Source organism: Canis lupus, chromosome 8 (assembly GCF_048164855.1).
Source record: "Canis lupus baileyi chromosome 8, mCanLup2.hap1, whole genome shotgun sequence".
NCBI classification, from domain to species: domain Eukaryota; kingdom Metazoa; phylum Chordata; class Mammalia; order Carnivora; family Canidae; genus Canis; species Canis lupus.
In genome coordinates, this window is record NC_132845.1 from 73791682 (window position 1) to 73863770 (window position 72089).

General features: G+C 41.1%; 1 long non-coding RNA gene and 1 pseudogene across 1 annotated transcript; both read left to right on the forward strand.

Annotated features, from left to right (window-relative positions):
- The first annotated feature begins 7665 nt into the window (after positions 1-7665).
- Positions 7666-12228, forward strand: LOC140637696 (uncharacterized). Its single transcript, XR_012034764.1, has 4 exons — positions 7666-7721; positions 11193-11240; positions 11366-11469; positions 12008-12228. It is a non-coding gene; the product is annotated as an uncharacterized lncRNA (long non-coding RNA).
- Positions 12229-28654: 16426 nt separating this feature from the next.
- On the forward strand, positions 28655-28773 carry LOC140639271 (U4 spliceosomal RNA; annotated as a pseudogene).
- Positions 28774-72089: the final 43316 nt, after the last annotated feature.

Below are 72089 nucleotides of genomic sequence, written 5' to 3' on the forward strand. Positions count from 1 at the left end.
ACCTGGTAAGAAGCTATACCAGGATGATTTGGCATCTCTACGACTCTCATTGCCTTGACTTTGTGGTCACATTATGGCAGTCACCATTCTAAATACAGGTCTTCTCACAGCACCACTGAGAGAAGGAAGGGAAGAAAGGGGTCTTTTCCCATATCTCACTGTTTTTATTGGAGGAGACCATCTTTTCCAAAAGATTCTTTGGGTCTCTGCACAGAACTGCAACAGGTGACCATAGCCAGCTGTATGGAGACCTTCTGGGCAAATACAAATCTGCCACTGGGGAATGGGATGACCATGGCTACCTTACTAAGATCTGAACAATGGTAGATTCCATTATTAAGGAGGAAGGAGGAATGGCCAGTGGACAAATGGCCTTAGATTAGGTGTCTCCCACTTGCATAGCTATCCCCACTTCTAAGAAGCTGATAGGAGCCTACCGTCCTATCAGCCACCACACACCATTCATTGTTGCCCAAAGCACCCTTGGGAAAGGTATTAGGTGGTGAATAAGGACAGTTAATCAGCCCATGAGGACAATTCAAAGAGAAGGTCTCAGGCCACCAGTTTCAGAAACACCCAGAAATTCTGTCACTCAGCCCCAGATCCATGTTCTTGAGTAGTTTCTGTATTTACTCGGAGCTTCAATTCTCTCTCCTGTCGAAGAATAGTAATGCTTACTAGATAAGCCTATGGAGAGGGTAAACCAGACAATTCTATAACATACTCAACAGATGTTAATTCTCTCTTCCCTTGGCATTATAGGCAAAGAAACTGAGCCTAAGAAGAGTTAAAAATTTACCTGAGTTAACAAAGCCAGAGAATGGCAGAGCTGAATTTGAACATAGGCCCTGCTGGTGCTGGGCCTGTGCCACCTCTCTGCTCCCGGAGCATTTTCCCACCCAGCACATTCCAACTTCCCTAGAAGCCTTGATGACTTCTAAGTGTTCAAAAGCTTCTTGTTAAAATGCAAATGGTACCCAGGAAAGGAATCACCATTATAAGCTAGTTTTTACTGGAGGATGATGGTGATCCTGATAAAGGAAGGTCCTGGTGGGAAAATGAGAGTAAGAACTAAACTGAGAGGCCCCACAGGGGCCTTTCTACTTTGCAATTTTTTCTCCAAAATCACACCCAGAGGAGTCAGGCGTGTGTAACCCAGGGTGTCACCACCTCAAAAACATTTGTATTTTCTCAGAGTTGACAGAACAAGGGTAGAAATGTAATGTAGAATTGTGTTAAGTCATATTAAATTAGGGCAGTGTTCAGATCCTGGCATGGAGCTTTAGATAATAACAGTTTATTGATTTGTGAATTGTGTTCAGTCAGAATTAGTCTGTCAGCACAAAGCTGGGTTTTGCCAATGCGATTATTTTCAGCGACACAGCATTTGAATATCAATATCGATAACATTCAACCCCACGGGGAGATACAGACTCCTCACTAGAGTGTTACCCCTGCAATGGCCTCCCAAGGAGCCCAGCACCAGGCCCACATTTCACCATTCACAAACTGTATTCTCCATTGTCTTAGGCCATTCAGGCTGCTATAACAAAATGCCGTAGGCTATGAGGCTTATAAACAATAGACATTTATTTCTCACCATTCTGGAGGCTGGAAGCCAAAAATCAAGGTGCCAGTTGATTTGGTGTCTGGTGAGAACCCATTTCCTGGTTCATAGATGGAGGTCTTCTCACTTGCCTTCCCATGGAGGAAGGGGAAAGGGAGCTTTCTGGCATCTCTTTTATAAGGTACTAATCCTATTCATGAGTATTCAGCCCTCATGACCTAAACATCTTCCAAAATCCCCACCTCTTAATGCCATCACATTGGGAATTAGGTTTCAATGTGAATTGTGGGGGGGGGGGGGGGGACACATTGAGTCTATAGGATCTCCCATCTGCTTTCACCATTATACGGAAAGTAGCAAGAAACCTATAAGCAGTAGGATTTGGAAAAGCCTAAAAGAGGCCAGTTCCTCAAACATTACTCTTCCCTTAATCCAACCCTTGATTCATTCATTGGTGGTGCACGTATTCTATTTCAACTGTTTACTGCAGTTCAATTCTGTCACTAACTACCTGCAGTTAGAACAGACCCCACAAGTTAAGCGTTCAGTCCTCCATAAGATGGTCTTCACTTCAGATGTCCATTGGATTTTGGGGTGTCTCAAGCCACCTGTGCTTTTGACTGATGGTGACAAATTTGGAGGTTCTCATGCCCCCTCAGATTTGATAATTTGTTAGAATGACTCACAGAACTCAGGAAAGCATTATACCATGATTATATTTTGTTATAAAGAATACAGATCCCAACCAGCCAAATGAAGAGACACGAAGGACAAGATGTGAGAGGGTTCCGAATGCAAAGCTTCTGTACCCTCTTCCTGTATACCCTCCCAGTATATCAATGTATCCTCTTCCACTTTACCCTCCCAGTATATCAATGTGCTGACCAACCAGAAGTTCCACTGAGCTCTGGTGCCCAGACTTTTGAGTGAGGTTTCATGAAGTCAAGAGGATTGATTAAGTTACTGGCCATGTGATTGAAATCAATCTTCAATCCCCTGTTGCTTAGAGATCAGACTGGCTCAAAGTCCCAACTCTCTAATCATATGGTTAGCCTTTCTGGTGACCAACCCACATCCTGACATCCTGCCACTACCAGAGAGCCTACCTTGAGTCATCCCATCAACATAAACTCAGGTGTGATAGGAGGAAAAACTCATGAATAACAAAGACACTCCTGTCATTTGGGAAATTCCAAGAGCTTTAGAAGCTCTATGCCAGGAACCCAGACAAAGACAGGACAAATTCTTTATTATATAACACATATGTGCTGCTTTTGGAGCATAAAAATAGCTCAGGAGGTAAGCCCTGGGTCCTTTGAGTCTGTCCTTTCCCTTTCAAGAGGAGACACTGAAAAAACTAGTTACCTTTGTTTTTTGTTTCTGTCTAATTTCTTTTTCCTTTTCTGAATCAGTATTTCTTTTCCTGATATCCTAACACAGTGATCCTGGATCACTGAAATTTTGCCCGGCCAAAATACCAAACTAGGACCTCCCTTCGCCCCTGGCCCCAACCTCCTGACCATAAACACATCTCAATATTAACCACTAACTATTGTTTCAGTGACATTATAAGCCCACAGAAATTTTAAAATACAATACTCATTTTGTATTCCTTACAGCCAGCACCTATTAAACTGCCAAGAACTTATCTGGTGCTCAATAAATACTTGTTCAGTTTAATTAGCTGGTTAATCTGAATATTAGCTATAACATATCCAATTCAAAAAACCACAAACATTTAATGAGCACAAACTGTAAACCAAGCTCTTGAGAAATGAAATAACTGTGAATAAAACATAGTCTCTAGTCCCAAGGAGCTGACAATGGCATGGGGAAGACAAAAAACTAAATTAATTATTTCATTATAAAATTTAAATTCTATAATAGAAGTAGTAGCAAAGTACTGTAGGAACCTTCGTAATGATTATGTTTGAGTTGCAATGTGTGTTGTGGGAATAGGAGGTTAAGAAAGCAAAGGATGGAATTCACAGAAGACAAGGTATCAGAGCTATCCTGAATGAAGGAGTTAGACACCAGTAGAGGAGCCTAAGTAAGTTTCAGGCAAAGTAAAACTGTGTGGAAAAAAGGATGGGGGGGATGCCTGGGTGGCTCAGTGAGTAAGCGTCTGCCTTTGGCTCAGGGCGTGATCCTGGAGTCCCGGGATCGAGTCCCACATCGGGCTCCCTGCATGGAGCCTGCCTCTCTCTCTGCCTATGTCTCTGCCTCTCTTTCTGTGTGTCTCTTATGAATAAATAAATAAAATCTTAAAAAAAAAAAAAAGAAAAGAAAAAAGATGGGACTACAAAGAGAACACACAGAGTCATTTTAGGATGGTTAGATTCTTCTGTATGAAACTGGGGTGATAGGTGTGTTTTTTATGTATTTGTCAAAACCCATAAAGCTTTACATCACAAAAAGTGAACTTCAATGTATGCAGTTTTTTTTTAAGTCAACCAGGTGATGGGGAGATGCTAGGATGTAACACAGACTGTGACAAAAGAACTGAAATGTTTTACAAATGTGTGAAGGGCGTTGGGGAAAAGAAGCACTGATCTAAGTAACTTTGGAAAATGTAAGGCTAAAGACAAATGGAAGTTACATAAATGTTGTACTCCAGTTGGTTAAGTTGTTTCTCACAGGGTTCCAGGTTAAAAATTCTGAGACTATTTTACATGGAAATGAACCAATAAGAAAATAGATGGTGGTTGATTGGAGCCAGGTTTATTGCTATCGGCAAGGGGAATTAAAGATAAGCAGGAAGGAAAAGCTAGAATAAGCCAGGGGGTGCTGGATTGGAGTCAGAGGCATTAGCATGGACTCACTGTTAGCTTGATATAGACACAGATGGACAGATGACATTATAGTTATGTGCATGGACATGAATTAGTATACACACACATATATTTCCTGGTTGTTTCAGTTGGTAGGGTCTAAAAAACAATGACATCCCAGTAGCAATGAGGACACCAAGTGTCCATACCTTGGTTTCCAACACTATTCCCCAAAAGAGGAATTAGGGCTCTTTGGAGTTATGGCTGATTCTAGGGCTGGGGCAGAGAAGATACAAGATGAGTCCAGAATATCTTGCAGTGCCAAAGAGTAAAAAAGTATTCCAAAAACAAAAGGATAGGGACGTATACAAAGAATGTAGGAGTCAATCTTAGATCCTCAATGGTCAAAGCTGTAACAATTTGAGACATAAAATAGTTTGGTATTGGATGATAACCCAAAGTATACAATAAACACCTATGAGTCCATACTTATATGTAAATAAGTGACCAGATGATAATTGTGGGACAAGTCTTCCTTACAGAATAATCCCAAATAATTTACATAAATACCCCCCCTAGCAGGAGATAAAGCTTAATATATCTCTCTCTGTCTCTCTCTCTCTCTCACAACACACACACACACACACACACACACACACACCTTGAGTGTAGGACATACTTAGTGACTTCCATCTAAAGAAAAAAGTATATAAAGGAGAAGAAATAAAAGTAACTTTACAGTAAAGAAATCCAAATCTGGCAAACACTTTCTTAACCAGATGATCAAGGTTAATATCAGAGATGAGTCATGTTAGTAATATATACATATCATGCCATGTGATAGAATGGCACTTTACCTCTGCAGTCTTCTTCCAGAAAACCAATAACCCCACCCTAACCATGAGAAGAACATAAGACAAACCCAAATCGAGACAAGGCTACAAAATACCCAGGACTATACTTCAATACCATCGAGGTTATCAAAACCAAGGAAAGACTTAAAAAACTGTCCCAGACCAGAGGAAGACCAAGAAGGGAATGGCATGTAAGATAACATGGTATATCCTGGATGGAATCTTGTGGAAAGAAAAGAGGACATTGGTGAAAAAAAAACACTGAAACTCAAGCAAAGTCTAAAGCTTAGTTCATTTCTCAGTCATGAGAAATGTACCATGGCAACGATAAAGGTTAACTGTAGTGGAAACTGGGTAGGGAGTTTATGGGAATTATCCCATAAACTGGGATAATCTCATATTTCTTTTAAAGATTTTATTTATTCATTTGAGAGAGAGAGACAGAGAAAGAGAGAGAGAGAGAGAAAGAGCTGCGAGAGAGGCAGAGGAGAGGGAGAAGCAGACTCTCTGCTGAGCAGGGAGTCCAAAGCAGGACTTGATTCCAGGACCTGGGATCATGACCTGAGAGCTGAGGGAGATGCTTAGGCAGATGCTTAGATGCTTGGGAATTATCCAACCTAGCATTGCACCTTTTCTGTAAACCTAAAACTGTTCTAAAACAAACAGACAAAAAAGATTATTTTTTAAGTGTAGGATAAGTTGGAAATACTAAGAAATAAGGCATATGGCATAGAGAGTCTGGTGATGCACATGATGAGGGGAATAGGGTAAGGGGACGGACCACGAGCGTGGCTCCAGCCTGCTGAGTGAAGAGTGCCTGCAGTAGAGCCAGAAAACACATGTCCTCGGCCAGAATGACCTCTAGAGCTGAACTCAGGAGAGGCTAGGGCTGAGCAGAAAGTGGTGGCGGGTAACACACACCAAGCGCTCTCCGATGTAGTCATGGCCAAAATGCCCTGAAATGGTCAGGTCTTCCCTTTTCCATATTCGGTTTGAAAATCATTTCAAACATGACGATTTCTTTCAACACAAAGCCCTTTTTAAAAGTGGTTGAGCCCAGGGCCTGATCCCGCGGTCCTGGGATCGAGTCCCACACTGGGCTTCCCTCGTGGAGCCTGCTTCTCCCTCTGCCTGTGTCTCTGCCTCTCTCTGTGTGTGCCTCTCATGAATAAATAAATAAAATCTTTAAAAAATAAAAGTGATTATGTTACATACAAGAAACAGAAGGTTTCCATCCATCTCTAATTTCAGCCTTGAAATTAGAATTTGCTCCTTCAAGTCAAATTGACAACATCAGCTATGAGTGTTATAATCTTGTAATTGATCCTAAAGAATGGCTGAACAAAGTTCTAACATGGTGGTGAGGAAGGCAGGGACTGACGGGTGGTAAGACCAGGTACAGAGTCAGGTTTCAGAACTGATTGGCAGCAGTGCTGGGGGGCTCAGTCAATTAAGCATCTGCCCTCAGCTCTCAGGTCATGATCCCAGGTCCTGGAATCAAGTCCTGCTTTGGACTCCCTGCTCAGCAGAGAGTCTGCTTCTCCCTCTCCTCTGCCTCTCCCGCAGCTCTTGCTCTCTCTCTTTCTCTGTCTCTCTCTCTCAAATGAATAAATAAAATCTTTAAAAAAAAATAGTGCCTAGGCATAGCAGCCCACAATAGGGTCATAGTGAGAATTGAATGAAAGATTGGGGCACCTGGATGATAGTGGACTCTTGATTTCTGCTCAGGTCCTGATCTCAGGGTCCTGGGATCAAGCTCCACATTGGGCTCCACACTCAGTACAAAGTCAGCTTGAGATTCAATCTGTCCCTCTGCCTTCCCCCTGCTAGCTCTCTCCTCCTCTCTAAAATAAATAAATAAATCTAGAGAGAAGAAAGAAAGAAAGAAAAGAAAGAAAGAAAGAAAGGAAGGAAGGAAGGAAGGAAGGAAGGAAGGAAGGAAGGAAGGAAGGAAGGAAGGAAGGAAAGAAAGAAAGACAGACAATGCCTGGCACATAGTAAGTCCTTGAATAAATGTTACCTTGTAGCAGTAGCCAAGCCAGACAGTAACAGTAAAGGGTAATGTTTACCTACTTAGTTTCATGTATATCATGATTCTAGCTCATACTGCAACTTTCTCAAATTATTGTAGAAATGTTTACAGTTACATACTCACTCATCAACTTGCCAAGACTGTATAATATTTTGCAGTAAATGAGTAATAAAACATTGAATCAATTCATTTTGTCACCAGTTTACAATTTGAGGAAAAAGGCTGATTTAAAAGAGAGGGGGGAAGAAGTGAGTTGGTTATTTCTTTTTATTTATTGTTTTTTCAGATGGCTGGCATTTTTAAAGTCACATTTGGAGAGGAAAAGTCAGTCTCCTAGCTGTGATTTTCCCCATCTTTGTAGAAAAACATGGCTTTCCTAATACCTACAAGGACTCCCAAAGGAAGCTGAGGCGATACTCATTGTGATGTCACAGGCTTCCTGCAGAAGTGTGATGAACGTGGCAGGCCAAACAGAAAGGAATAGGCAAGATTACAAGGTCTGTAAAATATCAGCAAAAACAAGTTCCATCTATTTAAAGGATGACATTTGATGGAAGCACAATGGAATTCGCTCTCTTTGTAACAAAAATTTAAGGGCAGTTACCTTGCAAGAAAAGAAAGAAAATGTAATTAATTAATGCCAGTGGTTTTGTCCATAATGAAGAAGACACAATGTGCCACCATTCACCTCATTTGCATTTGATTCTGAAGACACTTCTCATGCAAATACACCATTTTATTTTAGGTTATTAGTTGGGTGATGGATTGAAACCAGGAATCTTGAACATAGCAGAGAACATTTTCTTCTGGTCCCTTTTACTTGGAACTAGCTAGCATGTATGCAGTTTGGTGTCCTGCATATTGTGGGCAGCTAAGAACTGTTGACAATTTTGACCTTGAGATAAGTAACTAGAAGAGAAAGTAATCATAAATCTTTTTTTTTCAAAGATTTTATTTATTTATTCATGAGAGACACACACAGAGAGAGAGAGAGAGAGAGAGGCAGAGACACAGGCAGAGGAGGCTCCATGCAGGGAGCCTGACATGAGACTCCATCCCAGGTCTCCAGGATCACACCCTGGGCTGAAGGCAGCACCAAACCACTGAACCACCTGGGCTGCCCAGCAGTTGTAAATCTTGAGTGTCAACAAATACTTTTTTTTTTAATATTTTATTTATTTATTTGACAGAGAGAGAGAATACAAGCAAGGGGAGCAACAGAGGGAGAAGCAGACTCCCCACTGAGCAGGGATCCTGATGCAGAGCTGGATCCCAGGACCCTGTGATCATGACTTGAGCCAAAGACAGGCACCTAACCAGCTGAGCCATGTAGGAACCCCCAGCAAATACTTTTAAATATTAGAATGGATGTCAGAGACTGAGGAAAAGTTAGAGCAGGAATTAAAGGCCACTCCGTATCTGTAAAGTTGTGGGTACCTTCATCTCAGGTTCAAGTGGGAATATATTGGCAGGGCCTTCCCCTAAACTTATGCCAAATGTTAACTGTCATCCTCAGCACATGGCCTAAAAAGATATAAGACATCAATAAACAGTCCTCTTTTTGATATTAGTCCCCTTTGTATATAATTAGCAAATACCCTTTAGTGGCTGCTATAGGGGAAATAAAATTTCTCCTCTACCTTGTAGGGTCTCTGGCTGGATCCAAGAATTAAAATGGCATTAGACAGATTAAAAAAAAAAAAAAAGACAGATTAACAGGACAAAAGCAGACAAATTCCATTTAGTAAAATTTTTTAAAGATTTTATTCATTTGAGAGAGAGAGAGAGATAGAGCAGAGCAGGGGGAGGGGCAGGGGGGAAAAGGAGAAGCAGACTCCCCACTGAGTAAGTAGGGTGGGTAGGAGGGGTGGGGCGGGAGGGTGGAGAAGCTTGATACCAGGACCCCCAGGATCATGACTTGAGCCAAAGGCAAATGCTTAACCTACTGAGCCACCCAGGTGCCCCACTATTTAGTAATTTTTATACACATGGGAGACTTCATAAGAAAATTAAAGACCCAAAGAGGCAGTTTGGCCCAAAGCTTATATATTAGGCTGGACAAAGCGTACTAAATTGTGAAAACATGACAGAATAAAGAGGTTTGGGCTAGCACAGTTGAGTGTGGAAAAGTAGCTAGGAACGCAAGGGTTAGTTTAACAAGTCGTATTTGTACAGATTTCTCTCAGATTCCCTGTTTCTGGTGATAAGAATATTTCTTTCCTCCTGGCACAGAGATGGTACCTTTCCCAGGGGAGTTTTGTCTCCTGCCTTCAAGAAAAAAAAGGAAGGTCAGAGTGTCCTTCTTACAACTGCTATTCTTCGAATGCCTTTAATTTAAAATAACCAATATGCCAAAGGGCACCTGAGTGGCTCAGATGGTTAAGGGTCTAACTTTGGCTCAGGTCATGATCTCAGGGTCCTGTGTCAGGCTCTGCTTCTCCCTCTTCCTCTGCCCCTCCCTCTGCTCTTCATGCTCTCTCTCTCTAATAAATAAATAAAATCTTAAAAAAAAAAATCAATATGCCCAAATGGCATTTGGGTGCAGGGGGCATATTCTGATGGCCTATCCTGCCTTCATGCACTTGGGGTAGAACCCAAATCAAAGACAATAAAACAATAAGAATTGACTTGTGACATAGCAACTCTTATTCTAGTTTACCAATGAAGACATTGAGATACAAAAAAAACTGACTTGCCCAAAAGCACACAGAACCACAATTTGAACCCAACTTCCTTTGACTTTAGAGCAGTTCTTCACACCCTTGAATGCCTGCCTCTTTCTGAAGGGGCTGGCAAGTCCTTAGAAGAGATGCTCCCCACCATCCACAAAACCTCCAGGGCAATGAAGGAGGGGTGAATTTGGGAAAGGAAAAGGATGTCAGCAGCCATTCAGAACCCTCTCCATGACCCCCTTCTCCACCAATGCAATCAATATGATCCCCATGAGACCCAAGACCTTGGATCCCAAAGATACATGGTGATAGTTCTGGGGCTGCCAAGGCTACTGCAGAGGTCGGCGGGCAAGATGGTATTTCACATTCAGATAATCATTGTAACACATAAATTTCATTAAGGATTCTGCTCAAACCGTATTTTTATCTGTTTACAAAAGTAATACACATTCATTATAATAAGCCGGAAAACATAAATAAAAAGAAAATAAGTCACTTAAATACCACTACCAAGCACAACTACATTTCCCAGTGTGAGGCATTAATTTGTTTTGTGTTATGTAAATACATACATTAATGGCCCCCCAAAAAAAGAACATAATCCTGTTCTTGCTATTTTATAACCTGCTTGTCAGGTGCTATTTCATCCACCTTTTCCCAAAGCACATGTTTTCCCCCCTGAGTTCCATGATAGCTCATTTGCTAGGGGCAGGCATGCTACCCTCTGTGAGTATGTTTGAACTTCCTTAAGCAGTTTCTAATTCTGAGATGTCAGGTAGTTTCTAGCTTCTTACTCCCAGGATGCTTTCTGTACAAACAGATTTAGCCCAATCATGATTATCTCCCTAGAATAAATTTCTAGATATAACTGCTAGACCACATTACTTCTTCGTATTTTTAAGGCTTTTAATAAATACTGCCAGAATGACCTCCACAGAGGATGCACTTATTTATACTCCCACCTGCAACGTGTGAGAATGCTTTCCTCAAAACAAGTACGAAAAGCACCTCAATTATTGAATGCAAACAGCTCTGTTAATGCAGTTTCACAATCAAAATGTAACTAGATTAGAACAAGGACAGGCTCCTTCTGTCCTCTCTTACAGAGCCTGTCCGCTTCCCAAAACTCCCCATTCTCCTTCTACCTTCCTGTTGTCAAGAGAGCAGCCCTAATTCTACCACTGGTTTGTCTAGGAAAGATGGTGCCCACTCCCCATAGAGCCTGGGATACAGTTGAGGTAATTTAATTTATTGGCTAGATTTTATCTAACTTTGTAAATTCTTATCCTTTTAAAGATGTGATTGCTTTCTGGGTTGCTGACTCAAGGGAACATTCCTTTGAAGGTAAAGGATCTATTAACATATAAAAGAACAGTACACCTGGGCAAATCACCCATCAGCTCAGATAATCTGTCTTCCTGGAAAACTACTTAACACTATATAAAAGTTCACTTCTCAAATCCCAACAGGTTTGACCTCTTTGGGTTCCTCCTGTGATAAGAAAGGCTCATTGATCCTGAAAACCTAAAGAGCCCAGGATCATAGTAAGGAAAGATTGGAAGCTACTGATAAAGTAAGTAGTTATTGGAGTTCAGAATCAATTCAGTTCAGTCTGTTCAAGAAAAGCTAATTTATGGCAGAAAACTATGATTAATTTTAGAATAAACAATGTAATGACTCAAGTGAGTTATTAGTTACTGGAGAGAAGAAGCACATTTAGTAGAACACGACTTACTCAGACATGTAATTCTTTCCTTACCTCAGTAAAGTTAAGTGTGGCAAAAATGCCAGAAACAGCTTTGCAATTGGAATATGCAATTTAAAATAAGTAAAGATTACTCCCAGGTAGTTTATTGCTTTAACTACATCGAGGCATGTCCCTGTAGCAGACAGTATAATGACTCTCATTTCATTTTTGGTGTGTGCCAAATATCTTCAGTTAGTTTTGCTTTATTGGCTTCATGCAATTTATTGCTGCACTAGAATGTGATTGTAATGCAACTAGTATTTTAGTTTTATCTTCCACTGGTAATTTTTCTTCTTTATGGTGACTATACTGTCTGCATTAATACAAGCCACAGAAATTATACAGTGTGCAAACTTGTTTTCAGGCAGCTCCCTTTCTCATGAAGAGCAGCACCATAACAGCCAACTCCCATAACATGGTGATAACCAAGAATTTGCCAGAGGAGAAGCAACAACATGTATAACAGCATTTACAACTCCATAAAGTGATTTATTCGACTAAGAACTACTAGAAAGCCAATTTTCCCATGGATTCAAAAAAGAGGTGAAATGTTCTTTAAGATTGTCTAAGTATTCTTCCAATAAATTCCTGGAATGCAAACCCAGTGCCAAAGGTGTCAGCATTGGGCGAAGACTAGAATCTCTCAGATATTCTTCAAAAACATGTTTTCTTAGACTGCTTTGCATTTATTGATCTGGCCAACTTCACACCACTGTAATCTACTAGAGAATTATTTAACTATTTCCAATTTCCTGAAACTTGGCTAAACAATGTGCCAAATAGGATTTTACCCAGAGTTAGACCAGATCAATAATATATATCATCATATTAAGGGTGGTTTTCTATGAAAGGAAGAAAGAGGACTGGGGTGTTCCAGTCCTGAGAACTCCTTATTCTAGGCAGGCTTCTTTGCAGAGCTGTATAAGAAACTAAATTAAGAAAAAAAAAAAAAAAAAAAGAAACTAAATTAAGTCAGATTAGTCATTTAGCCCTGCTGAAAATGTATCTCTCCACCATGTTCTTTCATCCTGCCTAAATTTTGTTGTAATTTATCCCATAAACTAAGGTATGAATCTTTAAGAGTCCCCTGTTAAAATCCAGATTTCCCAGTAGTGGTAGCACAGCAAACTATTACCAGCAATACTTCTTCTTTTTTTTTTTTTCAGTTTTATTTTTTTTAAAGATTTTTATTTATTTATTTATTTGACAGAGAGAGAGAGCTCAAGCAGGGTGAGCAACAGGCAGAGGGAGAGGGAGAAGCAGGTTCCCCCCATTAGCAGGGACCCTGATGCAGGGCTTGATCCCAGGACCCCAGGATCACAACCCGAGCTGAAGGCAGATGGTCAATTGACTGAGTGACCCAGGCGTACCCCAGTCATTACTTCTTAATAAGATGAGTTTATCAGTTGATACACAAACACAGAGGAGCCATGATGGAATATCATATGGGATGGTTATATTTTGGTGGGGGGAAGGGGTAAATCCAAAACATAAATTCTGCACACAGTAATCTCAGGTAGCACAGTGCAGTGGGGGTCCAGAGGCAGCCAGTAAACAGCCCAGAATAGTGGGTTCCAGTGGACGGGAGTGCTAGGAAATCACAGGAGGGCACAGAAAGGGAAAATACAAATGAATTGTGGTAAAAAATAATGACAAGTGTCAGTGAATATGTGGAGAAACTGAAACCTCCACGCACTGCTGGTGGGAATGTAAATTGGTACAGCCGTTGTAGAAAACAATCTGGCAGTTCCTCAAAAGGACCCAGCAAAGCCATTCTCAAATACATATCCAAGAGAATTGAAAACATATGTCCACACATAAGCTTCTACATGAATATTCATAGAAATGCATTTACAATAGCTGAAAAGTAGAAACAACCCAAATATTCATCAATACTAATGAACAGATAAACAAAATGTGGTATATCCATTCAACAGAATATTATTTAACAAGAAGGAATGAAGTACTGACACCTGCTACAACACAGATGAACCTAGAAATATTATGTTCAGGAAAAGAAGCCAGTTACAAAAGACCATAAATGATTACACTGATAGGAAATGTCCAGAATAGGCAAAACTATAGAGACAGAAAGTAGATTAATAGCTGCCTAGAGCTGGAGTTAGGGGAAGTAGGGTACAACCACTAATGGGCATGGAGTTTCTTTTGGGGAGATGAAAGTATTTCACAATTGGATTGTGATGATGGTTGTACAACCTTATGAATATACTAGTGAACATTGAATTTTGTACTTAAATAAATAAAATGGTTTGTATGTCAATAAAACTATTAAAGGGCCCCTGGGTGGCTCAGTTAGTTAAGGGTCTGACTCTTGGTTTTGGCTCAGGTCATGATCTCAGGGTCATGTGATCAAGCCCCTGGATGGGGTCTGCTGGAGATTCTCTCCCTCTCCCTCTCTCTCTGTCTTTGTTCCTTCCCCTGCTCACACTCGCTCACTCACTCTCTTTCTCAAATAAATAAATAAATAAAATATTTAAAAATAAATAAATGAATAAATAAACAAATAAATGTATTTAAAATATTAATTGTACCTGGACTTGACTCAGATTCCTCTTTCAGTCTCATTACCTATATTTCTAATTAGCTTCAAACTAACATATTCTCAAAGAGTGTAAAAATGGATAGCCTAAAACTTAAAAGGTAAAGAATGTAAAACCAAAAATGAAGTATTCAAATGGATTTGAATCTGAGCTCCATGACTGCTTGGATCCCTGAGGCAGAATTCGCCTAGACCATAGCTGTTGGTTCTTGCCCTGACCAAGCATCAAGTACCAGCCTCCCAACCTATTTACCCTTCTGTCTTGTTGTGAGTAAACACCTATGTCTTCAAATAAGTTCCAGATTTTAAATTTACATTAATAAAACTCTGGGGTCCAAAGGATTTTTTTGAAAAAAGATCATTCACTAGGAAAAGATTAAACATATTCCTGATTGTCATCCAACACATCTGAGCCACCAGGAGAATGGTAATCTGACCTCTTAATTTGAATGTCTGGGAAGAAAAAAATAAAAACTTGACAAAATTAGGGAACTGATATCAATTCCAACAATTGGAACACACAGGAAACTCCATAGAAATTCAAGTTCAAAGCCCCTCATAAATAATTTCATTTGCCAAAAATTTACTGTTAATGGTATTTAGATTTAGCCTTAATGGATTTGGTGGCATGGTTGCCCATAACATGACTTCTGTGAGAAACATAGAAAACCAAGTACTTACTGATAACTGAGAGTTAGTCTTTCTTTCTTTCTTTCTTTCTTTCTTTCTTTCTTTCTTTCTTTCTTTCTTTCTTTCTTTTTTTAAGTAGGCTCTATGCCCAGCATGGAACCCAACTCAGGGTTCAAACTCATGACCCTGAGATCAAGACCTGAGCTGAAATCAAGAGTCAGTTGACTGAGTCACCCAGGTGTCCCAAGAAAGAGTTAGTTTTTTGGAGCTTACATTCCAAAGATGACTCCTCTATGTTTTGTAGAAACCTGAATTCTCTATAGCTGAGTATAGAAAACTCCTCCACTCTGGCATATCTCATTGCTTTTATTTTATTTTATTTATTTTATTTTATTTTATTTTATTTTATTTTATTTTATTTTATTTTAAAGATTTTATTTACTTATTCATGAGAGACACAGAGAGAGAGGCAGAGACACAGGCAGAGGGAGAAGCAGGCTCCATGCAAGGAGCCCAATGTGGGACTCAATCAGGAGATTCCAGGATCACAGCCTGGGCTGAAGGCAGACATTCAACCGCTAAGCCAGTCAGGCATCCCTCTCATTGCTTTTAAGACAAAGTGTAGACATTTACCCCAATCCTTACTGACAATTCTACACAAAATGACCCTTCAGATTATAGATCTCTCAGACCATAGAGTGTACCCCATCTTCAAAAGGAGCTTTTTTTTTTTAAATTTTTATTTATTTATGATAGTCACAGAGAGAGAGAGAGAGAGGCAGAGACACAGGCAGAGGGAGAAGCAGGCTCCATGCACCGGGAGCCCGACGTGGGATTCGATCCTGGGTCTCCAGGATCGCGCCCTGGGCCAAAGGCAGGCGCCAAACCGCTGCGCCACCCAGGGATCCCCAAAAGGAGCTTTCTGTCACCTGTTGAAGATTATAGACTCATTAACTTAAAGGAATTATGCTCAGAATTCCATACTGTTTTTCTTCTCAGTAAGCCTCTCAACCAAGCACCTTGCATGAAGAGCAAAAAGGTTCTAGATACAACTAATCCACATGAACAACTCTACACTCTACTTCTTGTATATGATAAATCATCTTGAGGAGTTAGTTATGAACAATGTGAGACTTCATAACATATTTATTAATTAGTCTATCATCAGCCTTTGATTCTCTGGACAGGGACTATCTTTTCACTAAACTTGATGATCTTGGCAAATATCCCAGATGACTAACATCACCCAAAGCTCATATCATGATACTATTGCCAGAATTAGAATGGCTAGGCATGATTGTAAGTCAAACAAAACTCAATTTTTAAACAGGATAAATCAGGGCTTTCTATATCCTACTTCATTTCAATTTGTACATATGAGGCAAGTTGGTCCTATTTCAGGTGAATGGGATATCTGCCCTCCCACCATAGTTAATAGGAAGATGGATGAGTTACACAGGGGTGCAGCTTCACAACATGGATAGCCTTAAGGCCCAACTCAAATTGTTGGCTTATCACTGTAAAAAAAAAAAAAAAAAGCAGTTCAAATTTCAAATTCAACTATGCAGAAAGAAGGAAAGCAAAAAGAAAGAGAAAAAGAAAAAAAGACTGATTTGGGCAGAATCCATTGATGTTCAAATGGAAAATACTACAGAGCTTCATCCATCAAGTTACCGCATCCTGTAATCAAAGGCTATGATTTTTAGCTAATTCATCCTAGGGAGCCTATATGCTTTACCACATGGGTAAGGAGGCTTCAGCTGGGACTCCCTGCAGGTCACTGCATGCCCAGGAAGCCGACTAGAACCATGGCCTTCCAATTTTCCTTGCCACAATGTTCCCTTCCTGGTTCTGTAATGTGGAATTATAGGGCCTCAAATGAGAATTTCTCCAGGCTTCCAAGTATATTTCTAACTTCATTTTAAGGAAAATTCTTCTTGTCTACATTTTAAGGAAAATTCTTCTTGTCTTTGCATGGCTTACCACCAGGCAAACTTAAGATAACCCCTGCTGCTTCAGGACAAAAACCATAGGCTTTTCAATTTCTTTTCTGAATAGAAAGCCATCTTTGTTAACTGGGATCTAAAATACATATATACTGATTCCCTGGATAATAGTACAATAGATTCATCCTTGAAAGCTCATACATTGAAGCTAACTCTTTATGATCAATCAGAAAAGGAGAGACTGGTTGGTTGGTTGGTTGGTTGATTGCTTGGTTGGTTGTTTGTTTCTTATTTTATGGATATTGGAGAGCTCATAGAATCACCATGGATTGGAGAACCAGGTTTTAGTTTTGGCTTCCAGAAATAATTCCCAAACTGTACCTCAAAACTGAGTTGATGAGGAAATCATTGACAATGGCCCTGAGATCTGGACACTTCGATTGGCCCCTTGCCTCTTTAACATCCCTGCCTTCTTATAAGTTTGGGACTAAAGTTAAAGTCCAATGTGGATATAACCGATTGGCAGACCCTAAGTCCCATGCCCTGGCCCTAGTTTCAAAGAACACTGAAAAACCAAGTATAGAATATTTTTAGGGTCTATGCAGGGTGATTTTTGCCCTAAACCAAGATTCAAAAAATAAGACATTCCCTAAACTAAGAATAGTATTCAGTTACTGCCTGACCATAATGAATGACAAATATCTACTACAACTACCATTTTGGACCATACTTCCAAAAGTATCATTATAAAACAATTAGTGTTTAAGAATGAGAGTTTATGCAAAGAGCAAGTTAACTATTCTTTTATTTCATTTTATTTTTTATTATTATTTTTTTACTATTCTTTTAGATCAATAATTTCAGTGGTTCAAAAACCTAACTATCCATCAAAATGATTGGGGAAACCTTTGTTCAGATTTCACACAAGGAGATTCTAAGTTAATAGGTCAGAGTCTGGGGCCTGGAATCTATATATTTTTTAAAGATTTTATTTATTTATTTACGAAAGAGACAGAGAGAGTGTAAGCAGGGGAAGAGCAAAGGGTAAGAGATAAGGAGATTCACGTTCAGCACAGAGCCCGACTCTGGGCTTAGTCTCACAACCCTGAGATTATAACCCAAGTCAAGAGTCAATTGGTTTGGGCAGCCCAGGTGGCTCAGCGATTTAGCGCTGCCTTCAGCCTGAGCTGTGATCCTGGAGACCCAGGATTGAGTACCACATCAGGTTCCCTGCATGGAGCCTGTTTCTCCCTCTGCTTCTCCCTCTGCCTGTGTCTCTGCCTCTCTCTCTTGTGCTCTGTGTCTCTCATGAATAAATAAATAAATAATCTTAAAAAAAAAAAGAGTCAATTGGTTAACCAACTGAGTCACCCAAGTGCCCCTGGAATCTATACTTTTTATAAATTCTTCTGGTAATTCAAATACAGTCTTCAATGATTTGGAAACTACTTGTTGAAATCTGTCCTTATACTTAGTTCAGAGAAAACAAACCTGGGTCTGCATTAGTTTTGCTCCTAAAGTCCAAGAAGTAGCCATATAAAGAATCCTCATATTTTATAGTTATTATGGAAGACCCTAAAATTAATAGGTAATAATTAAGTGTGGTTTATCTGTATGATGAACTCTTGCACAGAAATTTAAAATGTTCATTATTAAGAGTATTTGATGGCATGGGAAAATACCCATTATACAATATCAAAAGAATAAAGCATAACATTCGATATTATGTTGTGTCTGCGCAACATGCATACATGCTCTCAACCATGTAAAATAAACGTACACGTAAGTGGCAAAAGTAAGCTTTAATGTGTATACTATACACCTCCCTTCTTCATCCACTAATGAAAAAAAGGCCAGAAACACTAGGAGAGTTTAAGCACAGAAGCTAAGTCTGCAAATATAATAAAAATCCAGGAGAAAGAGAAATAAAAAGAAAGGCTTCAATTACAAAAGAGAAAAGCTATCTTTCGAGAGGTGGTTAAGTTTAGAAGAGAAAGCACGTTGACCAGGGATGGGATTTCTCAGCCTCAGCATGACTGACATTGAGGCTGAGCAATTCTTTCTTGTGGGGAGCTGTTCTGTGTGTTCTTAGCCTCCATGTGCCAGATGTCAGTAGCATCCTGCCCCTCCTCCCCAGTTCTGACAACCAAAAATGTCTCCTGACATTGCCAAATGTCCCCTCAGGGGCAAAATCACCCCTAGTTGAGAGCCACTGCCCTGGAAGTAGCTGAGAGCCAACTGGGGAAACTAAGTAGGAAAACCTGAGAACAGAACCAACTCTGAGCAAGCAGGACTGAGAAAAGGAGGAGGGAATAATAGTGTGGGTCATGTTGTTTGTGTCCAGAAAAAGCCTTCCTGAGGCCAGATTCAACTAGAGCCTCTCCAGAAGTTTATAAATCACACACACACACACACACACACACACACACACACACACACATATACTTTGTTTTTGGGTTAAGCTAGTTTAGACTGAATTTTTTGCTGTTTGCATAATCACCCTCTTTAATGCCCTAAAACTTTTTCACAAGAATCAGGCTTAGTGAAGAAATTGGAAAAAAGAATCAGAATGTCTAAAAACAACTTCAACTGGTTGGAGGAATAGATCAACTTTACCTAGGGTTCCAGGTGGCAAATGGTCACCTGAGAGAAATAAAAATCCCAAGCTGGCACAATTTGCAGGAGTGGAATTCAAGTTCACAGCCACTGATAGGGTGCAGGAACTGCATGCTGGGAGTTTAATATATACACTAGCTTGGAACAGTGAAACTGGAAGGGCAAACATGGAATCATCTGGATAGGACACTTCTGAAGACCAAGGTCATGAGTCACCCAAAGAAAATACATTCCCATTCCAGATGGGCTCTCATTTAAAAATTCTTTAATAGATTGAGATCCTATGTTGGTAGATAAAGGATTTCAAAGTAAGTTGGGAGTCAGCCTCCCATACAGAGACTTTGAAGGAGGTGATTAACAAATAGCTAGGGCTGGGACGCCTGGGTGGTTCAGCGGTTGAGCATCTGCCTTTGGCTTAAGGCATGATCCTGGAGTTCCAGGATCCAGTCCCACATCAGGCTCCCAGCAAGGAGTCTGCTTCTCCCTCTGTCTATGTCTCTGTCTTCTGTGTCTCTCATGAATAAATAAATAATCTTAAAAAAGAAAAGAACTAGTTAGCTGTTAAATTTCTCACCCACATCGAGGAGAGGACTTGGAGATTGGTGGATTTCTTTGGAGTGTTGTTAATGCTCTGATGAGGAGAGAGAGGAGGGATGTCAGACAACACGGGCTAGTGTCTGACTCCCACCTGAAATCTAATGTGTACAAAGCAGTCTGGTAAGCCATGGACAGACAGGCCAGAGGAAAGACAGATACTCTAAGTTCAGCCTGTTTTCCCAAATGTGCAGGGGTAAAAATGCATATGTGTTTCCCATCGACTGAATGTGGGCCAGATAGAAGAGTTGACATAGGTTCACAGCAAGGTGTAAACAGACTTCATCAGAGAGAAACTGAAGGTACCACCAGACCCTAGGAGCTGTGAAAAAAAAACATGAGACAGCTGAAGGCATGTGCAACCACCCAGATGAAGGGAACATTAGACAAATGGGAAAGGAAGTCTCAGAAGAATCCACAAACATACTCAAGAGAAACGAGTCAACTTTAAACACTTGCCAGGCTCAGTTAGCACTGAGCCATCTAATTGCAGTACCACTTGCTTAGGAATGTGTGCCTCCCCTCATCTTTCCTCCAGTCTCAGGGGATCAGAAACCATCCTCAGAAAAGAACTGAGGAAAGAAAGAAAAAAGGAAGGAAGGAAGGAAGGAAGGAAGGAAGGAAGGAAGGAAGGAAGGAAGGAAGGAAGAAAGGAGGGAAGATGGGAGTGACCAAAGAAGGGAGAAATAATTCAGCTATGCCCCCTCTCCAGAATAACCTGCTGCAAGAGAGAGGTAAAGTCTTGGCCTTTTAAACACGGAGTATCACATGGGACTGGATATGAGACTGTGTTTTCAATGTAAAGTGACTATAGAAGTTTCTGTTTCCTAAATATGCCTAAAAGGCATGGGGCCTGAACAAATTTACAGCCAAGGGGAGTTGAAGACTAGTCCAACCAAAAAAATTTTAATAGGTGGCAGAAATAAAAGTAAACTTCAGGGCACTTGGCTGGCTCATTCAGTGAGGAATGTAACTCTTGATCTTGGGGTTGAGTTTGACCCCCACGTTGGGTGTAGAGATCACTTAAAAATAAAATCTTAAAAAAAAAAACAGTAAAAGTAGCTTCCTATTACATACTTTTTCAAAGTACCAGTTTATCTTTACAATTCATATAAGGAAACAAAGCCTCACGAGAGAGAGACAAGAAAGGCAACAAATTGCCGAATGTATGTCCTTAAGAAATTTAGATAATGAATCAATCTTTAAAAACAAATCCTTAAAATAACTTTTAATTTTTAAATATAAAGGAATAGAATTTATTAGTTAAGACTGAATATTTATTTAAAAAGAACAGGAACAGGGGTGCCTGGCTGGCTTAGTCAGTAGAGTATGCAGCTCTTGATCTCAGGGTTGTGAGTTTGAGCCCTAAGCTGAGAGTAGAGTTTATTTAAAAAGAAAGAAAGAAAGAAAGAAAGAAAGAAAGAAAGAAAGAAAGAAAGAAAGAAAGAAAGAAAGAAAGAAAGAAAGAAAGAAAGAAAGAAAGAAAGAAAGAAAGAAAGAAGAAGAAGAAGAAGAAGAAGAAGAAGAAGAAGAAGAAGAAGAAGAAGAAGAAGAGGAAGAAGGAGAAGAAGAAGAAGAGGCGGAACACTTGAAAAAAAAACCTAGCTAAATACAAGTTTGAAAATGAAAAATATAGTCCATGAAATAATAATCAGAGGGTTGATCGAATGGCAGACTAGACACTGGGGAAAAGAAGTTGAGTGAACTGGAAGATAAATCTTAAGAAATCATCCAGAGCTTCTCTGAGCAAAGTTGCTGCTGTCCCATCACCAGTGGGTTTTCTTAGGAGCTATTCCTTCACCTATTTTTCCTCCCATTCCTACCAGTTCAGATCAGCCAGGTCCTGCAACTGGGAAGAGTAGCGTGCTATTTCCTCTGAAAGCAAGGACTGTATTTCCTCATTTGGGCTACTCCATGACCAGACCATAACTCGTGGCCGTAATGAGCAGCAAGACCTTAAGGAAGGCAAGAATCATCTTGTGAAGTTTTATAGTTTTCAGGCAGGAAAAGGCTGCTTTCCTCCCACAGAGGAGACATTCTGCTTTTGCCAGCCCAGAGTTATGGGAGAATCTGGGGAGCCCAAGATTCTCAGGGCTGTCTATTCAATTGTCCTAAGGCCCGAACTCAGAGTCCTCTCCTATCCGGGCCCTGCCTTTGGCGTAGGAGGCCTGGTGGGGTTGTGCTTTCACTGTCCTTTGTAGCTCTGCTATCCTCACAATTTGTGCCTGAGCCTGGGTATTAGCACCACCTGCCCTCTAACTGCAGGAGATGAATTGCTTTAAAAACTGCCTTGAATATTACTCAGCCATTAGAAACGACAAATACCCAACATTTGCTTCAACGTGGATGGAACTGGAGGGTATTATGCTGAGTGAAATAAGTCAATCAGAGAAGGACAAACATTATATGGTCTCATTCATTTGGGAAATATAAAAAATAGTGAAAGGGAATAAAGGGGAAAGGATAAAAAATGAGTGGGAAATATCAGAAAGGGAGACAGAACATGAGAGACTCCTAACTCTGGGAAATGAACTAGGGGTGGTGGAAGGGGAGGTGGGTGGGGGGTGGGGGTGACTGGGTGAAGGGCACTGAGGGGGGCACTTGATGGGATAAGCACTGGGTGTTATTGTATATGTTGGCAAATTGAACACCAATAAAATATAAATTTATAAAAAAATAATAATAAAATAAAATAAGGATGAATAGCACACAATTTTTTAAAATTAAAAAAAAAAACTGCCTTGGGGACCTTCACCCTGTGCCTGAGTTGACAGCTGAATTGAGCCGGCTTTTTCTATTTTCTGGGCTTCTGTATCAGTCAGAGTTTGATCAGAAAAATAGAACCCCTAGAAATGATCTAGAATACGGGATTTATTACAGGGATTCAACCTCATGCAATTGTGGGAGCTGGTTATACAGTCTCTGGCACAGCTGTAGCTTCTGTATCCAGTGTTAAGACTAAAGAAGGCTGGGCAGACAGTCTAGCCCAGGAGTCAGAGCAACTGGAGGAGGAGATTTGGTTAGAGCTGGAAGAGCTGTGGGCTGGCAGTTGCTTCACATCCACGAAGTGAGCCAGCAGAGCAGCAACAATGTCTGTGAGCTCACCTTCTGCTGTGGTCTAAATGTCTGTGTGCCCCGCCCCCCTTCATATGTTGAAATCCTAATAATCAATGTCATGGTATTAAGAGACAGGACCTCTGGAAGGTGCTTAGTTGAGATTAGGTTTCTTATTTTAAAAATGAATGGCTCTCTTATAAAAGAAATCTACAGAGCACCCTAGCCCTTTCCACCATGTAAAGATACCATTAAAAGTCCTCAACCTAGAAGAGGGTCTTCACCAGACCATGCCAACATCCTGTTCTTGGACTTCTGGACTTTAAAACAGTGAGAAATAAATTTCTGTTATTTATAAACTACCCAGTCTGTGTTATTTTGTTACAGTAGCCTGAGCAGAACAAGACACCTTCTCATTGTGAAATAAATATGGCTACATTCCAAATCTCACATGGGTCATGTGGCCCAAATTAACCAGATTGTGCAGGAAAGGGGATTCTGAGAGAGGTAGTCCCTAGCTTAACTCAGTGACGTAGAACATACCACCTTAGCACCTAAAGCAATTAACAGGAGTCAACCAGTATTAAAATCCTTATAATTACCATTGTCCCCATATGACTTGATGTTACTGTTGATAACAGTATATAATGTAAATAATGTTGTGCCTTCCACTTGCCCCTCAGGCCACTGTCCTACTGATGAGAGTCTAGTAACTGATGCTCCTGGATGTCAGGAGTCATCACATCTCTTACCCCATTGCCCTCTGACCATAGAGAGATTCCAATTCCAGAATTCAACCTGAAGCTCTGCTTTCTAGACCATTTTGGCCTGGATTTCCCCCTGGGAAACAGACCTTGAGACAGCGGCTTGTGTGCAGGCAGCTAATTTGGAAGGCAATCCCAGTGATGGGAGTGGTGGGTAAGGGGGAGGGAAAGTCAAGATGAGGGTGAATCCTTGAGTTTCTCACCACTGTGGGAAACTGGGCTTGAACCTGTCAGGATCTCAGAAAAACCATATAAGATGTGCCTCAAAAGTGATCATAGGGGCAGCCCCGGGGGTGCCTAGTGGTTTAGTGCTGCCTTCAGCCCAGGGCATGATCCTGGAGACCAGGGATAGAGTCCCACGTCGGGCTTCCTGCATGGAGCCAGCTTCTCCCTCTGCCTGTGTCTCTGCCTCTTTCTCTCTCTCTCTCTGTGTCTCATGAATAAATACATAAATAATCTTTAAAAAAAAGAAAGAAAGAAAAGTGATCATAGGAGAGGGGCACCCAGGTGACTCAGTGGTTGAGCATCTGCCTTCAGCTCCGGTCATGGTCCTGGGGTCCCGGGATCGAGTCCTACATCAGGCACCCCATAGGAAGCCTGCTCTCCCTCTGCCTATGTTTCTGCCTCTCTCTCTATCTCTCTTTCATGAATAAATAGATAAAATCTTTTTTTTTAAAGTGGTCATAGGAGAGATGCATGAAAAAACTTTGTATGGATAAAAGGAATATTTATCTACCTTCTCCCAATCCACATTGGACTAAGTTTGTGCCCTAGAGTGTTGTCTCTCTCTTACTTTCAGGACGCAAATCCTAAGTGCCAAGGGGGTTGGTTCTATTGGCATCCCATGGCCCCGCAGCTGAGCCAGGGACATCATGTTTTACCTGCACAGACCTGGTGGCCATGGCAATGGTCAAAGTGGAAGGTGAGGAGTGAGCATGTGAAATGGGACAAAAGTGTTGTCCAAGACAAAGAGGAAGAGGAGAAAGAAAACGAAGAAGATACAAGGAGGAAACAATATTTCACTAAAAGTTCTGGTCCCTCAGATAATGCCTGATTGGCTAAAAAGCAGAAGTGCCACAAGCAGAAGGTATTGAGCAAGCAGTCCCCATGGACCCTCAGGCCATCCCAGCTGCAGGTTGATAACACATGGGAGGCCAGTTCTGGTCTACACATACCCCCTCAAAAGGCTTCTCCAGGTGAGCTATCACCTTGCTCTCCTAAATTAGACTAAACTCATCCATAGCCAAACCCCCAGATGAAAAGTGACCCATGTAAATAAAGGGTCGTAGTGCTAAGGAAAAGCACCAGATGTCTAAGTGGCTCAGTTATACACATTGTATTGGCTAAGGAGGAATAGAGAGAGAAATAAAGAGAGAAGGAGACTACTCCTGCTATGAAGCAAGGGGTAGGGGACTGGTTCCACAGGATGGCTCAGAAGAATAAAGATCTAAACGCCCTCACCAGTGAATCATGCCAAGAGCACTTCGTCACAGCTTGAACTCTTCCCTGACATGTTCCCATTTTTGATTTTGTCTCTAAAGAGCAGCTTGGGTGAAAAGGAGGGGGCTAGGAATGAGTTTATTTGAGAATGTTGACCTAATACACCACATATAGAAAGCGATTCCCTTTTCTCCTGCAGCCACCTTACAAACATTTCCAGAGAGGGCAACAGCTCCTACAAGATGTGTAATCCTTATCAACACAGCAAAGATCACATGGCTGTTAAGATAAAGGTTTGGCAGTTCCAGGGTGGGCTTATCATGGTTTAGCAGTAAGCGAGTTTTGTTGCTTCGACTGCATTTAAAAAGTTCATTGATTTGTAGCTAATACCAAGTTGTCATAGTTTCATGAGTAACAGCTTGTGGTTTGCAGAATCAAAGCCTTTTCCTGAATCAATAATAGCAGATTCACTGAGGTGGCCAGAGCACCTGCAGAGAGGGGAGAAACCCAGGTAGAGAGAAGGAGTAAATTTGATCAGAGCATAAATGGTCTATAAAAGAGGAAAAATGAAACTCTCTTTCCCAAAGCAGCAGAAATTGAGCCTTTTATAAATTCAAAATGACCTGTAAAGAGACCATTGTTTTCAAGAAAGTTACGGATTAAATACGTGTAAACACACGTGTAATAAATGGACTCTAAGAAAGGAAAAGTCAAATTGAATATTTTTAAAAAGGTTATCAATAAATAAAAAAGGTTATCAATTGGTTTAATCCTCATTAGGCCAACTTTTCCATACTGTGACCTTGGCACAACTGAATATTTTTCTAGAACCAGTTTCTTGGAAAATAGTGACCTGAACTTCTCTTCATTCCTTAGGGGAAAATAGACACAGGCAGGCAGACACACATGCACACACACACACACACACACACACACACACATACCCATACCTATACACACCCATTATATTACCCCTGACCCCACTAAAGTGTATTTCAGATAATATCTTAGTATTATGTGACTTTCATAGCATTCTCTCAGCCTGCTCTATTTGAGCTTCATCGTATCCATGTTGGGCCAATAGAGCTGTTATTTTTAGTTCCTTTGGAAGGAGGAAAAGATTGAGTCTTAGAAGGATTCAGAACATTTCAGCCCGATTCTCCTAGCCATGCCCAGGGCAGACATCACTAATGAATCAAGGAACTCTCTCCTAAGAAGCTCGGACTTAGCCTCAGAATCCTCTTCGAAGCATACCTCCAGGCAGCCACTAGAAGTTACTAGAAGATGGACTGAAGAATAAAAGCTGTCTGCCATCCCAGACCCACATGATCTGCCCACAGTCATGGGACCACTTCAGGTAAAGCCAAAACACACACATCTCTCCTCCCAGGGCTTCTTATGAACAATAGAACACTTTCACCTCCATGAGGTGGGCTCGCCCTGGCTACAAGCTATGGCCACCAGAGTTTTTAGTTGCCTTTCTACATACAACTGCCAAACTCCATTCATGCTCACTGTTTAGGAAGGTTAGGACATAACAGAGAGCTCCTAGAAACTTTGAAATTACGTACGTGGTTCACATCATACCTCTATCGATTCTGTTGCTCTACATGATATGTAGGTGCCAGAATCTTTAAAAAATGGTATTCTTTAATTTAAATATCTATTGAGCCCAAATAAGTGAATAAATAATTTCAGAGCATGATAAATGGCAGGAAACAGATGAAGCAGGGTGGTGAGAGGATAAAAAAATGACAGTGGTGGAGACAGGGTGAGCAGTAATTTCAGGTAAGGTGATCAGGTAAGGTCTCTCTAAGGAGGTGACACTGGAATACAGACTGGAACAAAGTGAGGGCCATGCCACCTGAAGATCTGGAGAAAAGGTCTTCCACAGAACAGCAAGAGGAAAGAAACAAGCAATGCCCGATTAAGAAATAACATGGGGAATATGCAGGATGTCACAGAGGCCACGGTAAGGACTTTCAATTTTATCCTAGGCATGATGGAAAGCCTCTGTAGGCTTTATAACAAGTAAGTAGTGAAGCTAATTCTGTTTTAAAAGATTACATGACCAAATGTTTATTTTTAAAGATCACTCTGGCAGCAGTGCGAACAATGTACTCAGTTGAAGGGTTGAGAATAATTGGCAAAAAATCAACCTGGGGTCGCTCATGACAATACCCCAATCAGAAGGTAGAAAGATGAGTCTGGTGAAGTAGTCCATAGATAAAGACTGATGCGGGCCTCAGTAGCTATCATAGGTTCAGGTTCTCCTAGAAGCAGATGTGAAGACCAGATCAGACATGCAAGAGTTTTATTGGGGGAAATGCCTGCAAAGGATGAAAAGGAGGAGGCAGAGAAGGGAGAGAGGGACTTTAGGCCTTAAGGAGGTCTGGTACCTGTGAAAGAGTGATGGAAGGAAGATTGGACAGGAAGAGTCTTTGATGACAATACAGTTCCAAGAAAGGTTTGGCCAGAGCCATCGGGAGTCTTCATGCCAGAGTGGCCAGGATTGGCCTTGCCATACTTTGTCATTTACTGGGAAGAGCCTGTGGGAGACAGCCTCAGCAGGGATGTGGGGGTGGATCCAGAAGCACAGCAGCTGGAGCGATCAGTCAACCATGCCTGGCACAGCAGAAGAGTTCAGCAGCCAATTTTCACGGCCACAAGAGCAGCAGGAGTACGGAAGGACCCACTCCCTGCCTTCTCGGGGACTTAGCTCCTGCATCTCTGTTCTGTCCATCTGTACATGAGCATGCTTTAGGAAGTTGCATCTTAGGAAAGCCTTCTTTTCTTGATCTCAAATCCTCCTCTACATAATGCTCTCTTCCATCCCCCTACACATCCAAGTTTCTACAAAGAGTGGTCCCGCTACCAAAGATGCCTCTATGTCCTCATCCTCTTTAGTACTCAGCAGTCCACTCCTCTCCCCTGCTCCTCCCTCAGCCCCAAGGCTTCCCTTGTGAAGACCATAAGCGACCTCCATCTTGCTAAAGCTGATAATAGAGACTCTACAGTTCTCTTCTTCCCTGATTTCTTAGCAGCATTTTATAAGGTGGATTACTCACTCCTTCTTAAAATACTTTCTCTCCACTGGTTTCTGTGATGTCACATCCACAGATATTTTTTCTATCTCTCTTACTCCCTGCTGGTTCCATACACATCTAAACCTTCTCACTCTCTTCTCCTTCTGCCTGGAAGAGCCTATTGCCTTGCTGTATGTATGATGGGAAGCCGCCTTGACATTGCCTTTCATCCTCTTTCCTATGGGGCTTAAAATGAAAACCCTCTGTTTAGTTCTCCAGGTTTTACCTCCTTAGAAATCATAAATCCTTTCTTCTCTCCACAAAATCTGTCCCTTGTGAATGGAAAGGATTTGCTTTTCCTATTTTTATTAGGTAATATACAGCTTTGCGCAGTGGCAATATCATAGCCAATGAGGTTTATCCAAGGCACGATTGTTGCTATTAGGTAATAGATTTTCTAAATTTGCTTAGCTTTTTAAATTCTTATTTTTCAATTGAGATATAATTGACATATAACATTGCATTGGTTTTAGGTGTCCAATATAATGATTTGACATATGTATATACTGTGAAATGATCACGACAGTAAATTTAGTTAACACCTATCTCCACGCGTAGTTTTATTTTTTCTTATGATGTAAACGTTTAAGATTGAACCTCTTGGCAACTTTCAAATACACAATGCAGTATTGTTACCTATTGTTGCTTTACTGTACGTTAAAGCTTTACTGGGGTTTACTCATTCTCATAACTAGCAGTTTGTACCTTTGGACCACTTTCACCCATTTTGCCCACCTCTCAACTCCCACCTTTGGCAACCACCAATTTATCCTTTAGGTCTCTGAGTTTGTTGTTGTTTTCAGGTTCTGCATATAAGCGAGATCATACAGTATTTGTCTTCTGGCCTGACTTATTTCACTTAGCCTAAACCCTCAAGGTCCATCAATATTGTAAAAAATGGCAGGATTTCCAATAGCTTTTCTTTTTATTCTATTAGGTAATATATTTTAAAACCGAAGCTAATACTTAACATCTTTTTTTTTTCCAACTATGTCTGCCCTCCCTTGAAGCAATGGGATACCTCATCTTCCATGAGTGGAGAGTGCAAATTGTTGAGAATGAAATCTCTCAGCGCCAAACTGTCCATAAAGCATGTCCACCTGTGTGTCTCAGTGGCAAAACAAAATGTTACATACTTAAAACTTGTGATTCTCCACCCCCTCATATTCAAATCTGCATCACCTCCAGTCTCCCTCAACCAGGAGAATGGCTCCTCCATTCATTCAATTGCTCAGGTCACAAATCTGGGAAACAACTATATCAACTCATCCCTCTTGTCTACTTCCTCCAGTGGGAAACTAGATCTTGTCCATACTGCTCTGTCCCCTCCCCAATTTTCTCTCCCCTGTGTCCACTTCTCTCCATCTCCACTCTACTGTCCAACTACTAGCCATCATTATCTCTTCTCTGAATTGCTGCAATAATCTTCCAATTGGTCCTCCTGCTTCCACTCTTTCATCTTTCCAATCCTATCCCCACACAGCAGGCTGAGAAATCTGACAAAACCCATCAGATCTCTCAGACATCTTACTTTATATCCTTTCAATGGTTTCCCACTACACTTGCCATAAGATACAAAATGCTTGATATGACCTCCAAGGCTCTACAAGTTCTGTCTTCTGCCTCCCTCTTTGGACTTACAGCAAGCTACTTTGCTCCTCAAGCTCCAATACTGGCCTTCCCATGGTCTCTGAATGCTCCACTCACTTTCTTCCTCTGAGACTTCACACATGTTGATCCTTTATCTTCCCAACACTTGTTCCTTTGCCTTCTACTCAGCTTTCTACCTGAGATTCCTCAAAGGGGCTTTTCCTGAACTATCCAATCCAAATTAAGTCCCCAAGTTACTCTCATGGCACCTGTTTCTTTTCCTTCATATCAGTGATTGTTATATGTGATTATTAAGTCATGCATGAGATTTACCTGTTGAATGCTTCCATTCCCATAGAGTTAAGAGCAGAGCAGGGACCATGGCTATTTTGCTCATTGGCTAGCACAGTCCCTAGTGTATAGTAGAGACTCACTATCTACTGAACAAATAAATGAATGAATGGTCTAGGATAGGTAGAATAATAAATCAAAAAGGAAGAAGATAGAATCTGAGGGAAAAGGTTAAAGGTAAAGAGTAGGCAAAAGAAAAGGAATCAGAGAAAGAAACAGAAAGATCAGGAAAAAGGTAGAATCAGAAAGAAAAATAAGATTTGGGATTTCTAAAGAACTACAACTCAGAAGACAGGGCACAGAGTTTTTACTATATGCCCCAGACAGAAAATACCAGTGCCGGCAAGGAACAGCTAGAGCTATCACACACTGCTGATACAAGCATAAAATGGTACATGTCCTGCTTGGCAATATGAAAGATAAGCATATGCATAATTAATGTACCCACAATTCTACTACTCAGTTTTGCCCAAAAGAAATGTGTGCACATGGGCACCACAAAAACATGGACACGAATGTTTATTGGAACACTATTTATTACGGTTAAAAACTAAAAGTGACCCAAATGCCCATCAACAGTAAAATGAACAAATTGTGACATATTCTTACTATGGAATACTACATAGCAATGAAAATGAATGAATTACATGACACACAATGAGTTGGATGCACCTCACAAACTAATTGTTCTGTGGAAGTAGTCAGATACCAAAGAGTGTGTACCGTATGATTCTATTTGCGTAAAGTTCAAAATCAGGCAAGACTAATCCAGTGTTAGAAATCAGAATAATGGTTTCCTTTAGGGAGATCATGTATTCACGATAGAATGATAGAGATGAAGCACAAATGGGGCTCTGGGAGATGGTATGTTCCGGGATGTGACTACCAAGTGAATTTAGTTTGCGACTATTCACTTGACTCACACTCATGATTTGTGCACTCTATGCTTGTAATACTTCAATAACAGCTTACTTCAAAAGACAACTTGGTAGTCTTCTATTGAAATTGCTTAGCAGTGCCTAAAATAGATTATCACTGAATCTTTTCAGGAAATGGAAGTGTTGGTGTGTATGCCTGAGTGTGTATGTATGTGTGGGTGTTGAACATTGAATATTCTTCAGGAATGCAGTCAGGTGAAAGGAAACATCAGATTTATTATGCTCTCTTAAATAACTTGGCTATGTGCCATAGTGTTTCCATAGAAGTTTCTCTATCCATTGAGAGTCAATCTACTTGTACTGTTAGAAGGATCGTATGTAACCCCAACCTATACCACATCTATCAAATTCCATTTTACCCTTTCCTTTTATTCAGTTAAGTCATTCAATCACTGAGCATTTTCTCTGCACCAATCCCTGTGAGGAGTATTAGGGATTCAGAGAAAACTATACATCTCCCCTTCTTATCTCTATTCTTAGGTCCTGAGGAATTCAGCAGGGATGCTTGCCAAGAGCATCTAAGCCAAGGAACAGGATCTGGGGCAAGACCATGAGAGACTTCCACCTAAAATAGCTGGAAATTGTATAATCAGAGGGGCAAGGGAAGCCAGAGTCCAGTGGGAGGGAGACTTGGTACAAGGAATCAGAGATGGCAGACAAGCTGACTTCAGGAAACAGACGCTGAAGAGATCAGGCACAGGTCAGGAAGTAGATGGAAAGATGGCCCAAGAGATCAGTGGAGAATAAAGAGTGTTGGTGGGTGGGATCCACACTGGGTACATCGATAAGGAGTGCATTGTCTCTTAGAAATTGAAAAACAATATGAAACTTACTAAAAGTCCGGCTGCTTTGTGTTATCACCACACACCAGCAGTCCTAAAAAAATGTTAGTAAAATACTCCTAAGAGCGCTCGCTAGAGTAGTGGTTGTTAAGAGTGACAAACTGGGAGCAGCCTAAGTGTCCCTCACCTGAAAAATAGATGAGTGAGTCTAAGTATATTCTTACAGGGGAACGCTGCACAACAGGGAAAGCATATCAACCAGCACTCTCTGTATCCACTTGGGCAAGTCCAAAGCATAATTACTAGTTGCATTGTAACCTAATGCCACTTACACAAAGTTTCAAAACACATAAAACAAGGGCTGTGTATGGATCATTGTAAAAGCCCACCAAGTGCATAGAATGGCCAACATGGGGGGAGTGATGATCCCTGGAGGTGGGGAGAAAGGAAAACAATCAGAAAGGGTACAAAGGACTTTGTTTTTTTTGTAATTCTTTTAAGCCCAAACCATGCATCATTATTTTTATTATCTGTTCTTTTTTCAATGTGTCAGAAATATCTCACAATATAAAGAAAAGACTTTGACACAAACTACCCCCTCCCCAAACACACATAAGAATACTTCTGCCTGCCAGGAAGAACTGTGTCTGTCTGACCCTTCACCCACCAGTGACCCTTCCCCACCAGGGAAGGAAAAAAAGAAGCTGACACACGTGAAGGTGTCAAGAGCCCATTGCTATTGGTGGCGTGAGGTGGGCAAAGGGCCAGGTAGACAAAAATCTGGCTTTCTGAGGAAAAGTCTCTTGCAGTACATTATCTGGACAAGACAACATGGTCTTAATGCTGATGTAGGGTAAAAAGGTTACCATACCTGTGATAATCTGCTCCCAAACACCAGGCCCAGACCTTGTTTCACGTAAGCAGGCAGGGATGACTCAACTCTAAACAGTTCTAAATCCGGGAAACGGCGTGCCCATTATAACCAGGCACCGTGACATTTTGGAATATGTGTTGGTAAGGCTCTCCATGTTAAGTAGCTTTTCAAGTTGTTATTAGAATCACGTTAGCGCAGCACTGCAGCAAACGTCCCACGTCCACAGATGATTCTTTCCAAGAAACCTATTGGTTTGCTTTTCTTCTCTTTTCCTTGTGAATAGCAGCTGACAGACAAAGGGGAGCTGGTCTGGGCCTTTGATGCCAATGCCAACTGAACAATAGCCCTGCTTGTGGCAATCACCCTCTTTGTTCAGCCAGGAGAATGCTGAGGCTGTTGCTCATTGGGTCTCGTGTATGTGGGTGGCCAGAGCAAGGTGCATTTGGCAGCCAGATGTAGATTCTGGGTGGTATGAGCTGACTGTCCACAGAGCTACAGCTTGGGACTTGGCTGGAACTCCCCTGACCAGTGCAATCAGAGAGACCAGATGGACTCGCCTTCTCATCCTTTGAAGATGGTCCTTTATTTAGCTACAGGGAAGAAGCAGCCAACCATCTGACCTGGAAAGCATTCTCGGGCAGCCTGGTTCTTTTTGTGCACATCTAAGAGAAAGGGAAAGTGCACTGTTGAAAGAAAAATTTAGGGACAGCCTTTGCAAGCCACTGAGGAGTTTGCAAAATCACACGTACAAATGGGCACCAGAGGTTCAATTAACCAGTGGGAGCTTCCCATTTATTTTCCTGGGGCAGTTCCACTTAGAAGGCAGATGACACTTCAGGGAATTTGTCACCATTTCTAGGGGCTCCTGTGCTGTTGCTGCTACAGCTGAAATGGCTACTACTGCCACCAGAGCCACTTCTAGCCACTGGAGTGCTCCTCCCTTAGACCTCCCTCCTTAGAGGAGCAATATGGATGTGGCTGGTGAACTGGGGCACAGAGGTTTTGTTTGTCACATCTGTTTGTGCCGCTATCAGGCAGAGATACTGAGTTATTATCACAGTCCCATGGGGACCCAGTTGTGGCTCAAGTGAGCTGCAGCATAGAGAGCTCTGTCCCTGCCCACACTGGGTCATAGGGTTTCTCTAAAATGCAGCTAGAGCTGGGCCCTCCCACCTAACAAGTCCTTGGGGTATCTACCAACCACCTTGTGTTTTGAGCTCTGTCCCTCTAGGCCAGTTTCCACGGTATAGCTTCACACTCTCTCTGGCTAATCCCCTTTAGATACTCTACGTAGCTGGGTGGTATTCCCGCTTTGGATGAGGGTTTCATCCCTAAATACAAACTCTGCCCATAGAGTCTGCTCTGGGATCTGGCTCATGAGACACTAGGATTGGAGGTGAGAGCACAGGGCTACTATGCACAGTTGTACCAGCTATTCACTGCACAAGGTCTTCCAGCCAGGATGGTGAATGGAGGCTGAAATCAGGTCCTATGGACTTTGACTATTTCTACTTCATCAGCATTTACCTAATGGGTGCAAATGCCAGTGCTTGCTACTTTCTGTTTCACTTGCTTAGATTAGCACATCTCTCTCTCTCTCTCTCAATCTCTCCCTTTTTTTTTTTTTTGAAAGCTGTTACCCTCTTAGCTTTGACCTTATAGTTCTAGTGGGAGCTGCCAATCTTAGTATCCTAGCCCCCAAACACCCGGTCTAGAGGTAGATGCATGGCAAAAACTGAGACATCAGAGTCCTTCCCAAAGGTTTTCAACTAAGGGCAAGGGGTCTTTTCTCAGTAGAGGGCCACGGTGGAAGAACGTGAGTCCAGAAGCACCAGGGACCGAGTTTCCCACTGTGGGGAGGAGACTGGGGTAAAGGATAATGGAGCCAACATGTAAAGAGACAGAAAGGCAAGAAATGGGGAGTCCTCTGTAGGCCCTAAAGTCCTGACTCAGGGCATCACTGAGATCAGTTGCACAATCCTCCATTCCAACCCTGCCTTCTTTTATGAGCCAACAAATCCTCTCTGGGCTTCATCAGTCTACCCCATTTCTATCCCTTGCAACCAAGAGAGCCCTGCTAGACACAGTGCCCAATAAAGATCTTAAATACTGGTTCTGCTGGGAAAAACAAACAACTAACATTTTTTGAAGGTCTAATATGTGCCTACCACAAACCCGATGCTTCTACAAATTATATCATTTTAATTCTTTTACAAACCAGCAGTAGGGAATATTAATCTCCTTGCTTTTCAGATGAAGAAACTGAGGTACAACGTGGTTTTCCAAAACCCACATAACCTAGAAATCTTCTAGAAAATTCATTCTTTTCTATAAAACGGGCAATAAAAAGCTTTGAAGTATTCACCAGCATCTTATGAAAGGGCCTTCCCCATGGAGATAGCCTCAGTATCAATCATGCTAGAAATTCCAGATATACCACATTTTATATATCAGGTGTTGAACACTTGAGTGGTTTCCACATTTTTGTTTAAATTTATTTGTTCATGAGAGACACACACAGAGAGAGAGAGAGAGAGAGAGAGAGAGGCAGAGACACAGGCAGAGGGAGAAGCAGGCTCCATGCAGGGAGCCCGACATGGGACTCGATCCCAGGTCTCCAGGATCATGCCCTGGGCAGAAGGTGGCACTAAACCGCTGAGCCACCTGGGCTGCCCTGTTTCCACATTTTGACTACTATGAATAATGCTGCTATGAACTTCCATGGACAAGTTTTTGTATGAATATAAGCTTTCAATTTTCTTGGGTATATATCTAGTAGTGGAACAGCTGGGTTTTATGGTAACTGTATGGAACTCTGTACCCCAGTTCACCAGCCACATCCATATTGCTCTGTCTAAATTTTTGAGTAACTGCCTGACTGTTGTCAAAGAATCTACATTTTTATATTGCCACTAGCAATAGATGAGGGATGCATTTTTTCCACATTCTCACCAAAGCTTGTGATTATCTATCTTTTTTTATTATTATTATTATAACCATGGTAGTAGATGGGAAGTAGTCTTTCATTTGGGTTTTGACTTGCATTTCCTTGATGGATAAAGATGTTGGGTATCTTTTTGTGTGCCTATTGGTCATTCATGTATCTTCTTTGTAGAAATATCTTTTCAAGTCCTTGGGTTACTTATCTTTGCAATATTGAATTGTCTGAGTTCTGTATATGTTCTGGATAAAAGTTCCTTATAAGATATATGATTTGCAAATATTTTCTCCCATCTTTGGGTTGTCTTCACACTTTTTTGATAGTGTCCTTTGAAGGACAGAAGTTTTTAACTTTGAAGTCCTATTTATCTTTTTTTTTTTTCTTTTGATGCTCTTGCTTTTGGTGCCATATCTAAGAAACTTAATCTAGGCAAGATCACAGATTTACTCTTTTATTGTTTTCTAAGAGTTTTATAGTTTTTGTTCTTACATTTAGATCTATGATCCTCTATGAGTTAATTGTGGCATATGTGTGAAGAAGGGATTCCACTTCATTCTTTTACATGTAGATATCCAGTTGTCCCAACACTATTGTCAAAAATACTATTCTTACTCAATTATCTTGGCATCTTTCAAAATCAACTGACAATAAAAGTACAGAGTTAATTTCTGGATTCAATTCTATTCCATGATCTATAAGTCTATTCTTCTGCCAATACTGCATTATCTTGATTACTGTAGCTATTTTGTAAGTCTTGAAATGAGGAAGTGTGACTTCTCCAAATGTGTTCTTTTTTGAGATTGTTTGCATTTCTAAATGAATTTTAGGCACAACTTGTTAATTTCTACAAAAATGAAACTGGGATTTTGGAAAGCTTTGCCTTGAATCTGTTGATCATTTTGGGGAGTGTTGCCATCCTAACTACATTGTCTTTCAGTCCATGAACATGGGTGTCTTTCCATGTATGTCTTCTTTAATTTTTTCATTGATGTTTTATAGTTTCAATATACAAGTCTTGCATTTATTTTTGAAAGCTATTCCTAAGTATTTTATTCTTTTTGATGCTCATATAAGTGGAATTCTTTTTTTTTTTTTTAAGATTTTACTTATTTATTCATGAGAGACACAGGGAAAGAGGCAGAGACACAGGGAGAGGGAGAAGCAGGCTCCCTACTGAGAGCATGATGCAGGACTCAATTCCTGGATCCCGGGATCATGACCTGAGCCAAAGGCAGATAGATGCTCAACCAGGTGCCCCATTGTAATTATTTTCTTAATTTTATTTTTGAATTGTTCATTGCTACTGTACAGAATATAATTGATACTTTGTGTATGATCTTGTACCATGCAAGGAGAGGTCATTTTGCTTCCTTCTTTTCAACCTGGATGTATTTTATTTCTTTTTCTTGACTAATTGCCTTGGCTGGAACCTCCAGTACTATGCTGAATATCAGTGGTGAGAGCAAACATCCTTGTCTTGTTCCTAATCTTAAGGTGAAAGCTTTCAAACTGTTAGCACTTAATCAGGTTAAGCAAATACCCTTTTATTCCTTGTTTGTGAAGTGTTTTTACCATGAAGAGGTGTTAAAATTTTTTAAGATTGATGTATTTATTTGAGAGAGAGACAGAGAGAGAAAGAGAGAGAGAAACTGTGAGGAAGGGAGGGGTAGAGGGAGAGGGAGAGAGAGTCAGACTCCACACTGAGTGCTCCACACCTCCTCCACATGAGGCTTGATCCCAGGACCTTGATATCATGGCCTGAGCCAAAATCAAGACTCAGACACCAAACTGACTGAACCACCCAGGTGCTCCTGTTAAATTTTTTTCAAATACTTATTCTGTGTCAATTAAGATGACTGTAGGTAGATATTGTTATTTTTATTGTAGAATATTACAATGATTGATGTTTGGATGTTAAACCAATTTCTCATTCCTGGGACAAATCCTAGTTGGTCATGATGTGTAACCACTTTTATGTGTTCCTGGATTTTAGTTTTTAGTTTATGTTTAAGAATTTCTGAGTCTATATTCATGAGAGATAGAGGCCAATCAATAATGTTCTTTACTTGCATGGTTTTTACCTGGTTTGAGGTAAGGTTAATACTGACTTCATAGAATAAATTTTTAAGTGCTCCCTTGTCTCCTATGTTTTGGAAATGTTTGTGAATAATTGATATTAATTGTTCTTTAAATGTTTGATAGAATTTAGAAGTGAAATCATCTGACCCTGGGCTTTTCTCTATGAAAAGTTATTAAATTACTAATTTCATGCTTTCTTTCTTTCTTTCATGAGAGAGAGCACAAGCAGGAGGAGGAGTAGATGGAGAGGGAGAAAGAGAATCACAAGCAAACTCCATACCAAGTGTGGAGCTGGATGCAGGGCTCAATCTCACAACACTGAGATCACAACCTAGGCCAAAATCAAGAGTCTAATGCTTAAGCAACTGAACCAGTCATGTGCCCCACTAATTTCATTTCTTAATTTGTTATAGGTCTATTCAGATTTTCTAGTTCTTCTTGAGTAATTATGGTGTTTGTGATTTTCCAGAAATTCATCTATTTCATCTAAGTTATCTAATTTGTTAGTATATAGTTGATCATATATAATCCTTTATTCTTCTATTACCCTTTTTATTTGTCTAAGGTAACTAGAAATGTTCCCCTTTTTGTTCCTGATTTTAGTAATTTGAGACCCCCCCACCTCCAGTCACCCTCACTAGAGGCTGACCAACTTTGTTGATCTTTTTAAAGAATCATCTTTTGGTTTTGTTGATTTTCTGTATCATTTTTCTATTTTCAATTTCATGAATCTCCACTCTCATCTTTATTATTTCCTTCCTCCTATTTACTTTTAGCTTCATTTATTTTTCTTCTTCCAGTGTCTTAAGATAGAAGGTTGGGTTATGGATTTGAGATCATTCTTCTTTTTAAATATAGGTATTTACAACTGTTGGTTTAGCTCTGAGCACTGCTTTAGGTGCAATCCACAAGTTTAAGTATGTTATCTCTTTATTTTCATCCCTTTCAATGTACTTTCTTTCTTTTTTTTTCTTTAAGATTTTATCTGTAAGTAATCTCTACACCCAACCTGGGACTCAAACTCATGACCCCCAAGACCAAAAGTGGCACACTTCACTGACTGAGCCATCCAGGTACCCTTTAATGTATTTTCTTATTTCCCTTGTGATTTTTCTTCATCTAGGAGTGTGTTGAGGCACCTGGGTGACTTGGTTGATTAAGCATCTGCCATCAACTCAGGTAGTGATCCTAGGGTCCTGAGATCGAGTCCCACATCAGGCTCCCTATGGGGAGTCTGTGTCTCTGTCTATGCCTGTGTCTCTGCCTCTCTCTCTGTGAATAAATAAATTAAATCTTTTTAAAAAGTGTGTGTCCTATAGACAGAACAGAGTCAGTTCTTTTTTTATCCAGTATGACAATCTGCCTCTTCTTTTTTTTTTTTAAGATTTTATTTATTTATTCATGAGGGACCAGAGGGAGAGAGGCAGAGACACAGGCAGAGGGAGAAGCAGGCTCCATGCAGGAAGTCCGATGTGGGACTTGATACCAGGTCTCCAGTATCACGCCCTTAGATGCTAAACTGCTGAGCCACCCGGGCTGCCCCAATCTCTGCTTCTTGACAGAATTATTTAATCCATTTATGTTTAATGTTATTACTGCTATAGCTGAGTTTACATCTGCCATTTTACTTTTTGTTCTCTATAAGTCTCCTGTCGTTTTTGTTCTTCTGTCCTCCTCTCTCTTTTCTTTTGCATTAATTTAACATTTTGTGGTGTAACATTTAAATTCCTTTTAATGATTCTTTGACTATATATAATTCTGTTATTTTCTAATGGTTGTTCTATGGTTTCCCATATACATCTTAACTTATTAGAATCTACTTCAGATTTATAGTAACTTATCTTAGTAAGAAATAAAAACATGACTCCTATATAGCTGTATTCCATCTTCTACATTTTATACTATTATTGATATGCACATTACATCTATATACATTACAAACCCAACAATACATTTCTATAATTATTATGTTACATAGTTATGTTTGTTAAAGAAGATGAGAGAGGAAATATGAACAAGTATTTATAGAGCTTGTTATATGAACCTTCTTACTTGCCATTTCTGATTCTCTTCATTTGTTCCTTGTGCATTCAAGATACCATCTGGTGTTGTTTCTTATTCTTATACAGCTTTGCTCCCACTTGCCTCCTTTGTGCTGTTATTGTCAAATATGTTACATTTTTATGTGATATCAACCCAAGAATACAAGTATATGCATGTATGTGTATAGTTTTATACAATTGCTCTTCAAATAAATTAAGAGAATAAAAAAGAAAAATATGCATTTATACTGTCTTTTATAATTCCATAATCACCTTTATTGGTGTTCTTTCATTTTTTGTGTAGATTTGAACTACTACTTGGGGTCATTTGTTTTCAGCCTTGCAGAAATTTCTTTAGTATTTCTCATAAGACACAGATCTGGTAGCAATAAATCCTTTTGATTTTTGTTTATCTGTAAATATATTTCACGTTCATTGTTGAAAGATAGTTTTACTGGATGTCAGAGTCTGGGTTGACAGGCATTTTTCTTTGAGCACTTTGATTGCATCATCCCACCACCTCTTGGACTTCATGGTCTGATAAGAAGTTAATTATTAATTTCATGGGGGTTCCTTTAAACATGAATAGTTTTCTGTTGCTGATTTCAAGATTTTCTCTTTGTCTTGTCTTTACCCATACCTAAGCTAGAGCTTCCACCTCTAAGTGTAGGCTGTGTGGAGAAAGAGAACTCAAGATCCTTCAGTTGCTCTGGCCTGGATTAGAGCTTCTGTAACAGACAGCTGGGAGAGGTGGAGGAGGATGAGAAATGCTGCAGTCTGCCCCTCCTGGGAGATGCAATAGCCCTTGACTGGGTAAATGTTCTTCACTGTACCCGCCCAGAGTGGACCTTTTGTCACACTGAGCTGAGGGGTTGGTTGGGAGACAGGAAGACGAAGCATGTCATGGCTCAAATGCCACAGAGTAACTATTCTTAATGTGATTTTGTATGTTTTCTTGAATAAATGTTTCTTTGTTTGCTGTATGCCTTTTAGACAACTTCCAGAGTCTTCAAATTTTTTTTTTTATAATCTTTACTTATTAATGGTTGTTTTGCTAGGAGAGAGGATCCATGGAGCTCCTCATACTGTCATTCTGGAATCTGTTTCTGGCACACATTGTTATGAAAATTGCATAATTTTGGGTAGCCTGGGTGGCTCAGCAGTTTAGTACTGCCTGCAGCCCAGGGGCTAATCCTCTCCCTCTGCCTGTCTCTCTCTGTCTGTCTCTCATGAATAAAAAATAAAATCTTTTTCTAAAAAAAGAAAATTCCATAATTTTGGGGCACCTGGATGGCTCAGTCAGTTGGCTGTTCTACTCTTAGTTTTGACTGGGGTCATAGTCTCAGCATTGTGGGATAGAGCCCTGCTATGGGCTTATACTGGGCAGAGTCTGCTTATCCCTCTCGCTCTCCCGGTGACTCTCTCCCACTCACATTGCATGCATGTGCACGTACTCTCTCTATATATATAAAATAAATAATAAATATATAAAATATTTTTAAAAGAGAAAGTTGCATAATTTTACATCTTTCTTTTTTGACGTGGCTTAATAATTTTCTATATTATTATAAACTCTTCACAAATGTCATTTCTAGTTGTTGCACTGTAGTCCACCAAATTGAATATACCATACATTAATAACTTTATTTAGAACAGTTTAGATTTACAGAAAACTTGGAAAGGTAGATTTGTAATATATGCTATTCTCAATTTTACCTATATTAACATCCTACATTTACTCTACAACTTGCTTTTGGCTTGCTCCTCATTTTTCAAAAGCTTAAGAAATGACATGGTGAACATCTTTGTACACAATATTCTTTTGTATATTTAGCTATTTACTTGGTGTAGATTTTTTTCAGAACTGTAATTACATGATCAAGGGATTTTAGAACATATTTGACTCTCTATGATCAAAGTCTCTAACCTGTATCTATTACCAAAATTCTACTTGGCATCAGAGTTTCCACCCTATATGTTATGATTTCTAGTTTTATTCAGGTAAAAGGTGTGTCTCTTAAGTACAGCCCCTGGCAAGGGATGACTATGAAGCTAAATGGTTTGCAGGAATTGACTGAAGTCCTAGGTAATGATCTTGACACCCCCAGCAGACATATCCTTACCATGCCAGTCATCCATACTGATCAGCCTAATCGCTATTAAACATATAAAAGGGCAGTTAGCCTTTTAAATCTGACCACAAGATAGAGAACCAAACAAACATTACTTAAATTTGGTTCTATGTGGTGTCATGTTGATCTAGATAAGTGGTTCTCAAGTATGATTCCCAGACCATCAGAATCACTGATCTAGAGAGGTCAGAGAGTGAGGGCTGACACCAATATTCAGGTGTAGGAATCAAAACTTTCAAACCTTAAAGTCTGACATGCTTAGCCTCACATCTGGTCACAAATGTTGTGTGTGGCTGCTGCAAGTATTTTGACTTTCCCCAATTGATAAGATAAAGGACAGAGGAAGGATAAAAGATCAAAGTCATGATAACCATTTGGGAGTGATCTTATATAGGGAAAAGAGGTGATAAATCACCAATATTATAAAACCACTCTTTGGTATTCAGGCCAAGCTAACAACGGCTGGAGGGAGGTTGCTAGGGCTCAAAACACATAGCAGGCAAGCTCAATGTTCTCTCTGAACTCGGGTTTGAGAGCAAGGTCTCACTACTACTGTTCACTCTGGTCTCAAATAACCCCTATTGTATATAGATTTGGGCTAGAGACTGTCAAATTAGAAGGTTCCTGGAACTCATTTCTCAATCTTGAAGGTCACAGAGGCTACTATAGTACCTGAGTAACACTGGCCAATGGCCCACAGTGAGTGATGCTATGACATCAGGGAACTGGTCATAAAGCCTAGGAGAGGCATCCTCGCAGATGGCATGAGCATTTTTGAGGTGCCACAGAAAGGCTGCAACAGGAAGCTTTTCCCACACCTACCCCAGTAGTGCTAAGGGATACAAGTGTCATAGTCTCAAAAGCAGAGCTTAGTTTGCATGCCCTGCCTTCATTAAAAAAGCATAAATGCTGGGGAATTTTAAATACTTATAAATACTTCATAGTATAAGGAACCAAGCCAAACTCTGGTGGTTGAGGGGTTTCCCTAGAGTTTATAAGCTCTAACTTTTCCCTCACACTGGTACTTTCAGAGTAGGGGTGGGTGGCTGGCTGTGGGGCAGGCTGATGGGGTAGAGGTCAAGCAGCCCATGCAGTGGCCCTAGAGCCTTGCCCCAGCACTGACTGCTGGAAGTGGTGGAAGTGGTGGGGGAGGGAAGAATAAAAGAATTAATCATGCCTAGATCTAAAGGTAGGAAACTAGAGGCCTTATCACCTGGAGAACACAAGCTCAGCTGGGATCCCCTCTCTGAATTAAAGTAGGGCTCACTCTCTGATTTATGACCATGTGGTGAGGAAGGAGGAATGTAGGTCTCTAGAAGACCTCAAGTATGGGAACTCCACTCCTGAATGTGCAAAGTGAAAATTTTTTTCTAAAATGCCCAACTCCCACTCCTGCCAGAACTTAATCATTATAAGGAACCACTCAAAAAAGAGGAAACAGCACCTACCTTTCTTACTATAATCACAAATGCTTCCCAGATCTTACCAACTTGGGGTAGAAATGATATTTAATTAATAGGTAATGCCAACTGTATCTACTGCCAAATCCTGCCTGAATAATTGTTAGACTTCTGACCTTGTCAATCTGACCCTGTTCTCTCCGTATTATGATCCCCCAGACTGCTCAGGAGGTCTTCCGGTGGTCCTGAGAGAGCCTGGCCCACTGCCTGAGCCCTGCTCCAAACTGTGACTTCAGCCTTCCCCTCGGGCCAAGAAGTCTGGCAGGCTGCACATGGCCGCCCACAAATAAAACTGTTCTGGGACACCCTGCTACTCTATCATGAGGAGCAAATAGCTCTTTGTCATTTGTCTTGTTTGGTCTGGAGACTGGGTGAAATTAAGATATCCAGGCAAAAGAGCAATCTGGAGTTCAGAGACCAGATAGGTCAGTATGTAGAATATTTTTAAGGACACAAATATGTACTATGCAAAGTGGCATTCCTAATAGTTGCCTCTGATAAATAATAGTATGCTACAGGCCTCTGTGGTTTCAACACAGCTTTAAAATTAAGACACATAATATAACCTGCATTTGCAATTTTTTAATTTTTTTCCCTTAGAGTTAATCTCAGATTGTTAGAGATGATAATGATTATTGTTCGCTTGGGTAGCTCTGGCCTGGTAGAAGATTGCAGAAGGAAGTAGACTAACAATAACATTAGCCCTTTATTCTGGGTTCAGGGAGCCCTGCCAGGGCCGGGGGTGAGGGTGGGGGATGGAGGATCATTGGGGAGGAGGTGTTTTGGAGAAACTTGGCCACATTCCTAGGAAAAGAACATGTCATCAATAGATTGATCAATTCCCATGGTGGTATTGGTTAGTTATTTAAAAATACATATATTTTAGGGTGCCTGGGCAGCACAGTCTGTTGAGCATTCAACTCTTGGTTTCAGCTCAGGTCATGATCTCAGGGTCCTAGGACTGAGCGCCGTGACGGGCTCCGCACTCAGTGTGGAGTCCGCTTGGGATTCTCTCTCCCCTCCCTCTGCCCCTCCACTTGTGCTCTCTCTCTCTAAAAATAAATAAATAAATCATATATATATATATATCATATATATATAAATATATCAAAATATATCATACATATATATTGTTTTTTAAGACTTTGTTGAAGTGCTTTTGGCTTAAAGTAGAATGCATAACTGTTTACACAAATCAAATAATTCAGAGGCAATCCCACCATTTTGTGTTTTGCCATTTTTTCCTACATTTATTTAAACACATGTGAGCATATTCCCATACATAGAAGTTTTTTTCCACAACACAGTTCAAATCATTTAGATACTGACAGGTACGTCTCTTATGCCAGGAAAACAAATACAGTAGTGTTCAGAGTTGTAATCAATAGCCAGAGCTATCATGTCAAAAGATGTCTACTGTGTGACAGGCACTATTCTCAGCTCCCTAGCTGTCACCTCTTTTATATTTTATAACAAACTTATGAGACAGGTATTATTATTCCCATTTTACAAATGAGAACATGGAGGCTTAGAGCAGTCACTCATGTCCGTGGGGTCTGTGAAGACAGAAACTCTGATATTTTGTTCACCACAGTATCTCAGCACGCAACACACTGGCTGGCAGGTAGCGGAGCTCAATACATAGATTTTGGCTATGCAAGAGTCGTGTGGGTTCGTGTGGACAGCCCGTGGTGGAGACAGCCCATGGTGGAATAAGGTTTGAACCCAAGGGTGCCTTCCCTCAGCTACTACATTACACCAACAGCCTTAAGGTGGTGATGCTGAGGAGAGGCTCCAGAGTTCTGCACATTGGTCTCCCCTTAGTACATGGGAATCACAGCGAAGCTCCCCGTTCTGAGCCTGCCCAGACTCCAGGCAGCATGGCATCTTCCAGGCTGCACAAGTAGAAGTACATCTCTGGTGGAGCTCCTTCTTCAGGGTTCTCCCCCAAGGTATTAGGTTTTATTCCATCTAACGTCTCTACCAAAATGACTCTGGGTGTTCACAATATCTACCAAGGCAGACAAACAGCAAAGCTTTCTGGAGGCTGGCCAAGGGTCAGTGCTTCCACCTTGCTGATTGAAGAGAAACAAATGAAAAAAATGAATAGATGAACAAGCTCTGCACCCACCCACCCCCACGGAGTCTCAAGCACATTCTCTAGAGTAGCTCAGTTTGCTCCCCAGATGGCAGGGTCATCTCACAGATGAAGATACCAAGGCTGTGAGGTACAGTGTCCACAGCTCCAAGGGGCTGATCCCACGTGGTCTGGATGCTTGCACAGGCTGCTCCCACTGTAGGCATCCAGAAAATGCCTTCAGGTTTCACCCAAGAGCTCAAGGCTGCAGTCTGTGGGCTCATGGGGTACACTGGGTTCATTTGCTCTGCTGCTAACTCCAGCCATTGCCTCTCTAGGTCTCAATAGCTAGAAGGTAAAATAGCCTGAGAAGAAATTAAAGACACATACATGAGCTATTTTTCCAGTATGATATTGCAAAAAGATGCCTCCAAGGACATATCTGGTTTTATTTTTGTTTGTTTGGGTTTTGGTGGCAAAAGCTTTGGAGAAAAACAAAACAAAACAAAAAACATGAGACTGAAGTCAAATTGACCAACTGAGATCCAGAGAGAAGTAGGGCCTGGCTGAATGGAAGAGGAGGAGCAGCCAGCTTCCTGGAAGGAGCAGGATAGAGAAGAGCTTTGTGATTTAGGGTGAGGAGGAGGGAACTGTCCTGGAGGGGCAGGGTGCTGAGGAAAGAGGCAAAAGCAACATCCAAATGGCCCCCCAGGTTGCACAGCGGGAGGGCCTCTAGAGGTTGCACCACCCAGAAAAAGGAAGGAAGGCTCAACAGGAGCAGTATCACATACAGGGAAGGCCAGCAGCATGGGATGTGAGAAAGCTTTCCAGCAATGCAAGTTGGAGTCTCTGGAAATTGGAATCTTGGGTGGAGGGCTGGAGTCCTAGGGTCCCGGCAGCAAGATCAGTTTTATTCCTGCACGGGAGACTCGCAGGAAGGCAGACTTTCCTGAGCGTGCCAGAGAACAGCACTTTTTTTTTTTTTTAAATTTTTTTATTTATCTATGATAGTCACACAGAGAGAGAGAGAGAGGCAGAGACATAGGCAGAGGGAGAAGCAGGCTCCGTGCACCGGGAGCCCGACGTGGGATTCGATCCCGGGTCTCCAGGATTGCGCCCTGGGCCAAAGGCAGGCGCCAAACCGCTGCGCCACCCAGGGATCCCGAGAACAGCACTTTTACTGTTGTCATGTCAGTTTACACCCAGCTTGTAGCTGCAGGCTGAGAATGCTGGCGGGAAAGGGAAGGCACACCATTATCATTTTTTTTTTCACAATTTCCCATATTATCTCAAACTGATTCATTAAAAAAGACCAACATCTTAAAAGCTTCAGTGGAATCTAGAGTCTGTGTTTGTTTCTGAACTAAGTCATTATCTGAGGCTTGATGGTACATTTCTGGAGCCAACCCCATGACCAGTTTCCCTCCTGTCCTTCCCTACCCCAGCACACACATGCATAGCCCGCACCTGACCCATCTGCCCCTGGGATTACATTTTCTTAGCTCCCGCAGTCAGCCTTGTCCGAATTAAGTGAAACCCACCAGTCCCAAGGATGTTGCTGTGCTGTTCCCCCACTCAGCAGCTTGTTAATACTGAAGAGGAGGGTTGCATTTGAAAGCAAGGACTGCCTTTATCTTATTGTGATGCTGTTCTCTGATTCTCCTGCCACTGCTTTGAATAATCGGTATTTGAAAAAAAAAAAAAAAAAGGAAAGAAAGAAGAAAGAAAGAACCAGTTAACCTCTCCATTGGCCTTCAGCTGGTGGCTCCAATGAGCTGTCACAAACAGCGTTCCGTAACAAATGAGATTATACCTCTCTTCATTATCCACCCTTTTCAGCGCGTACAGTAGCAGCGCTGAGACCTTCAGGGATCACATCAACCAAATCCCAAGTTAGAGATGTTTAAATTCAAAAATCCACACTCGGTTGCACCTGTTCTTTCCCGGCTACCGTGGTGAATTTGGGGTTTACACAGAATTCCTTGAAAATTTATTTTAAAATAAATGGAGGCCTGTTTTGTGATTGAAAAGTTACTTCAACATGCATCCGAGACAGCACGGCCACAAATGGAGTGTAAATGCAACAGGATCCCAACTTGAGATTTTCGTTTTAGCCCAGCGCGTTCAAAGCAATAATCTACATTGTGTCCAGCCAAGTGGTGAGTGACTATGTTAGGAAGATTAACGGATTATTTTTTTTAATCCACTGGAACTCAAGCCATGGCCCCTCTATCAGTAACATTAAGAACTATAATGGACTGAATTCACATATCTCTTTTCTTCAAGATTTTCAAAATGTTTTTGCCAAATGTAACTGACCAAATCACAGATTAATTTAAAGAGATCAACTGGACAAACTCCTTATTTAAAGAAGACGTTTGAGGCCCAGGGAAGGAAGTTCAATGACTTGGTCCAGATCTCGCATCCACTTCCTGACAGAGCAGAACTGAACCTCAGGCACTCAGGTTCTTTAGTAGGCAGGGGGTGCTTTTCCCCAACACCCCTGCTACTGGAAGTATGGTCTTGGACCTGCTGCACCGGTTTGTCAGAAAAGCAGAATCATAGGCTACACTCCAGACCTGCTCTACCCAAATCTGCATTTTAGCAAGAGCCTTCTGGGTCTGTGGGCATGTTAAAGTCCCAGGAGCCCTGCTTCACAACCGTCACTGTCCACAGCACTGTGACCTTTGCACTTGACATCAGACCATTTTCTGAATATGCCCAAGAGTAGTCCAATAAAATAAGTACAGTAATCATGCGGAAAGGACAATCTTTATTGAAAGAAAAGTGTTACAGTGACATCTGATCATAGCGATGGAAGGAAAAGTTCAGAAGAGGATCCTTGCGGAATTTTTATGGAGAACTTACTCTGGGCACCTGGGAAAACAGGGTCCCTACCCTGAACGAGCTTATAATCAAGTAGGAGAGAGAAATCTAGAACCCTGGGAGCAAAAACAGGCCATTAACTTCTAAATCAGGATGTAAAGTTCAGAGAGAATTTCCAGTGGGTCACTCCTTAATTTATCCTCCTTTCTGTTGTCAAAGAGAAATTTCTACACTGCAATTTTGACTCTCATGCTTCAGTGACCCACCGCCACCTGCAGGGTAAAGTGCAATGTCCCCTGAATAGTTCCTGCAGCCCTCTTTAGCCTCGACACCCTCCTTTCTGTCACCACTTTTCATGCCCCTCTGCCTCAGCAACACTTAGCTGCTTGCAGTTAGCTGCCTAGTCTCCCGTGCCTTCGTTCATCCCGGGACCACATAAGAGGCTTCTCCCCTGCATTCACTTCCCTTCCGCATCCCCTTATCAGGCTAATCTTTTCTCATCTTTATGGTCTTTTTTTTTAAGATTTTATTTATTTATTTATTTATTTATTTATTTATTTATTTATGAGAGAGAGAAAGAGAGAGAGAGAGAGAGAGAGAGAATGAGTGGCCGAAGGGGCAGAAGGAGAGGGAGAAACAGGCTTCCTGCCCAGCATGGGGGCTCTATACCAGGACCCTGAGATCATGACCTGAGCCAAAAGCAAACGCTCAATCAACTGAGCCATTCAGGTGCCTCATCCTTATGTCTTTGACGACCTGCCCTAGGAAACATCCTCCAAGATTTGGTTAGGTCTAGCTCCTCTGTGTTCACATTATGCCCTGAGTTATAGACTGACTAAATGTTTGTGCTCTCCCAAAATTCCTTTGTTGAAGCTCCAACTGCAAGTGTGATGCTGCAATGGTATTTAAAGGTGGGGCCTTTGGGAAGTAATTAAGTCTGGATGAGGTCAGGAGGCCTCAGGATGGGGTCAATACCTTTACAAAATGAGAAAGAGACACCGGAGCTCTCTCTCTACACTGTGAGGACACACGGCAAGAAGGCAGCTCTCTGCAAGCCTGAAGGGTGTTCTCACCATTAACCAAATCTGCTAACACCTTGATCTTGGACTTCCCAGCCTCCAGAACTATGAGAAGTGAATGTCCATTGTTTAAGCCACCCTGTCTGTGATATTTTGTTTAAGGAGCCTGAACAAGATTGAGACACCTGGTATTCACCACTATCATGGCTGGCAGATTTTTACTCATCTATCTTCTCAAAATGGCAGGCTTCTTTAGGGTGGGGAACATGTCTCTCACTCAATATTCCAGAACATTGGGCTCAGCACATAAAACACACCCCATAAATGCTTGCTGAATGAAAAAAAAAAAAAGCGTGCAAATAAATTTGTCCATGCATGAGATGAAATTTGAGCTGGGCCTCAATAGATTTTAAAGGCTAAGGAGTGGGTTGCCTGAGTGGCTCAGTCAGTTAAGCATCTGCCTTTGACTTGTGTCATGATCTTGGGGTTCTGAAACAGAGTCCTGCATCAGTCTTCCTGCTCAGTGGGGAGTCTGCTTCTCCCTCTCCCTCTGACCCTCCCCCTCCCACTCGTGTTCTCCCTTTCTCTTTCAAATAAATAAAATCTTTAAAAATTAAAAGTGAAAAAAAAAAAAGGCTGTGAAGGGATGAGATGCTTGGGTGGCTCAATCAGTTGAGTGTCTGACTCCTGGTTTTAGCTTAGATCGTAATCTCAGGGTCATGAGATTGAGCCGGGTGTCGGGCTCTGTGCTGACCCTGGAACCTGCTTGAGGTTCTCTCTCTCTCTCTCCCTCTGCTCCTTCTCCCACTCTTTGCTTACACATGTAGTCTCTCTCTCCTAAAATAAATAAATAAATAAATAAATAAATAAATAAATAAATAAATGCAGGCTATGGAGAGGAGGACAGGCATGAGTGCAGGCACAGAAACAAAGATGGTGGTGAGTGTGTGGAGAGAACACAGGAAGTGAGAAAGATAGCAAGGATTTATCTAAAAGCAGGAGGAGAGAACATGAGATTTGAAGTTAATCAAAAGAGGTTGACTTTTTATTGGTACTGCTATCAATTTAAAAAATATTTTATCGAAGTATAACATAGATACAGTAAAGTACATGTACACTAAGAGCATGGCTTAACTAATATTACAACATATACTATTACAGGCTGAATTTTAATAGCTCCCTGCCAAAATCTGTAGTCTGAAGTCCTGAATCCCCCAGTACTTTTGAATGTGACTGTATTTGGAGATAGGGTCTTTTTTTTTTTAATTTTTTTTTTTAATTTTTATTTATTTGTGATAGTCACAGAGAGAGAGAGAGAGGCAGAGACACAGGCAGAGGGAGAAGCAGGCTCCATGCACCAGGAGCCCGACGTGGGATTTGATTCCGGGTCTCCAGGATCGCGCCCTGGGCCAAAGGCAGGCGCCAAACCGCTGCACCACCCATGGATCCCCAAGGAGATAGGGTCTTTAATTAAGTTTAAAAGAGAACATTAGAGTGGGCCCTAATCCAATAATGAGATCTTTAGATCTTATGATTATCCTCATAAGCAAAGGAGGTTAAGACACAGTCATAAGAACAGATCAGACACAGATACACACAGAGGGAAGACCCTGTGAAGACACATGGAGAAGATAGCCACCTACAAGCTAAGGAGAGAGGCCTCAGAAGGAACCCAACCTGCCCGTACTTTGCTCTTGGACTTCCAGACCCCAGAACTTGAGAATATGAATTTCTGTTATTTAAGTGCCCCCATCTATGGTGTTTGCTATAGCAGCACTAGGAGACTCATACACAATGGAAGCACCATCCAGATTCTGATCATAAATATTCCTTACACCCCAAAAAAGGAGCCTGCACTCAACTGCAGTGACAGTTGGATGCCATTTTTGGCTCCTAAGCAGGAGAATTGCCCAGGCAAAATGGAATTTTAGGAAGATTAGCAAGGTAAGTGGGTTGCATAGAAGAGGATGAACTGGCAGCGGGGGTGGTAGGGATGAGTAGGGCCCAGAAAGAGATGGGGCTTTGGGGAAAGGTTCAGAATCTTGCCGGAGTCAGAGAGTTGGTGAGAGGTGGTAGTGAAGGGAACTCAAAGTCATTTTAAAGGGATGGGAAAATAGAAATGGAGAATAAGAGGGAAGAATCACAGGGGACTCCAAAGTCTGGGTCTAGGAGACTGAAGTGAGAAAGTATTGGTGACCAGTGTCGGATGTCTGGGGGAAAACAGTCAGCTAGCGTGGGAACTCATGAATGCCACACTGGGTTCACCGGGTTTGGGTGGATATGACATGCCCAGATGGTGGAAGTGCAATCAAGAAGCCTGAGGCAAGCCAAGAGAGGATGGTAACATGACTGGGGTTAGAGACATGGACTGTGTGTGGCAAGAATGAAAGCTAACACAGTAACAAAATAAAAAGAGCAGGTAATGTGTATTAAGTGCTTGCTTACTACCTGGAAGGTGTCATGCTAAGGGCTTTTACATAGGCTATCTCATTTAATCCTCACAACGGTCCTCGAGGAAACATTCTGTCCTTATCATCTGTTTGACTAAGAAGGAAACTGAGGCACAGAGATTTAAATAACTTGTCTAGGGCAGCCCCGGTGGCTCAGTGGTTTAGCACCGCCTTCGGCTTGGGGTGTGATCCTGGGGACCTGGGATCAGGTCCCGCGTCGGGCTCCCTGCATGCATGGAGCCTGCTTCTCCCTCTACCTGTGTCTTTGTCTCTCTCTTTGTGTCTGTCTGTCATGAATAAATAAATAAAATCTTTTAAAATAAATCAATAAATAAATAGCTTGTCTAAGGTCAAACTGCCAATAAGTGGTAGATCATTTTTTATTTTATTTTATTTTATTTATTTGAGAGAGAGACAGAGATAGTGAGAAAGAGAGAGAGCACAAGTAGAGAGGAGAGGGAGAGGGGGAAGCAGACTCCTCTCATCAGGGAGCCCAAAGTGGGGCTCAATCCCAGGACCCTGAGATCATGACCTGAGCCAAAGGCAGACACTTAACCAACTGAGCCACCCAGGTGCCCTGGTATCTGGTTTCAAACCCAGGCACACTGACACCAGTTCACCCAAGTTAGTGTCTTTGGAGCAAAGAGGAGCCAGCTGAAGAGGAGAAAATCCAACCTTTTATTTTTCTATAAGATTTTATTTATTCATTTGAGAGAGAGAGTGTGTGTCTGTGTGGGTGTGTGCGTGTGAGTGCAGAGGAACAGAGGGAGAGGGAGAGGGAGAGAGAATCTGAAGCAGTCTCTGCAGTGAGCACAGCGCCCAAGGTGGAGCTGAATCCCATGCCCCTGAGATCATGACCTGAGCAGAACCCAAAAGTAGGACACTTATCCAACTGAGCTACCCTGGCGTCCCTGATTTTTTTTTTTAATCTCCTGGTCTCCAAATAAACTAGCTTTGTGCTATTCTATTCTGTTGTTTAAAACTCCTCAAGCTATGGTGCTGATGTCTTCAGAAATGAAGGTTGCCTTCAGTAAATTTCTCCTGATGCCTAACCTCGAACACCCTGGATGCATTTTAATAAAGGACTCTGCCTTCCCTCCATTCTGCTGCCCAGGGAGTCTGGATCAGCTGCCTGGCTTTATTGTTACCTCACATCCTTGAAAAACAGTATATTTACTGGCAGCTGTTCCAATTATTTAAAAATGTGAACTTCTTACACTTTTCCTGTGCTTCTGGCAGAAGCTCCTCCTCCCACAATCACTTTTCTGTAGGACCGCTCAGGTTTCTTCATCTCTCTGGCACGTGAACCCCAGTATAGTTCACAGTCCCTCCAGGTCTAGGGGAAGACAAGATTACATTTCCACGAATGTGCTTCCATGCCTATTTTGCAATTTCAGAGTTGTCCACAAGCCTGAAGAAATATACTGAAGCAAATAAAAGACACTGACAGGTGCAAAACTCTGAATCAACAGGATTTAGCCCAAAGGGTCTCTAGGTCTTTCTCTTCATACAATTTTGTTTCCTCTCTCTTATTGTATTCCAAATCTATCTCTCTGTGCCTTATTTTTTAAATCTTTTCTTGATAATTATGCATTTACAAAATGGTACCTCATGTGCACCCAGAAAATGTGCAAACTGTTTCATAATTTAAAAGATTTTTATTTCCTGAGATCTGGCATGTGTGGTTAAAGTACATGATTTGCTCGGTGTTTTAGTGGAATGTGTGCCTAAAAGGCTGGAGCCCCATTCAGAACCAACAGCTGAAAGGAGGCTTAGAGAAGCCAACCATTATGTCTGAGGTCCTACATTGCCATTATCAAGTTTTTGTATTTTTTTTTTGAACATGAAAAATCCATTCCTTTTAGTGGTACAGCAGGATTCTTTGGAAAGACAGAAGAGGGCCATTCAGGGAAAACAAAATGTTAAGTCTAGAAACATTCTGGATTCCTAATTGTTGGGTTCCCCCCCACCACCACAAGTCATCTGAGAGACATTTCTTGCTCCATATCAGGTGTCTGACCATGGATACCATAACTTAATTAATTATTGTGGCTATTTATAGATATGACTTGTATATAGAATGTTAATAGTAATCATACCAACAATTACTAGTAACAAGAATGAATTAAACACATGTTGAGCTTTATGATTTACAAAATAATTTCATTTGTTTAATTTTAGTTTAGGCTTTCCCAATGACCTGAGGTAGGCAGGGTAGGTTTGACTATTTTCATTTTATAGGTAAGGACTTTGAAGCACAAAGAGAAATCTATTAGAGTTGGAAGGGTAAAGTCTCCCAGGCTGCATTTGCTTGTAGGAGAATGACTATAATCTCAAGAATTGTGATTTATCTATAGAGTTTAAGTACTTAAACTACTTGTACAGAGAGTATCTATGTAGTCAACTGAACAATCTCAAGACCCTGTGGCTCCCTATCTTGTAGATTAAATCAGCTGAGAAACCTTCCATCACATTTACTACCTGAAGAGTCCAAATTCGATGTGTGTAGTTGTCTGATAAATTTCAAATTTGAGGCTAAAAAGTCCTCAAATTTTCAGAACATGATACCAGAATATGGCTGCCTCATTTAGGTAATGCAGTAAAATGGCTTTAATGTATTCTTTCCATGATAAGTGTGGGCGACCCATTTCCTTTTATGAGTGTCAATAATTCACATTTACATTTGGATTGCACCTGAGTTTGTCAAAGCATATTCTCTTGTAATATTTTATTCTGTCAGAGACCCTATAAGCCAAGTTGGCTTCACAGTAATACTCTCATTTTTCAGATGAGAAAACCAAGGTACAATTAATAAGAAGGTATTCAAGTATTTGTGGTATGACTACTGTGTAGCAGGCACCACCCTGAGTGCTAGGGGTAGAATGATAAGAAAAAGCAAATATGATTCTATCTCTAATTATTTACAGCCTACTATGGGGAATGGATAATCAATTAATTTTATCAATAAATGTAAAATTTCAACTGAATGCAATATTGGTTTCATCTACATATTCCATCAAAACACTGTACCAGGGGATCCCTGGGTGGCTCAGCGGTTTAGTGCCTGCCTTTGGCCCAGGGCCTGATCCTGGGGTCCGGGATCGAGTCCCATGTCGGGCTCCCAGCATGGATCCTGCTTCTCCCTCCTCCTGTGTCTCTGCCTCTCTCTCTCTACGTCTATCATGAATAAATAAATAAATAAATAAATAAATAAATAAATAAATAACTCTTAAAACAAAAACAAAAACAAAACACTGTATCAGTCATGTGTTTCAAAAATATGTCAGGTTTTTAAAAAACATGCCAAGTTTTTTTATGAAAAGGGGAAGAGGGGTGTCTAGGTGGCTCATCAGTTAAGCGTATGACTTCAGCTCAGGTCACAATCTCAGGGTCCTGAGATTGAGTTCCACATTGGGCTCCCTGCTCAATGGAGAGCCTGCTTCTCCCTCTCATTCTGCCCCCTCTCCTTGCTCATGTTCTCACTCTCAAATAGACGAATAAAACCTTAAAAAGAAGAAGAAGAAGGAAAAGAAGAAGAAAAAGAAAAAGAATAGAAGAATACATTATGCTAGCAGCCTAGAATATGGGGATTTGACCTTATCAAGTAGACCTAGCATGGCTTTCCTAGGGAAGTAAAATGATCTGAGGAAACAGGAGGTGGAAAGGTCAATGTTCCAAGCAGAGGGAAGAGGATGTGAAAAGACCCTGGGGTAGGAGGAAGCTCAATATGACAGTTGGAGGTCAGGGTGATTGGATGGCAGAGCATGGAAGACTGCAGCTCAATGTGAAGATTACCAAGTTGCTCCTATGCGAAAGATTTTCAATTTTTATTCTAATCACAATGAGAAACTGTAAGAGATCTGTAAGCATGGCAAGAGGCAGGCACAATTTGATCTGTACTTTGGGAAGACTATTTCAGATTTTGACATAGAGGACACACTGATGGAGGCCAAGATGAATGTGGTTGAAAAGTTAAATGAATATTTCAGAAGTCCAAGTGAAAGAGAACGGACTGTGGATGGATGTGAAAATGGAAACCAGATGAATTTGAGAGATTTTTAGCCATTAAACTTGATGGGAGTGGATGACAAATTGAATATTTTGGGGTGAGTAGGAAGAAGTAAAGGGTGACCCAAACATTCCAGGCTTGTGCAACTGGGTGCATGGTTGTACCATGGAAAGTGCTTTAAGAAGTCCAGATTTGTCAGATGAAGATCATGAGTTTGGTCTGGGATTTGTTGAGATCCTGAGACCTGAAGATAACCAACAAAAGGGCCAAGTAAAGTTGATTTGGGGAAAGTGGAACACAAAGGTCTGGGCTGGAGATACAAATTTGTGAGTCATTTTCATGCAGAGCCATCGATATGGACAGGACAACATTCCCCAGAGAGAGATTATAAAGTGAGAAGAAAAGAGAGTCCTAGAAAGAGCGTTGGAAGATTCAATATTTAATAGGTAGGCAGAAGAAGAAGACTCTATAAAGGAAAGAAAGTGTCCCAAAAGCTAGGAAGAACACAGGGAGACTTGGTTTATTGGTAGATAAACAGATTTTTGAATAAGAATAAGGAAATTGTCAAGTCAAGTGGTGCTGAGAAGTTAAATACTGTAAGAACTAAAAAATACATCCATTGCTCTAGGGATATAGAGGTCATTGGTGACCCTGAGAAGGAGAGTCAGAGCCAGAATGCAATGGACTGAAGATAGTGGGAGATGAGTATATGGAGATCATAAAATAGACAGTAATTTTAGTATTCGGTTTCAAAGCATACTTTGTGTCTAAGGCACATGCCATCAAAGAATATTACGCAAAAAATAAAATGAAAGCCAGTTTTTAAATGGAATTTGAAAATATGTCATGAGTTTTCCTCACCTGCCTCTTCTGCTACCTTCTCCTCCAGACACTCAAACTATTCTCAATCCAGTGTGACTTTCCAGGATGACCCTACATCCTCTGGCCGGTTGGCTCCCTGTCTCCACGACTTAGCACCCCATACCGCTTTTAGAGAGCTCTCATGTTGGAAGAGGACCTGGTAAACTAACCCTCATTAAGTTGAAAGTGAATAATAGCTGCTGTGCACTGACCCTGGGTTTGGTTTTTTTGCTAGGGACAATTCCTTAACAAGTCTGAGACACTGGAGCCACAGACAAGCAGGTATGGAATAGAAGATAGTAGTGTGGAAATAACACTAACTTGCTAGATAATCCCCATGAAGTGGTGTCATCTCCCTGGGACCCCCATTTTTCATTTGTTAGTTCTGGGATTGAATTTTATCTCCAGGCCCTGGATTATAACTTTCAGTCCTGTAGCAAATGTGGAACTGGCCCAAAGCATGGTTCCTTGGGAAGGGAAGAAGGGAGAGGAGGAATGCCAAGACAGAGAGAAACAGGCATTCCTCCTGCCCCTAGGAAGATGGTTTAAAGTTAGGTTGAGCTAGAATAGAATCAACTGAGGTGTATGAATCAGAGGGTATTTTAAGTGCTCAGAAAAGTAATTTTATAGAAAAAGAACACCTAAAGGCAATCTTCGGTAAAGTGAGGAGTCCTTTGTAGAAAGCATAAATGCTCCTGGATTTATCCCTTTTTTTTTTTTTAATTTTTATTTGATAGTCACACAGAGAGAGAGAGAGAGGCAGAGACACAGGCAGAGGGAGAAGCAGGCTCCATGCACCGGGAGCCCGACGTGGGATTCGATCCCGGGTCTCCAGGATCGCGCCCTGGGCCAAAGGCAGGCGCCAAACCGCTGCGCCACCCAGGGATCCCGATTTATCCCTTTTTAATCACCTAAATGTTCATCTATAGGATTCCACAAGGCACTAGGTACATTTGTGCCTAATAACAATGTGTAGTAAAGAAATGGTCAAAATGCTCCGATAAAGATGAATGCTTCACTTCCTCTTTTAATTCTTTCTTACACTGCATTTTGCTTTGAGAACCACTTTTCCCTTTGCACTCCAGCTTTTGAAATAGGTCCTTACAAAGTCACTTCATGCAATAGACAGTGTAGAAGTGCTGTTACCAGAAGCGGGGTGTGACACGCATCCAAAACACCTCTTCTAATTAAGAACCAAACTCTGGGAAAGGTTGGATGGTGCATACAAGGTGAGCAGCTCTGCATTTGAGCTCCAGTTTGGAGAAAAGACATTCCAGTAAGCTTTGTGAGCCTTCCCTGTTTCTGACCTCATTGGCTTCCCCTCCCAGAGCTGGCCAGCCCTCTGGCTCTCCATTATAGTCACCACTTCCTTCACTTAGAGAAGACAAGCTGTCCAAGTTAATCAATTAGTTAACCTTCTGCATTAACACAAAACACATGGTGCTCCATGCTTCATTAGTACGGACAAGGTGTTCCAGTCACTGTGTCCCTGCCTAGAGCATGCTGTGGTGGCTGGCCTCAAACAAATGCCTTCATGCTCTGCACCTTTCTTAACATACAGCCTCAGCCCACAGCCACTCTGCTCACTCAACGAACCTGGACAAAACCTTCTGATCTCCTGCCAGCAGCCACTTCTGTGTTGATGAATACTTCTGTCTTGCTCTGTGCCAGGCCAAACTGAGCTGGCCTCCTCTGGTGTTTTCTGCCCATCCAGAAGAGCAAGGGCTGTGCAGCTGCACAGATCTGTCGGCCCTGGGCCGGCACTACAGATGAGATGATTAAGGCAGATAATGATGAATGAAGAACATCACAGGTGAAAAATGACTTCGTTGGAATCCTTATTGATCTGCCACCCGAGGTCTTTTTCATGTGGAACCTAAATTTGACATTTCAAATTGAACCTGACTCTTGTAATTCCAGACCTGGCGGAGTGATTTTAGGTGGAGTCTAAAACATTGCGTAGATGGGGAAACTAAGGTTCCAAGCAGGGAAATGGCTTCCCCAAAGTAACACAGAGAGCCAATGGCAAAGAAAAGTCTAGGACTCAAGTCATGCTCAGGTCAGTACCCCAGGCTGCAGGACCATTTCCTTCTGCAGGATTCAGGTTCTGTCCCTGAGTTAATGTTGTAGACCCACCGGTATAAAAGACAAGATCAGGCCATACTAATCTAACCTGGGACCTTGGCTCCAAAAAGGTGGTAAAAAGAAGATGGAAAAGAGGAGGCATGGTGCTTGGAGAGAGGAAAACCAATCTTTTCTTTTTTAAAGATTTATTTATTTATTTATTTATTTATTTATTTATTTATTTATTTGAGAGAGAGAGAGAAGGGCAGAGGGAGAGAATATCCATGCAGATCCCACTGAGTATGGAGCCAGACATGGAGCTTAATCCCATAATCCATGAGATCAGGACCTGAGCCAAAACCAAGAGTCAGATGTTTAACTGACTGAGCCACCCAGGTGCCCTGAGAGGAGACCAGTCTTACAGGAGTAGCCAAGAAACTGCTACTCACCCTTAAATACATGATCTGGTGAAAGGCCCAAAGTGGTGCCTCACATACATAGTCTCCTTTTGGAAAGAGTTGTCCTCCCTAAGAGGCATTTCACTTTGGGATTTATTTCTCAAAGAAGTGAAGAATATGAGAATGGAACAAAGCTCCACCAAGTGGGACTTTTCCCATTCCAAGGCAATGAGGAATAGTACCCCTCTTAATGGAACAATCCAGGAAAAGTACATGGGATGGGAAGAAATATAGAATATAGACTGCCTGGAAGCATAGCAAAGCAAGTCCCTCCCACAGAGTATGAAAGGTCCAGATTCCCTAGTGCAAATGCAAACCACCCTGGGAGCCCTTACCGGCACCATCTTAGTGATCAGTTGGCACTCTGGCATGTATTACCAGCACAGGGTTCCTAGCCTGCAAGTAAATGGACCAAGGAACAGGGCTCCATGATCAAGGCTTGGCAAAGACTCACTCTGTCTGCTCCATGCAGCCCAGACCACAATTGTGGAGCAGTGATACATGGAAAACAAAGCATCACCTCATCTTCCTATTCTCACCAAAGTTTTTTGGATCCCCTTGCTAAGAGAAAGAAACCACTGAAGAGAATCACCAGGAACTCAGCCATACGATAAACAGCCTCAGTGCTCATTTGTACCTTCAAAGCAATATACACAATGTGCCAGGTACTGTGCCAAGCACTAGACTACAAAGTTGACAAAGGCATAAACATGCCTAAGCTGGGCAAAACTAGCTGGAAAGACAGATGCCCACACAGCTAACTCTAATCAAATGGACTATGCAAAGAGAAGGGAAATGAACTAAAATTTGCTACTACCCTACTACAACCCAGGAACTTTAATCTATTCCATCATCAACTCATTCAACAGACGTTTTTTAAATGTCTGCAGGAGCTGTGCTAAGAATACAAAGATTAATAGAAAGGATCTTTGCCCTTGAAGGAATCACATGCTACAAGGGAAAGATAAATGGGTAAACAATATGTGAAAGAAAAATGTTAGAGTTACTATTTCAGAAGTCTGTGCATGCACAACAGATATTTAAAGGAGTCAATTCATAAGCATCTCAAAGTGTCCCAAGTTTTACATCAAAAAACTTTACTTTGACTCACACGGTACGGTTCTAGAACAAGCAAAACTAACCTGCTATGAGAAAAAGCGGAACAATAGTTCCCTTTGGGGAGATGATGGTTCCTTCCCTTGACTAGGAAGGGATATGATAGAATTTCCTGCAGCTCCCTTGACCTCTTCCTGCTAATATAGTTTCTACATCTTGATAGGGATTTGGCTACACAGATACACTCATTTGTCTAAACTCAAGGCACACTTAAGATTTGTGCATTTGTTGCTTGTAAATCTCACCCTAAAAAGAACCCTAAACAAATATTGAACTCTACATAATGACATACATGATGAAGTATTTGGGGGGAGGTACACTGATATCTGAAACTTAGGGTAAGCAGGTGTACACTATAGAGTGCTTTCACCGTTTCTAAAAGTTTGAACATTTTCAAAATTAAATATTAGGGGAAATATGAATCTTGAAAGCTAGATAGATATTCCTTGGGAAAATGGGATGAGAAAAGACTAACCTAATCCCATTTCCAAATTCCCAATCCTCATCTGCTTTGCTGCCTCCTCTAGAGAGCCTAGAATAGCTAAAATATCTACTTAGCTCCTTGCTGCTCAGCCATGAGCAGTTAGCCATACTACTGTAGCCAGGTGGCACAGTTCTGGCCAATGAAGCATTAAGAGAACAATTCTGCTGGTTCTTCTGGGAAAGCTAATGCTTAGGTTGGTGCTCCCCTTCCTGATGTGAATACAAATGTGATACCTGGATTTGCAGCATCCACTTGTGACCATAAAGGCAAATCTGAAAGGATCAGACTTCTGCCTTGACTTTATTGAGCTATGGAACCAGTGTCAATAGCAGCCCATCTCCAGATTTCTTGTTGTGTTCGAAAAATAAACCCTTATTTGTTTTAGCCTCTGCTGGTTAGGTTTTCTGTTACTTGCAGCTAAAACATTTTGAGCACAAGGCAGATGTATAAAACATTGTAGGTTTCAGATAAGTGTGAGTAATCTGATCGCTGGATTCAGAGTTTGGGGAGAAAAATTGAGGAGAAGGAGATGTAACCATAGAGGTAGGACCTGATCCTGTAGGACTCTTCATGCCATACTAAGGGCTTGGGATTCTTTGAAGGGAGTAGACCATTGGAGTAACCTGATAAGATTTCACTTTAGATCAGTGGCTCTCAAATTGCATAAGGATCAGAATCATCTGAGGTTAAAAGTACATATTCCCAAGCCCCATTTCCAGAGATCCTGGAGACAGGAGATGTTGTTCATGCCCTGCACATATAGTCTCCTTTATCTGCAGCTTCTATGACCAGCTCCTGGCACACAGACAGCTTCCTGTCTCAATACCTCTGTGATTTTCTGGCTGATGGCTTTCTTTGGTCATGGAAACATGTTGCGTGCACCCCCAAGGCAGACCAGAGTGTCAGGGAATTAATCCTTCTAAGAGTAGCCTTCAATCAATGAGGAACTGGAGCTGGTGGATAACTACTCCACCTTCCTCACCTATTGGTGGGAGAATTCTGAAGTATATGTCCCATGGTCTCTAAGTCCCCAACTCAACTGGGGTTGAGTCTAGTTGCCCACAGTGATAACTCTCATTAACATACATTTGATTGTCTTTTCCTGCCTGCCTGCCTCCTTTCCCCAAACCCCACCAGTGTGATTACCTCTGAAATCAATTCTAAATTCTAAAATCCTTGTCTGAGGCTCTGGATGACACTGAGTCAAAATGCCAGAGGGGCAGAGTGGTGGGGATCTGCCTTTTAACCATCATGACTTTTTAAGCATTCAGATATGTGCACTCAATCTCAGTCCCTCATCCACAAGCAACTCTCCCTGTTGATGCTGTCAGACAAATTTGTAGATCAGAGTGAAATTCTTCAGTGACAAGCAGATTTTTCAGCTGAGTTGAGACCAAGAGATTTAGCAAATTCTCTAGCTAATTCAGTTAATCTATGAAAAGTTTCCAAACATAAGCACTTTCCATGGTAAGACCTAACTACAAATCAGCTTATGACATTGAAAATGACAATCAGGAGATTGCTAAAACCCCATTAAATAAATAGATAGATAAATAAGTAGAATCATGAATGTTCCTCACCTCATAATACCCAGAATAATTTTGTGTCTAAATGTTTTAATATTTAGTATTTATTCACATAGATGGTTTCATTTATTCCTGTAGTCAGTTAGGTGTTTAACTTTCACTGAAAAAAGAGAGGGCAACTAGATCTTATCAGCTGAAGCATTCATTTTAATTGTGTTTAGGGGCCAGGTAAGAGCTGCACCCTATTCCTTTAACATTCCCTTACTAGGAGAAGAGATTGGTCAAAAATTTTTTTAAAGATTTTATTTATTTATTCATGGGAGAAACAGAGAGGCAGAGACACTGGCAGAGGGAGAAGCAGGCTCCCTGCAGGGAGTCCGATGTGGGACTCGATCCCAGGACCCCGAGATCATGCCCTGAGCTGAAGGCAGACGCTCAACCTCTGAGCCACCCAAGTGCCCCTGTCAAATACTACTATTTGTCCTCCAATCAGGATCCTGGGAGGAAGAGCTGGTGGGGAAGAAGTGGGGCCAGAGCGGGTCGCTAGGTTTCTCTGATGAGGCCATCCCAATGCCTTGTGCATCTGCCCTCTTCTTAAAAGCCCCAGTAAGGTGACCAAAACAGGAAGGATGGTGTCCTTTTACTGTAAGCTGCAGCTCATGAACTTACAAAAGCAACATCATTTAAAGATGTTTCCAACTACAATTCCAATGGGTAAGTTATTCACAACAAATAAGCCTTTTAGACTTGCTGGAAATACCAGCATCTCACTGAGAGAAGCAGCACGCACACCCCACCCCCACCCTCCCACCCCCATGCCTCCAGGCTGGCCCAGCATCATGTTTGGTAGGGCAGCCTGGTCTCCATACTTTTGTCAGGAGGGATCACAGCATTGTTACCCTGCTGTGGCCCAAAGGTGTTATACTTAATGCAGCTGAACACAGGGTGTTAGAGAGTCTTCCAATCAGTATCTTCAGGAGTTAGATGGCTCCCTTGACCTCTCCCTGCTAATATAGTTTCACCTGCTGTTCTGGGGGGGATAGGAAGATGCCAGCTGTCAGAAGTAAGTGTGGGCTACAGGTATGGCTGCTGACCAATAGGGGATAAAAGAATGCAAAAATACTACTGGATCAGGTTTTCTTTATCTTAACAGGAGGGACATAAGGAAGGTCTGTGTCTCTACGCCTTAGATTAGCGTTCACTTAGTGTGTTCTTCAGTCATTAGAAAGTGAGTTTCCACTCTGAGGAAGTACACGGTGCCAACCTAAAAGTCTCAGGAAAAGCTTAGGAAGAGGGCATTTGAGCATAACAGGAACATAAGGAGCAATTTTATGAACACCTTGGGTTACTAGGAGAAAGATTTCTTTCTTCACGGAATCACTTTTTATTGCACACCAACCACAAACATTCCTTTGACTATCTACTTTCTGTGTGCCAGGTGTTTTGGGGGTAGTACAGAGATTCCAAGAGGTAGAGGGCACAGTCTCAGCCTGGAGAAATCCACAGTGTAGTCAGAGAGAAATGATGAGGACCTGGAAGATAAATAACAGTCTGAGCATGTATATGGTGTGTGAGAAATGGCAACAATGTGGGTCAATAGTATTATTTCAAGGTTCACATGGCAATCTCTTGATAACATGACAGGCATGCCCCTTCCTTAGGATATGTTATTACTGGAGGAGTACAGAGAAGGTGAGAACTTAATTGCTTAGAGTAATTGTGATGTTCGCATATAAATACATAATGATACTATTGATCCTGGTTGCCAACTCTCGGCAGAAGCAGCAGTGAAACCTGATGGCATTTTGCACCAGGCAGCCCCGTTTCTCTGTTTATCAGAGAGCCACAGAGAGAACTCAGAAGTACTCATTGCTCCTGGGACATGCCAATGAGCTAAGGTGCTTACCAAATGGAATTAACATCAGTAAAGATCAAGCAAGTTTGAGCAGTGGTATACAGCAGCCCCAAATAGGAAGGAAATTGCACCTTTTATCTCCGGCCATCAAAGTGCCTCACAAATCAATATTAGAAGCCGCATTTTATAAATTACACCATCACGGGAAATTGTGAACTGTCATGAAAGAAAAAAGTTTATCTTTTCTTTTTTCTTTAAAGAAACCTATTCATTGGGAAATTCGGGAGCTAGTATTTACCAAAGAAATATTTATATTAAAGCAGTGAATACTCTGTTTATTTACTATGATTATAAGGACTCTGTCATTTCTTAAAAGTTTTGATTAAAGTGGGTTTTTTTAAAGTTTTGATTAAAGTATTTTTAAAACATTGACAATAACAACAATATCTCCTGGAAAATAATGAGTTTCTTCCTGTTAGCTGTCGAATTATTTACTCCCATAACTGAATAATAACAGCACATCAAAGCCGGCAGTAGTAATTAAATGATTTGTGAACATAGGTTAACAAATTAGTGCATCATGATGTGTAATTGTCTAATTAGGGTAAAAATGCTAGTCTTACCTAAAAAGACTGACAAGAGAATAAAACGGGAAGGAACAGCTAAAAAGCATCATGCAAAAGATGACAATGTATGTAACAATGTCATTTTTCTGCTTACTGCTCGAGAGGGGCTGAGAGAGTCTTTTCCAGATTTTGTGTTCAAATTATACACACTGGTTCAACTACAGTCAGTCAAGAGAAGAACAAACAACCAGATAACTGTGGGTTCATTATGTTCTCGGGGCTTAGGAGAGGCTGAGGAACTGTCCACATGACTTCAAATAACTGAATTATTTCTAGTTTTCATAGGACACCCACCAGCATCCCAGGCCTGTGAAGGCACCTGAAAGAAGTTCCTTTGAATCCTCTTCCAGGGGCACCTGGGTAGCTCAGTCTGTTAAGCATCTGCCTTGGCTCAGGTCATGATCTCACAGTCCTGGGATTGAGCCCCACATCGGGCTCCCTGCTCAGCAGGGAGTCTCTCCCTCTTCCTCCACCCTTCCCCCCAGCTTGTTCTCTCTCTCTCACTCTCAAATAAATAAATAAAATCTTAAAAAAAAAAAAAGAATCCTCCTTCAGTCATGTCAGAACAATGTAGGTTTAAAAAGAAAAACAACCACAGGGAAAAAAAACAGTACTTAACTCTTACAATTAAGCATTTTCTATTTGCCATCCATTTATTCAGGACATATATATACTAGGCATCTACTATATGTCAAGCAGAGCACTAAGTTTTTTTTGAGAGATGTGTAGATGCATAAAACACAGTTCTTCTTTCAAAGAATTTTCTTTCTAATTCAATAAATAAGGTACACAGCCTGTAAGACTATAAACTTGAGGTGGTAGAAACAAAGTGCTCCCGGATTTCAGAAGAGGCACCGATAACTTCCATCCAGGGAGATCAAGTGCTTGATCCTGACTGGTGGCAGGTGATGGGAAACCTTTGCAGACAGAGAAAATGGCCTGCACAAAGCCACATGTATCATGGTGTTTTTTCTCCCACCAGTTGGGAAGTTTAACTCTAAATAGATCCTAGAAAAGAAGCCAGTTCTGTGCTTATTTCCATTGGCAGTGGAAGCTTGGGCAGCTGAAAAAAAAAAAAAATGCCGTCCCCACAGCCAGAAGTTAGTAACACAGCAGGGGCTTACAGAATTCCAGAATTCTTTTAATCCTCTGTGATCATTTAAACAACTGAACCTTCTAAATATGTACAAATCTTATATTTGAATGGAGTTAGACAAATAAAGAGGTCTGTGAAATGCACACGACACTCTTTCCAGTCTTTAAGCAATGCCTGCGATATTGTAGGACAATCCTGGCCCCAGTTAGAGCTCTTAGGGACTGGGTGAGAGTTCCCTGACTCCTTCCCTGGTCCCCTCCCCTTGAACACAGCCTCCTTGCAGCTCTGGAAACAGCCTCAAGTTGCTGGCTAAACACACAGTAAGAATGTGTTGAAGGAAGTTTCCTGCTTTCCCTGTTCATTTCAAGAACCGCCCACTGCTGTCGGACCATGTGTATGCGCGTGTAAGTGTCAAGGTTAGAGGAAAGATCAAACTCCCGTTATTAATCCAAGTCAGGGCAAAGAGAAAGAAACTATCAGCAAAGAAAAGTGAGTTCTTTTTTAGGCTTTTGCTCTGAAGAGTAAAATTTGTTTAATTAAACGCAAGTGAGCTACTAGCCATTTATACAGTCTCAAAGCTCAAATCTAGTTTTGTCATTCATATCTTGCGTTCTGGCCACTGTTGTTCATCTCTCCAGCCTAATAACTTTAGTCAAATTTCTTTTCTTTCTTATTCTTTTCCTTTTCTTCTTTTCTTATGTAGTCTCTACACTCAAAGTGGGGCTCGAACTCACAACTCAAACCCCAAGACCAAGAGTCACATGATCCACCAACTGAGCCAGCCAAGCACTCCAGCCAGTTCTTCTTTTACTTTTTACATACAAAAATACTTGGGCACACCTTTAGAAGAATGTATTTTCTGACATGAGTTACCTGAGGAAATAGGTATGTAAGTAACTTGGGAGTGATTCAAATGGGGGCTAAATGTTTGTAAAATAAGATTTTTTTTCATTGGAAAGGATGATTGGAGGGGGAACCAGGCATGAAGTAATGCTGTCCTTTTGGGGGTAAGGAACACCTAGCGCAGATGGAGCTGTTAGCATACATCACCATGACTGCTGGCTGATGCACTCCAGTCTGCCTGGTAGGGCCTCACAAGCTGTCCCTCAGAAACTGAATGCTCATTGGAGAAAGTGAGCCTGAGACAGTGAAAGAACTGCTATCATTTCTATAGGCGAGTGGGATGGCTACAGGCCCTACTCAGTCACCATCCTGCTAGGGACATCTTGTGAAAATCACTTAATTTCTCTGGTCTTCAATTCTCATCCAGGAGGAGAACATTGAATTAAATGAGCTATAATAAGGGACACCACATAATTAAGTGTAAAAATCAGGACATTTTTGCCAGGACAAATGCTAAACTGGACAGGAAATCTGTGTGGCAGAGCAAGATGCATGAGCACCCCATCTCAAAAGTCCCCTTGCACACTGAGCCTGTGATTCTTAAGGCCCCTTCTCCTCCAAAAACTTTAAATGACACCCTCAAATTTAAAGGAAAAACAGACACAGTAATGTAACAAAAATAGCTAATTTTGGAAAAAATACATATAATTTTTTTAGGGAGATAGTGGTGAGAGGGGCAGAGGGAGATATAATCTATCATCCATCCATCCATCCAATTTGTACACAAATATATCTGAAATAAAAGTAAAATATCTGTAATAAGCAAAAATATACCAAAATATTGTCCAAGAACAAAGCAAGACTATTTAGCCAAAATTACAGTGAATTAAGCACTTAAAGCTCAATTTTCAATGGTTTCTATTAAATTTCTAGTCTGTAACATAAATTATATTAATATTGATTCTGATATAAGTTCTTAAAACTTCAATCTAAGACTTTGCCTAGACTGAGAATCTAAAATGCACAACACTACCCATAACAGGTACTTAGAATAATGTGTGCTTTTGGCACCTCTAATTTCCAGAAATCTAATGTGGTGGATGGAGTAATTGGTTTGTGGTTGGTTTGGGAATTTGCAGTGCCATCACCCACTGAACATTTCAAAGTGGGAAGTTTAATAATTTATCTTTTGTACAAATTGCTTTTCTGACAATATTATCATTAGAATAAAAGACTTCCTTTGAAAAGAAAGTCTGGAAATATCTGAAAATCACAGCATAAGGAAGAACATTCTAAGAACCAGAAGTTTCCAGCAGTGAAACAGACCTATCCACCTATAAGGAGGGAGCTGCTCATCACCAGGAGCATTTCAGTGAGTATTGAGTAGCTTAGGGTCATTATGGAGACAATTTTTCATTAGATAAGAGGCCAGACGAGGTGATGTCTGAGCTACTAATCAGTTCTGAGCCAGTTTTGTGATCTTAGGATTCTGACTCTGAATAAGTAGTTAAGACATCATCTAACACCATCCCATAGAGCAGCACACTTGACACAATAACATCTTCCTGCAGAAAGCCACCACCCTAAGTGTCCTGTGTGTGCTCATACTAAATTGCTTTCCTGCTGCTTGGCCCAGAATGAAGCTGAGTTTTATTTTGACTAAAGCAATTTTAATGCACCTGGGAGAAACAAAAAGCTCTAATAACACACCTTAGGTCTATGAAAAGAACACATTGCTCCATAGCCAGTGCATAGCACACTGGCACACATAATAAAAATTCTACCTCAGTCATTTAATATTTAGTGAAAGGCCAGAGGAAGTAAAATCGGAGCTGGATTCAGTTCAACACCCGGGTCAGTGGTACAATGTGGGCAAATGATGAGTGTTTCTGTTCATTTACATTGGCAGATTTCCAACGCTGCTCCACATCTGTATGGCTAAGCCTCTCCTGGCGGGCAGCAGGGCAGGAAACATGCAGTGCTCTTCACCATGTTATGGTGCCACTTCTGGGGCAAACAGGGCTGCTGAGTGGCCAGAGCACTTCCTACAGCAAACTCTGCCACTCAAGGAAAAACCCAGTGCCGTTCTGGAACTGCAGAGCTATCCTTCATAGGGAAACTGAGCAGGAAGAGGAAGTATCACACAGGAGGGTGAAGGGGTGAGCTAGAGATAATTCAGCAGTGTTTGGGGACACAGTAGTTTTTGGGGGCTGCCAAAAAACTTAGAGAGTACTCTGCTTTCCTTTACAGAGCTGGACACTGGAAATTCACCATGCATTTTTGCTTTAAAACAGGGACTGGGGTACCCAAGTGGCTCAATGGGTTAAGTTCAGTTGGTTCAGCATCTGCTTTCAGCTCAGGCCATGAACCCAGGGTCCTGGAAATCAGCAGGCAGTCTGCTTCTCCCTCTCCCTCTGCCCTTCCCCCTGCTCACATTCGCACATGCTCTCTCTTAAATAAATAAATAAATAAATAAATAAATAAATAAATAAATAAATAATAAATAAAATCTTTAAAAAAAGCAAGGATTCATATGAATGCCAGTTAATCATAAAATAAATATATATATTTTTAAGTGACCTTAGACATCTCTTACAATGGTCTTCCTACAAATGTTAAAGGTAGAGGAAAACAAGCCTTAACTATTCTTTTTGAATCTTATCTCTGAAACTGGCTAAATAAATCAGTCTGTAATCACCTAAAATGTGGCTTGAAAACTAACTGAACAGAAGACAGGTAACAAATTAACTCTACAAGAATGAAATGTACTAAACTGATAGATTAATTCAAAGTCAAGTACAAGTATTTGTAGTCTTTTGTGGGACTCAGTTGGTAGGATACAAAGTAGCCATTATCAGAGGACATACTTGCCATAGCCATATCGTTTATAGACATACAGTGGAGACAACACCCAAAGCATTTTGTCCTGAATAATAGAGATAGGATCCAAAAGCTTAAACAACTGACTGTTGATGTGGCCTTGGGTAAATCATTTCACCTGCTAATTCTTGCTTATAAAACCAAAATAATAAAATCTACTTATAGGTTGGTTACTATAGTGATTAAAGTTTATAATTATTTGAAAAATTTGTCATGCGTTTAAAATGTACCAGGCACAAAGGATCTAAGTAGACATTTCTTCAAAGATATACAAATGTCCAATAAGCATTTGAAAAGATATTCAATATCATTAGCCATCAGGGAAATGCAAATCAAAACCACAATCAGATACCCCTATACATTCACCAGACTGGCTATAATAAAAAAGACAGATAATAAAAAGTATTGGTGAGGGTGTAGAGAAATTGGAACCTCATACAATGCTAGTGGGAATGTAAAATCTTGCAACCACTTTGGAAAACAGTCTGGTAGTTCCCCAAAGGTTAAACAGAGTTATCATATGACCCAGCAATTCCACTCCTAGGTAAATACCCAAGAGAAACAAAAACATATGCCCACACAAAAGCATGTACATGAATGTTTATAGCAGCATTATTCACAATAGCCAAAAAGTAGAAACAACCCAAATGGCTATTACCCGATGAATGGTTAAAATATAGTATTGTCTTACAATGGAATTTAATTTGGCAATAAAAGGGAATGAAGTATTGATACATGTTACAATACAGATGAGCCTTGAAAACATTATATTGAGATAAGCCAGTCACAAAAGACCACATGTGCATCCATTTATATGATATATGCAAAATAGGCAAGTCAACAGAGACAGGAATTAGACTAATGGTTGCTTGGGGCTGACATGGAGTTGGAGGTCGAGTTTTGGAGGTGACAGCTACGAGGTACAGGTATCTTTTTGGGCAATGAAAATTCTAAATTCTAAAATTTATCATGATGATAGTTGTACAAGTCAGTGAGTATATGAAAAGCCGTTGAATTATACACTTTAAATGAGTGAACTATATGGTATGTGAACTATATCTCAATAAAGCTATATATTCTTTAAAAGATGTGCCAGGCAATTTGCTAGGTGCTCAATATGTAATGAATGTGAAATGCACATGGTATGTGCTTCATAAATACAATGCAAACACATAATGCCTCATTTACCTTGAATACAGAGGGAAAAGAACTTTTAAAAGAAATACAAGTGCACGTGAAATATAAAAGCCCAAATTAATGTGCTAATTAGGAATAAAATAACCATAACTAAAGCATATCAGCACACAGTATCGTACTGGGATGTCATTAAACTGTACTTGAGTGTACAGTAAGGCAAAGCCTTTAGTGGCAATAATCTTTGGTAATACACTATTGAGTCATCATGTTATTTAAACAGAAAGCGAAGGCCATTATAAACTACACCTGAGAATCAAAGACAAAGAGATAAAATGACAGTTTCTTGCAAGAGAAGAGATCTGAAGAGAAAATCATGCCTGTTCTTCTTTACCCATCTTGGCTGTCATATTCTGAATGCACACAGTCCCCCTATTTTTCCATCTCTAGCACATAGTCACTGTTAATACAAGAAAACAGAAGTCTTGTCTTTCTCCATCCTGGCATTAAAAAAAATGCATACTTCCCTAGTCCTTAACCTTCCGCATTCTCCTATTAGCCCCAGGAGGCTATCATTTTACAGCCTAAAAGCTAATGCAACCCTCATAATTACTGATGAGCATGGGCTCCATGGAAGAAGTCACCATGCTGCAGTAGGGCAGTGTGAACAGCCTGGGAAAAGATGCTGACACCTGCCAGAGATTTTAGTGGCATTCTTGTCCAGGCTTGACATTATAGATATAGTAAGGCATCCTGGAGTAGTCCATTAACACAAGCAAAGGCAGTTTTGTGCAGTGCTTCAAGTGGCAGTCATACATCTAGTATGTGTAATTCTGGTGTTGTCTCGACACCAGTAAGGACCAAACTCTGGGTGAGAAGCTCATGTGGGTTCATGAAAAGTTCTCTTAAAAATGATAGAAAAAGGGCAGCCCGGGTGGCTCAGTGGTTTAGCGCCTGCCTTCAGCCCAGGGTGTGATCCTGGAGACCCGGGATCAAGTCCCGTGTTGGGCTCCCTGCGTGGGGCCTGCTTCTCCCTCTGCCTGTGTCTCTGTCTCTGTCTCTCTCTCTCTACTCTCTGTGTCTCTCATGAATAAATAAAATCTTTAAAGAAAAATGATAGAAAAAGAAAAGAGGTCGCTGGGTGGAGATCTGTCCACAACAGCAACAACAAAGAGTTGATGAGAGAGAAGAAAGGAAGAGAGGATGGAAATAGTGAAATCTGTTAGGACATTTAAAAGTCACC